This window comes from Ceratotherium simum, chromosome 4 (genome assembly GCF_057802395.1).
Source record: "Ceratotherium simum simum isolate JZ-2026a chromosome 4, ASM5780239v1, whole genome shotgun sequence".
Classification (NCBI taxonomy): domain Eukaryota; kingdom Metazoa; phylum Chordata; class Mammalia; order Perissodactyla; family Rhinocerotidae; genus Ceratotherium; species Ceratotherium simum.
Window position 1 is genome coordinate 16482942 of NC_141903.1, and position 72089 is coordinate 16555030.

At 36.8% G+C, this 72089-nt stretch overlaps 1 long non-coding RNA gene across 1 annotated transcript; it reads left to right on the forward strand.

The window, feature by feature from the left end:
• Window positions 1-17032: 17032 nt before the first annotated feature.
• Window positions 17033-49870, forward strand: LOC147917208 (uncharacterized). The gene is made up of 3 exons (XR_015551915.1): window positions 17033-17249; window positions 18033-18197; window positions 46432-49870. It is a non-coding gene; the product is annotated as an uncharacterized LOC147917208 (long non-coding RNA).
• The last annotated feature ends 22219 nt before the right edge of the window (window positions 49871-72089 follow it).

The window sequence follows — 72089 nt, forward strand, 5'->3', positions numbered from 1 at the left end:
GAGAAATCCACTGAAAGCCTGATAGGGGTTCCTTTGTAGATTATTTTCTTCTGCCTTGCTGCCCTTAATATTTTTTATTTGTCATTACCTTTTGCCGATTTTACTATTATATGCCTTGGAGAACGTCTTTTTGCATTGATATAATTAGGAGTTCTATTGATTTCATTTGTTTCTAAGTCCAGTTGCTTTCCCAGGTTTGGGAAGTTCTCAGCTATAATTTCTTTGAACAAGCTCTCTGCTCCTTTCTCCCTTCCTTCTCCCTCCAGAATATCTATAGTCGTTATGTTATTTTTCCTAATTGAGTCAGATTTTCTCAAAGAATCCCTTCATTTTTTAAAAAAAATCATAGTTCTCTCTCCTCCTCTACCTGAAGCATTTCTATATTTCTATCCTCTAGATTGCTAATTCTGTCCTCCATAGTGTCAACTATTTTTTAAGGATTCTAGATTATTTTTTATCTCATTAATTATGTTATTCATATCCAGAATTTGTTTTTTTTTCAGAGTTTTAATCTTTTTGATGAAGTGTTCCTTTTGCTCATTAGTTTTGTTCCTGAGCTCGTTGAACTGTCTTTCTGAGTTTTCTTGTAACTCATTGAGTTTCTTTATGACATTTATCTTGAATTCTCTGTCATTTAGATGGTAAATTTCTGTGACTTCAGGGTTGGTTTCTGGAGACTTGTTATCTTCCATCTGGTCTGAATTGTTACTGTCATTTTTCATGGTTTTTGATGAACTTATCCTTTGCCATGGCATTTGTGGTAGTATCAGGTCACAGATTGCAACTGCTACAGCTGGGGGGAGGCAGGAGCTGTGTTTCTGATGCCACCCTATCTGCTGGAAGTTATGCAGGTATAGCGGGTGCTGCTTCAGGCTGGAAGAGTGTTTGAACGTGCACTTAGAACTGCCGCCGCCTCCTCTTACAGTCACACTGTGGTGTGTTCCCACTGGTGGGGCTGTGATGGCAAGATGGGTACTCTTGCAGGCCGAGAAAGCATTCTTGCATGTGCACAGGGCTGCCGCCACCCCTTCTTACAATTGCACTGGGGCATGTTCCCATTGGCATGGCTGCCAATGGTGTGTGTGCTCCTGTGGGGCAGGATACCATTTGCCCACAGTCTGGGCTGTCCCCACCTCCCCTAGAGTAGTGCTGGTCACTGTGAGAGGACCCACAACCTGGCTTGCTGCTGCCAGGGAGGGGTAGGGGAGCACTCATATATCTCCAATGCTTCCCAGGGACCCAGTCCATCCACCTTCAGATGTGTAGCTGTGTGGGTCTCTCAGGCGTCCTGTTGTGCTGTGTGGATATCCTTCATTGGTCAATGAATATCCATTTAGTTGTAATTCAGAGGGAGAGAGACAAAGGGAACAGCTGACTCCCCCATGTTGCTGATGTCACTCCCTCTCTTCATTCATTCTTTTCTTCATTTGTTTAACATTTATTTTTGTTGCTATGTGGTAGGCATTATTAGGATTTTGATAAAGTGGTAAAATGGGACTCTAAGTCCCTTTTTCATGGAGATTTTATTCTAGTGAGACAGATCCTCAATGAGGAAACAATATATTGTAATTTAAGATAATGGCAAGTAATATGAAGTGTTATAGACCAGAATGAAGGGTTAAATTGTGGGGAGTGGGGAGAGGAAAGTCCTCTGTGAATTTTTGACATTTTTAGAGCCTATACTAGGCAACTAACACTAATTTTCTATTTTCCCATTTCTCTTAGAGTTGCTAGCTCAGTAATGACATGATCATAAGTTACTATAGGTAATAGTAGGTAATAGCATAACTACATTTTACTACTGATAAGAGGGATTTATATCTTTTCAACTTCCAATTTCACTTTCCTGGCTGTCCCATTTGACCCCAGAGCAGATGCCACATATTTTTGCTTTCTTTATTGTTAGAGAAGCCTCTGCCCATTCCTGGCACTAGTTTTGTTAATTCTTAGAGTAATTAATGCTAGCTGCTGTAAGACACAAATCCTAGAATCTCAGTGGCTTAACCCAATAAAAGTATATTTCTCATTTCACAGTCTGATACAGTTTGGGCAGCTCTGCAAAGCAGCTCTCCTCCAAATGGTGAGACAAGAGTCTAAGTATCTTCCATCTTCTAGCTATGCCATCTGGAACATATAGCCTTCAAGGTCACTACAGCAGAGGAAGAGAGATAAAGGAGGTGCACACACTCCTAATTGTCTTAGACTGGAAGGGATACTCATTGTTGTCATTTGAACTTATTTGGCTTGAATTAATTCCATGGTTTCAACCTAACTGCATGGGGACTGAGAAATGTGAAGGAGAATGGGGATATTTGTTGAACGTTAATGGCTACTTTTACAATGGATATATTTTGAAAATAGAGCCACAGGCTTTGGTGATGGATAGACTGTAAGGATGTGAGAAAAAGTGGCAAAACACAGGTCATTCCTAAGATGTGACCTGTGTAATTGGAGGAACGGTTGGGAGGAGTTATTGACATAAGTACAAACCTGACTTTAATAGTATTCAAAAGTGTACTTTATTATATCTGTAGCCGTAGCCATTATTGCTTGGTAGCATTATCTATACTTGATTTAGTGATATGATGATATACCTGTTTTATAAAATTCTTTGTAGTTTGTAAATGTGAGGTACTTATTTTTTCTAAACTAGAATTTCAGTTCACCAGGTGATTCTTATGTATATGCAGGGCTGAGAACCACTAGTGTCAACCCTTGTAGACCACTGTAGCAACAAACAAACAACAACAACAAAGCAGTGTTACTCTCATTGAGATGAGAAGTTATGAGATGGTTTTGGGGAGACGAATGACGTGATTTGTTATTTTAACATAACTACTTTGGCTGCTTTATTGAAAATAGATTGCATGATATTTAAAGCAACAAGTCTATTGAATATTGGCAAGAGAGTGTGGGGAGATAAAAGAAGAGAAAAGGACTGGAAAGTGAGTCCTGGGGATGCTAACAGTTAGAAAAATGACAAAAAGGAGGAAGAATTAGTGGCCCATGAAGTAGATGGAAAACCAGAAGACTATGGTGTATTAAAATCTAAGTGAATAGTGTGTTTTAAGGAGTATTGTATACTACAACAGGATAGATTCTCTGACAAGCAGACTCTGAGACCAGTTGTAGCATATGCAATGTTTATTAGGGAATGCTGGTGGGAGCAAAACCTGTGGGAGGCAGAGGAAGGAAGCAGCATGGGGCAAAGAGAGAGGTGGAGCTGCAGTGCTGATCTGATGATAGCCTCAGTTGATCCTGCAGAGTTAAAATGGCCCATCAGAGTTGTCCCTTGTTGGGCTGAAAGGGCTGGGCTTTTAACACCTGGCCACCATTAGTCATTGAATCTGTGTTTCCCTGGGAGGGGTGTAACCTTGAGCCAGGTGACTCTGCAGCCGAGGCAATTCCTTAAGTGTCTGACAGCCAAAGGCTGTTGACTGACATCCCTCATAATGGCTGAGGCAACAAGTTCTTCCTTGAGTGGTACATCATTGTGCCCACTATAATTCACTCCTTGCACTTAGATTTATGTACATATGTGTTTGTTTGCTTTTTTTCAGAGAGCAGATCCTCCAAGATCCTCCAAGATTCCAATTGGTTCCCCTCTTCCTGGGGTAAAGTTAGAAAAGGAAGTTTAGTTGGGATAAACCACAGCCCTTGCTGCTGCAGGTGGTTTTGGGGTCACAAGTGATGCTCACTGTCTCTCTCCTCTAGTATATGTTCCAGATTTCCCTCAACAATAGTTAGCATCTCTGGTGATTTCAGTGGCTTATCTGGTGGCATGGCCCAGAACCTCATTTCTGGGCACCATGCCCTTCTCAGGCCGGTGTTGCTTCACTTATTGATTTATCATCAAAATTTGGCAGGGGAGTACCAAACAGCACCCAAGTGCATCATAGGAGTGCCAAAAATATTCCTCTTTGCCCCCATTTTGTAACAGCAGCCCTGCCAAGGTCGTGACTCTCCTTGAAAATAGCTGGTTTCTGGACACAAGTAGTCCAAAGTGCTCAGGCAATGCTACAGCGTATAATACAAGGGGACTCTTGCTTTGTCCCCTGGTGGAAGTGTGCCTTATTTGGTTGCCAAGACCTCTAACTCTGCAGAAACTAGATTTTTTGGAAGAGAAAGTACAAGTCTCTCAAGTGACACTTAAGTCCTGGGTCTGGTCCTTAACTTTCTCTGAACTCCTGCTGCAGGGGGTGAGAGCTTATTTGTACACCACCAAAGAGTCTCTCTGGCTCTCACACTTGGCTTTCAATTGCCAGTTAATTGTTGTCAGCCTTTCATTGTCTTTTTCTAGAGCATCAATAGATCTTAGTAATAGCTACTTATTTCCATTGTCATTATGGTTACTATTTCCCCATATTTTGCAAATGTCTGATACAGTGTGTTAGCTCATGCCTTCCCTTGCACTGGTGCCCCATCACAATTCACTACCAGTGGAAGTTTTAGCAATTGGGCCATCTAGTTGTACCAGGGTGTATCTGCGCTCCATCTACCACCAATGATGGACCTTAATTGCCAGCCACACAGTGACTAATCCAGCAACAAAAGCCATTCTATTCCTGCTTTTTTAGACCACTCCTGGTACATACTGTTGCAGGGTGAACTTTCTGGGAAGTAGACCATGAGAAGGGTTTAGTGTGCTGGCTGTTTTTTTTTTTTTTTAAAGATTTTATTTATTTTTATTTTTTCCCCAAAAGCCCCAGTAGATAGCTGCATGTCATAGCTGCACATCCTTCCAGTTGCTGCACGTGGGACACGGCCCCAGCATGGCCAGAGAAGCAGCGCGTCAGTGCAGGCTCGGGATCCGAACCCGGGCCGGTGTGCTGGCTGTTTATTAGGGTGTGATCATAGGTGAGGTGGCTTTATACAGCTGAGGCAAACTGTGAAGAAATGATAGGTGAAGGTGGCTGGCCAACACTACTCCCAGCAGCTGAGGTAAGATCATTGAACAAGGTAGGAATCATCAGTGAATATGTTTTTTTTGAATGATATTTTGTGATCACTCTTAAAAAACTGAAATCAAAACAAACTTGACTTCTGTTGGAATATTATATTAGGAAAGGTACAGGTTAAGTTGCAATAACAAAAAACCCCTACTATTAAAGGACCTGGAACTTTATTTCATCCTCACATTACAGTCCAGCTCAGTCATCTACAACATTTGCTTTTTGCTTGTGTAACCAAGACAGATCCTACACTTCTCACCATATATCAACCTATAGAAAGAAGCAAAGCCTAGAGAATGCACACCCACTCCTTGTAAAGGCTCTATCCAGGCATTGCGCACTTAATTTCTTCGCACATTCCAATGGTCAGAACTTTATCACATGGCCAAACTCAGATGCAAAGCTTGCTGGGAAATGTAGTTTAGCAAGGTGGCCACATGCCCATCCAAAACTTTATGAGGAGGGCTGTACTGAATGTTAGGGGACACCTTAAACTGAGCCGTACCTACCTGTACCGGGCAAAATAATATCCACAAATGGAAACTTACATTCAACCTTCCATGAGATTTTACCTAATTTTAAGACTAGCTCAAAATAAAAATTCTTTGTGATAGACCTCACATTCACACTAAGGAGTCTAACCCAGATCTTGCATTAAACACTATGTTTACCGCTATTCTATAGTAACATTTTGATGGCAGATAACGAGCTTGATTTTCTAAGTTTCCTTCATCTACTATCTTGAATTTATGTGTTCCTGGTTTATCTCAGGTATTTATCTCTGAGTCATCCCTTTATTTCCTCTGATTCCATTGTAGGACTTTTTTTTTTTTTTTTTTGGTGAGGAAGATCAGCCCTGAGCTAACATCCATGCTAATCCTCCTCTTTTTGCTGAGGAAGACCAACTCTGAGCTAACATCTATTGCCAATCCTCCTCCTTTTTTCCCCAAAGCCCCAGCAGATAGTTGTGTGTCATAGCTGCACATCCTTCTAGTTGCTGCATGTGGGACGCGGCCTCAGCATGGCCGGAGAAGCGGTGTGTCGGTGCGCACCCGGGATCCGAACCCGGGCTGCCAGTAGCGGAGCGCGTGCACTTAACCGCTAAGCCACGGGGCCGGCCCCAGTAGGACTTTTGACACAGTGAATGTTTAAGCAGTATTTACTGACAGGTATGTAGACTGAGAGTCTGTATAGCACGTCAGCTACTACTTTACATTTTCCTCAAGTTTAAATTCAAGTCCCAGAAAAGCTGAAGACAAGGGGCATCTGCATATGGATTTGGCATAGTATTACTGCTCTCAGAGCAAATTATACCCATAATAAAGTCTGAAGGTTGTGTTCAAAAATTTTGTTTAAAAAATCTTGAGAGAGTCTTTTTTCTTCTTTTTCAAATTCTATCTTTTGAAGTCTGGGACTAAATTGGCATCACAATTGGTGAAAACAATCAGATTGGTCCTGTAAGATATTTTGGCAAAATTTATCAGGCGCTTTTAAATGTTTATTCCTTGACTTGGTAATTTCCATTTTGGGAACTTCAGCTCAAAGATATAACACTAATCATGAGAAAATTCTTGCACAAAGATATTTATATCGATATAGTTTGTAGTAGTAAAAAACTAAAGAGAAACTAAATGTCCAGTTATAAAAGAATTGTTGAATAAGCTTATATTCATTTGTTAGAAAATAGACAACTATTAAAAATAACATGAAAAATATTCACAATGCTAAGTAAAAAAAAAAGTAAGAATACTAATAGCTAGCACATATTCAGTGTTTACTATATGTCAGGTGCTTTTCTAAATACATTACATATGTTGTCTCTGAATTCTCATAACACCCCTGTGAGGAAGACACTGATGTTGTCCCTCTGATGCAGATGAGGAAGTCTAGGCACAGAAGATTTATGGTATCTTGATCAAGGTCATAAAGAAAGTAAACAGCAAAGATGAGATTTGAACCCAGGCATCGAGGCTTCAGAAGCCATACTCTCAACTGCCATGAGATGTTGCCTTATATGTGGAGTACAGTGACTACATCTGGTAACGTAAAATTTTATCTCGTCTACTTGAGGAAAACATTGATTGCTGTGACTTGAGTTTGTCTTGGAATTAATGGACTCATTTACATAAAGTGCTAGAGAACTTTTAGAAGAAAAAAGATCAAGACCCAACTCCGCTCTCCTAAGCCAGCTGGACTGAGGTGGCCCTGAGTGAGGCCCTGGAATCAGGCAAGAGCAATATGACTCCAGAGATAAACTTTCAATAAAAGCAGAAAGGCACAGAATGATCAAGAGGGCTCTCTGCTGCTCTAAAGCTACAGGTCAAAACGGAGTGGTGTGGTTCTAATGGTGATACAGGGATGGGTGACACAAAGATGTGCCCTGTGCTAGCCAGGCTTGTGCCCCAGCAAAGCAGTTTTTGTGATTGAATCCAAATAGTTATAATCTTGGGATCCAAGGCTAATGGTGGTGTGAAACATCCTTAGCTCCCATAACAGTGATGGAAAGATTGTCCTCTCTCCCACCTTGAAGAAATCCTCTGATCTGACTGGAGGGTAATAACTTCTTCAAAAGAAGGCTCAGGCCCAAGCATTAGCATTGGAACTGTACAGGATATTGATGTATTCCAGCATCCACAGTGGCAACTCTGCCTTTCTGCTGGTTTCGATTCAACCTCAGGCACCTGTTTGGGGGACTATTTGGACCAGACTGATCAACTCTGGTAGCTTTCTGGAATCTTTCATCTCCAAGGGAGCACGTACATATTCTGGCTAAAGTAAGGAAACAAGAGCAAACAGGACTTGTCTTTTGGATGAGAAAATTATGAGTGAAGTGTGTGTTGTGTGTGTGTGTGTGTGTGTGTGAAGAACATGGCATGATTCAGGCTTAAATATTGTGCTTTGGAAACAAATTGTAAAGATAAACAGTATGGTTACTATAGATAATCAACGCTTTACAAAACAAGACAAATTATGCATAAGAAAGAAAAATGAGAGGAAATGCACCAAAATGTCAACATCGATTGTTTTATGATGATGGTTCTTGAGGTATTAAAAATGTTCTGTATGTTCACTTTTTTCTTTAAGGAATAAGCATTAGTTTTCTAATGAAAAATATAGGTAACATTATTTATCATTTTATCTGTAACTATTGTTGGGGAAAGACTAATGTTTTTCCTTATGTTCTTTTCAAACTATTTCTTAAACATATTAATTTGTTTCAGTCTATCATTTAAATGTATTTCTTCATTAATTCACTGGACCTTTTGAAGAAGAATCAACATTTACAAAAAAATTTATTTACTTTCTGCACAGAGTGGACAGGACTTCAGCATTTCACTTGTATAATACACTGCCTTCTAAACAGGCAACATAAAGACCTTAGGGAAACACTAAGGATGTGCATTTATGATCTATGTGCACAGTGAAATCTCAAGGAAATCAGCCCTTCACACACTTCGTCTCAAAATGCCCACATCAACCATGCATTAAAATTTAGTAGTTCAGGGAAATGCTCACCAATGTCATTTTCATAACCTCTTACAGGGAGCAAGGATAATTCTATAAAGTTGTTCTCTGCATTTTAACACCTCCTTAGTCTGCACTTTTGGCATGTGAAAATTAAATTAAGGGAAACAAATTACATTGCCAAATTCTATCATATGTTGATGTTTTTTACATTTCTCTAAAGCTAAAATGATTTAGGTTTTGTTTTGAAAGTTGCTTGGGGTTGCTTGACTGTAGAAAATCACTGAGACAAGTTTGTTCACCCAGACAACAGTCCGTGACTTCTACCAGCATACTGGTGCCTTTTCAGAGAGGTAACTTGCAGGTGTCAGTAAATGCCTTGCTTTTCCTAATGCTGATTTCATGGTCCTGGGAAAGGATAATCGAATGCAAGGTACCTGGTAAATCTCAGTAAACAAATCATGGTGTATGTTACCTTTGGGAAGTTGAAATACTTAATAGTAGACTTCTTCTACCCTTTGGAGCAGTGGCCCAATCGGGATCACTGTGTACTGCTGTTCATGTGGTGCACTGCACAATTCCAAGGGGGTGCCATTCACCGTACTATCTTGTGAATGGCACCTTTTGAAGTTGTACATACATCAGGAGAAAATATTAACTATCACAGTGGTATAACGGAAGGAACATTGTTCTGAGAGCTAGAAGAATGCAATTCCTTACCTGACTTTGCTAGTGTTGAGCTGTTATCTTGATGAAAATTTTAAAGAATAAAAGCGTAAGCTGGTCATCTGGGTGACCACTTTATATCAGTAATGGCTATTCTACTTTAGTGCCTGTTTTTCCATTTTGTTTAAGATCATAGAAACAAGAAGTAGACATCTAAAATGACAGCAATTGGCATTTTTAAAATAATAGTTTTGAGATATAATTCACATAACATACAATTTACCGATTTAAAGCATACAATTCAATAGTATTTAGTATATTCACAGAATTGTGCAACCATCAATACAATTTTAGGGCCGGCCCCGTGGCTTAGCGGTTAAGTGCACGCGCTCTGCTGCTGGCAGCCCGGGTTCGGATCCCGGGCGCGCACCACTTCTCCGGCCATGCTGGGGCCACGTCCCACATACAGCAACTGGAAGGATGTGCAGCTATGACATACAACTATCTACTGGGGCTTTGGGGGGAAAAAATAAATAAAAATAAAATCTTTAAAGATCAAATTTCATTAAAAAAAAATACAATTTTAGAACATTTTCATTACCCCAAAAGGAAACCTCATATCCATTAGCAATTAATCCCCATTTCCCTCCAGCTTTCCTTACCCTTACATCCCAGCCCTAGGAAACCACTAATCTACTTTTTGTCTCTATAGATTTGCTTATTCTTGACATTTCGTATAAATGGGATCATATAATAGGTAGTCTTTTATAACTGCCTTCTTTCATTTAGCATAACACTTTCAAGATTTGTCCATGTCGTAGCATGTATCAGTACTTCATTCATTTTTATTGCTGAATATTATTCCATTGTAAGTATATACCACATTTTGCTTATCAGATCATCAGATGATGGCCATTTGGGTTGTTCACACTCTTTGGCTATTATGAATAATGCTGCTGTGAGCATTTGTGTACACTTTTTTTGTGTGAACATATGTTTTAATTTCTTTTGGGCGTATACCTAGGAGTGGAATTGCTGGGTCAAATGGTAACTCTGTTTAAACCATCTGAGACACTGTTAGATTGCTTTCCAATGTGGCTGCACCATTTTACAATCCCACCAGCAGCATATGATGGTTCCAATTTCTCCATAGCCTCAAGAACACTTGTTATTATCTGTCATTTCAATTATAGCTCTCCTAGTGGGTATAAAGTGGAACCTCATTGTGTTTTGATTTGCATTTCCCTGATAGCTAATGATGTGCTTATTGGGCATTTGTATATCTTCTTTGGAAAAATGTCTATTCAGCAGTCAACCTTTAATTGAGTATTTCTCAAATAACAATTTCTTTATAGAAACTTGAGAGTCCTCAAATTCTCAATAAGTGAGAAATATTAGATTTTTTTCATCCCAAGTTTAACATTCTGTCATTTTATATGATATGTATGACCTGAGAAGGTACACAGCCCATAGTATCTCTCCTCACCAGACTGTAAACTCCAGGAAGACAAGTGCAGTCTGTTTTAGTTATTGTTGAGTTTTTAGCAGCTCGTAGAGGACTTTTAATATGATAGATACTAAATAATTGTTTAATGGAAGGATGAATAAATGGACACATCTCTTGTTCAAAAACACTGACCTATTCTGCTTGCCTAGGGCTGATTATATGATCTTTTCTATGCCCTCCAGGCCAGGCTTATTATGAAATTATTAAAAGTAATAGTACAGGGGCCGGCCCAGTGGCTTAGCGGTTAAGTGCGCGCGCTCTGCTATTGGCCACCGGGGTTCGGATCCGGGTGCGCACCGCCGCACCACTTGTCCGGCCATGCTGAGGCGGTGTCCCACATACAGCAACTAGAAGGACATACAACTATCTACTGGGGCTTTGGGGAGAAAAAGGGAAAAAAAAATAGTACAACCTTAATCACCTGCTACTTAACCAAAGATGATTATTGTTATCAACCAAAAATGTACTTGTTTCAAGAGAAATACTGTTCCTATGAGGAGAAGAAGATGACTCAGATCATATCTTTCAGGTCTTTCCAACTATGTTGTAATATAATAAGAAATATATTTGGTCTTTGTCCTTGGTTCCTGGAACACAGCAACTAATGTAATAAAATAAATTAATATTTGGTTTTTGTCCCCAGTTCGTGAAATATCTCCAGAGTGATAAAGGTGAAAGCAGTGTCTATTGTTATTGATGACAAGCCCTTTTCAACCCCACCTGAGTTTATTTTAATGTGGTGACTTTTGGAAAGCCCCTAAGGGTGGGGGTGCTGATTGCCAGGGGAACCAACCATGTGATTAGAGGGTTGGAATTTTCAGCCCCACCCCCAATCTCTGAGGAGAGGAGAGGAGCTGGAGGTTGCTAATCACCAAGGGCCAATGATCTAATCACTCATGCCTATGTAATGAAACCTCGGGAAAAAAACCTAACCAAAGGGATTTGGAGAGTTTCTGGGTTAGAGAATAAGAACGCATCCATGTGCCAGGAGGGTGGCGCACTCTAAACTCCGTGAGGAAAGAAGCTCCTGTGCTTGGGACCCTTCTGGCTCTCTCTGTATGTATCTCTTCATCTGGCTGTTCATTTGTAGCCTTTAATATATCCTTTGTAATAAATTGGTAATAATAAATAAATGGTTTCTCTGGGTTCCGTGAGCCATTCTAGCAAATTATTAAACCTGAGGAAGGGGTCATGAGAGCCTCCAGTTTATAGCTTGCCAGGCAGAAGTATAAGTAACAACCTAGGAATTGGAATTGACATCAGAAGTTGGGGACAGTCTTGTGGGACTGATCCATTAACCTGTGGTGTCTGCACTAACTTCAGTCTGTCAGTGTCCGAATTAAGTTGAATTGTAGGATACCCAACTGCTGTCAGAGAATTGGTCAGTGTGGGAAAATACCCTCACATTTGGTGTCAGAAGCGAAGTGTAAGAGTAAAGTAGAGAAAAATGGAAGTTTTTCCTTTTACCAAGCATTCCCTTATTTTTGTCACTAGTCCATATTCACCAAGGGTCAGGCAAGAAACCTCTAGGTTAGTGCCAACAAATAATAATTAGAGGTGAGCGATTTGTTGGTGAGGTAATATTTAATTCTATATTTCTTGATCCTGGTGATTCTAAGCAGTCTTATAGATTCTGCAGAAATGGAAAATGAACACCAAAATGCAGCTGTTCATTGGACAGTCTGAGTGAGTGAAATGTTGTCCCTCCAATCCTCAGCAAGCAACGATGAGGAAGGCAGGTGTTATGCACTGAATTGTTTCCCACCCCTCTTCCCCAAATTCCTATGTTGAAATCCTTACCCCTGGCACCTCAGAATGTGACAGTGTTGGGAGATAGGGCCTTTAAAGAGGTGATTACATTAAAATGAGGTCATTAGGGTGGGTTCTAATCCAATGTGACTGGTTTTCTTATAAGAAGAGATTAGACACAGACATGCGCAGAAGCGAGGCCATGAAAAGACACAAGCCAAGGAGAGAGGCCTCAGAGGAAACCAGCCTTACAAACACCTTGATCTCAGGATTTCAGCCTCCAGAATTGTGAGAAAATACATTTCTGTTGTTTTAAGCCACCCAGTTTGTGATATTTTTGTATGGCCACCCTAGCAAATTAATATACCAGGTATAGGTTGGGTGGCAGTAGAAAGGGAAATCTGGGATTAACTGTTGCCATAGGAGCACTGTTGGTTCTTTGCTTGGATGATTAGAGAGATACAGGCAGTTGAGATAACATGCATCTACCAAAAACCAGATGGATCTAGAGAAAAGGCATTCCTGTTCTTCATCTTTTGATTAAACACCTCCTCAATATCTCTTTGGGCTAAGAGCCAGGACCATTTTTCTAGTTACAAAGGACATGTTCTAAATCAAAGAGCATAGTAGGCATTCAAAATGACAAATGGCAAATTTTCTGGGTTTAGCATTTGAACATTAAATGGTGGACTGCTACAGAGTGAATATGATTTTCTTTTTTCTGTTTTTTTTATCTTTGTTCCTTTAATATTTTACTATGTTATTAAGAGTTATTAGCACAATAAAAATATAAATATCATGGTGATAACTTTTTTTATTGTAGTAAAGTATACATAACATAAAATTTACCATTTTAACTATTTTTAGTGGTATAGTTCTGTGGCATTAAGTACATTCCCATTGTTGTGCAACAGTCATAACCATCCATCTCCAAACTTTTTAAATCTTCCCCAAATCCAGTGATAACTTTTAAAATAAGTTTTTGATTTTAACTTGTAGCCAGATGAATAGTGCTAATAATCATAAGAGGAAGTTTCCATCGAAGTTCCACAGGGTTCTTTCTCCCTCCTTCCCATCTTCTTCTTCCCTCTCTTCCTCCGTCTTTCACTTCCGTTCCTTCCTCTCTTAGTCCCTCCCCTCCTCCTTCCCTCCTTCCTATACAATGTCCATCATAAAAAAATTTCTAGAGTCTTCTAAACATATTTATACACAATTAGATATAAAGGATAAAAGTGGGCTTCATTTGTTTTAATTCTTCTTCCCAAAGGAACTGATAGTGACCCTTTACCAATGTGGCTGTAGGATGATCAATCATTTGTCTATTCCTTCTTTTATAATATCTTTTCCATACAAAAGTTTTAAATGCTCACATTTAGCGTAACAATGGATATAATAGATTTTCTTTCTTGGGTTCATGTCTGTCTGTTGTTTATTTTATATTTTTAGTTACTTTTTTCTGTTTCAGTTTTTCCTGGTTGGATCAAGTTGCTGATCCTTTTTTTTTTTTTAGCTCGCTTTCTCTTGCTTTTTGGGAGTTTTATTCTTCATTCCATTGCTTTACTGTCTACCTACTTTTGTTAAGAGCAAAATACATTTATCTATTATATGAAAATAATTTATAAATAATTCTTTCTCATAATAAACTATGTTTTTCAATTCTGTCTCCATTTCCCAAGAAGAGATATTGAGAAGAGTCTGCCTCTGCATCCTGCCTCATTCTAATGCTTTATTTTTTTTCTGAGATATCTTAGTATTTTTAGTTCCTGATTATTATTATGTTTTCCCCAGTAGCATGTCTTTTCTATGCCAAGAATCTTTACTTGACACTTAAATTACATACCCTTAGCCAATATATCATTATCCATTTAGATTCAACTATATATATTGCAAAGTTAATTGTTCTATTCTTTTTCAATTTCTTCCCTTATGTTGAAGTCTCTGTCTAACATTTGCATTTTTGGTTACAGTTTTTTCCTGAGAATTTTTCTCTGAAAAATTTCCTTCAATTTACTTAATTATCGTCTTTCCTCTATGTGTTCTTCTTATGTTTTTTTCCTCTTGGACCATCTATTATTTTTAGTTCGTACTCTCAGATTCATCCTCCAAGTCTCTAATGTTTTCTTAATGTTTCCCATCTCCTTTATTATTATTTTTACATTATATCTTTCTCTTAATTTTTCAGGCCTAATTTTGATTTGAACAATGCCTATTCAATTCAACTTCATTTTGTCCTTGAATTTTATAGTTGTGTTTCACTTTTTTCCACAAAAGCTTTTTTGTGCTAATTTTGTATGTCCTTAATTGCTCTTATTATTTTTTCCCGTGTTGTTCAAGCTACTGTCCTTTTTTATCAGAAGTTCTATTTCATTAAGAGTCCCTCATTCTGTGTTTTCTTATGTGTTCCTCTATCTAGTGGCTGCTTTTCTTTTTTCCTTTGTTTGCCTTTTGGTGCTGAGGTTGAACTTCTGAAGTACATTAAGTCCTGACAATCTTACAGTTTCTATTTGGAGTCTTGGTTGAGCCAGGGAGCCAGGCAACAACTTGTAAGGCTCCTTCTAGAGTCTAGATCCTTGGGGGAGGTTTCTCTGCTTACCAACTTCAGTATTGCTAAGGCTGGTGTCCCTCATCTTGTAAAATAAAAGAGGTTTCCATGAAGCTTTTTAACTCCTTTTTAAGTCTTCTGATCCAAACAGTCAAATCTAACCTCCAAGGCACATTACTTGGGCAGTGGCAGTATGTCAAGACCTCTTCAGAATTCACCATATTTAATTGGCTTTCCATTCCAGAAGTCTCTCCAGATCATTACCAGCCTCTCACTTCTTCCAGATGTTTCCTTGAGAACTCAGCATAGCCAGAGGACTTGATTCTATCTTTGAGGGACCAGCTTAGTTTGGGAGATGATCCGTTGGATTACACTTCTTGGGTAAGGGCACCAAAAACAATTCTAATTTGTCGTTATATAAGAATCTCTTTCTACTCCTCAGTTCTTCAGAAATTATTATCCATAAGAGAACTGAAATGTGAGGGGTCAGCCCAGTGGCATAGTGGTTAAGTTCATGCACTCCGCTTCAGCAGCCTGAGATTTGCAGGTTCGGATCCCAGGTGTAGACCTATGCACTGCTTATCAAGCCATGCCGTGGCAGGCGTCCCACATATAAAGTAGAGGGAGTTGGGCATGGATGTTAGTCCAGGGCCAATCTTCCTTAGCAAAAAAAGAGGAAGATTGGCAACAGATGTTAGCTCAGGGCTAGTCTTCCTCACCAAAAAAAAAAAAAAAAAAAGAACTGAAAAGTGTTTTCCATTCATATACGTAGTCTTCATTTCTGAGAACCAATGAGCTATACTTGCTATATATCATTAAGTATTTTTCTTTGCAGTGAAAAACCACAATTAATTTCTTGTTTTTTTAATTTGTTTTGTTTTGTTTTGCTTTAGTGAGGAAGATGGGCCCTAAGCTAACATCTGTTTCCAATCTTCCTCTTTTTGCATGAGGAAGATTGTCACTGAGCTAACATGTGTGCCAATCTTCCTGTGTTTTGTATGTGGGACGCCACCATAGCCTGGCTTGATAAGCAGTGTGTAGGTCCACACCCGGGATCTGAACCCATGAACCCAAGCCGCCAAAGTGGAGCACGTGAACTTAACCACTATACCACCAGGCTGGCCCCTCAATTTCTTGTTTCTGAGTAGAGTTGAAGTCTAAGAGAAAAGTTTTCTTTTTCTCATTTATTTGAAATGCCAACATGACTATACTGTCTATAGCAGAGCCTGCACTCACTGAAGAGAAGAAGTAACTTCACAATACTCACGCACATATAGGTTGATATATTCACATGACTATCACATTTGTAAGCTCCACTTGGCTACTGAATATCTGATTTGGATCAATTTCCTGTGTCAGAGATGAATGTTTGTAGTCAAAACCAGCTATTACAAATAAGTAGGTGCTAGAAGGAATTTATCTTCTCACTAAGCATGAATTTATTGAGTACCTGTACATAGAATTGCATTGTCCTAAGAGATTATGTTGGAGAAGGAAAGGGCAAAGAGGACTGCGAAAGCAGCAAGAGTTTGGACCCTATCCCTGAGGACCTCACACATCTAATTAGAATATATTATATTTATATAATGAGGTCTATATTGGAATTCTATACATCAATGGATGGTTACAAAAAGATGTGCTTAAAGATATGTATTGAGAGACCAACTATTCAATCCATGTAGTGTAGTGGAAAGCACTATATATGCTACACTATATATGTAGTAGTATATATACAAACTTAATTGGAACCTCATAGATGACCCTGAACCACAGAAAAATGTGGGCATAAATCCCAATTCGCCTACCTATTTGCTGAGTAACCTTGAGTATTAGAGTTGTAAAAATGGGAATATATTTTAAAAAAGAGAATATAGTAGGGAAGAATTAAGATGGTCCTGTTTGAGGGATTTAATCTTAACATGATACATACCAGAATGTAGAATTAATGCTGTATAACTTCTGTCTTCCTATTCACAGTCACAGGAAAGGCAAAATTGTGATAATGTCACTTACATAACAGAAATAGCTAACACGTATTGAGCACTAACCATGTGCCAAGCATTGTGCTAAGTATTTTACATGTATTATCTCATTTTTCCCTCACAACAGTCTTATGTGTTATATACTGTTATTATCACTGTTTTACACATGAGAAAAAAGAATTAGACAAGTGAGTGTGTATGAGTGTGTGTGGCATGGATTTTGGAGATGTGTGTGTGTGCGTGTGGTTGTATGTAAAATTGTCTTGCAAAGCTTGCCACAAATACTTTTTTTCTTTTTCTTTTCTTTTCTTTTTTTTTTTTTAGCAATTCACTATCATGAAAATTGGTAGTGGAAGAAATCTAGACTCTTGTTCTTATTGGAACTGGTAAAGTAGCTCCCCATTTGATATTTACAGTTGTGTTCATTGTGATGTCAATTTACGATTCTCTTAATGCTCCCATGAGACCATAGGATGTATATCTAAACTTAATACCACTTGAAAAAGATGAAACTAGAAACTAGTCTGTGTCACTGATCTCAGGAAAGATGTTAGCATCAACAATCAGCACTGGTCTGTCCAGTATGAATGCCTGAAGCCCAGGTTACATTTCTTTAGAAGTTCTTACTTCTTTACGGCCTCCTATATCTTTCTTTCCAAATGAAACATACAATATACTTATGAGATCTTGGCAGGAGAGAAAGAGTTTCTTGACAGCATTTAAATGTTACTTAGTATTTATGTGATTTATAATCAAATATTATACCATCTCTTACACTGTTGATTCCTGATTTCACAATTTCCTATGTTCCCCTGCCAAGGATTACCAAGAAAAAGCTTTATGATGCCTAAATGGTGATATAATTTAATTGTCATGTACATTAATGACGTTAGAAAAATATTTTCTAACCTTTTGGTTTTAAAGCAGCAAAACACTTTTTTTTTAAGTGGCACCTTATGTGGAATGCTCTAGTAGGTTTAAAACAAATTTTCCAACACCCCTTCCTCTAAAAGGTGGGATCTAATTCTTCTTGCTTTGAGTGTGGTCTGGACTTACTGACTCTCTTCTAACGAAAAGGATATGGCAACAGTGACAGTGAGTGACACGTAAAAAATGACATTGGGGCTTTCTCTTTGCTCTCTCTCTTGGATCACTCACTCTGAGGGAAGGTAACTACCATGTCGTGAAGACCCTCAAGCAGCCTTATGGAGAGGTCCACACGGGGAGGAACTGAGGCCTCTAGCCAACAACCCTGTGAGTGGAAGCATTGACTACAGCATTGGCCAACATCTTAATTGCAACCTCATGAATGACCCTGAACCATAACCATGCAGGTAAGCTACTTCCACATTCTTGACTCTCAAAACTGTGGGAAGAAATATTTATTTTTTAAGTAATTAAGTTTAGGAATAATTTGTTACACAACAATGATTAACTAATTCAAATGCCAATATAAAAAATAGTTTTAAATGGAATTGCTATTTTTGAAGATTGTTAGGCAGAACCAGGAGAAACTTGACTCTGTAGGCCTCTCCATCATCCCCAGCTGAGGTCTGGGAAACACCTCAGCATGGCCGTAATGACTTAACAGAGCATTCGATTGTGGCCCGTTGGTGTAGAATCCACTTCTGTGCTCTTGAGATGATGATTCAATTTGATTTCATTTGCTGAATCAGAAAAATCTTCCTACAAGGAAAGGAAAGAAAAGCCTTGATTTACCACATCCTAAATTTCCCTAACTCATCCTTTAATAGTCAAGAAGAGAGATTATCTACAGACTGAAGGGATATATTATTCCCTTCCCAGTGTTTGAACACAGAGAGAAGCTCTTTGATATTCTGCATATTGTGTGTGTACGTACTGGATGCGTGCATGTGTGTGTGTGAATTTTCTGGAATTATATTTATTTGTCCTTAAAAACTCCTAGTTGAGTCAGCCCTGATAGCCTAGTGGTTAAAGTTCGGTGCACTCTGGGTTCGGTGGCTCGGGTTCAGTGCCTGGACGCAGAACCACACCACTCATCTGTCAGTAGCATGCTGTGGCAGCAGCTCACACAGAAGAACTAGGACTTAAAACTAAAATATACAACTATGTACTGGGGCTTTAGGGAGAAAAAAAAGAGAGAGGAAGATTGGCAACAGATGTTATCTCAGAGCAAATCTTTACCCCCTCCCCCCAAAAAACCTCCTAGTTATGATCTATGAAGGCTATTTTATTGTAGCAAGACCAGAATTCAATACTAGGTATGCCACCTTGCAGTCATATGAACTTTGGAAAATTATTCATCTTTTGGGGGCTCAGTTTTTTAATTATAAAATAAGAATAATATTTATATCTCAAAGAATTGTCAAGATTATGTGAGGTATTTTGTTAATATATGTGTGTGTATTTCTTAGCACAATTTCTGTAACAAAGTAGGCACTTAATAAATGTTTATTTTCCTCTTAGCTATTGCTTTTCACTTTTTCCTTGATGCAGAAATGTCAATTTAAATTGTAATTCATATTCTTCTCTCTCTCTCTCTCTCTCTCTCTCTCTTCCTCTTTTTCTCCCTCTCCTGTTTTGTTATAAAAATAAAGCAGTTTATGGGGCTGGCCCCATGGCCTACTGGTTAAATTCAATGTGCTCTGCTTTGGTGGCATGGGTTCAAGGGTTCGGTTCCCGGGCGTGGACGTACACCACTTGTCAGCGGCCATGCTGTGGCAGCGACTCACATACAAAATAGAGGAAGACTGGCACAGATGTTAGCTCAGAGTAAATCTTCCTCAAGTGAAAAAAAAAAGAGGAAGATTGGCAACAGATGTTAGCTAAGGGCTCATCTTAGCAAAAAATAAAAAATAAAGCAGCTTAAAGCTAATATAAATTATAATCAGGTACATGTAGAAACTGCATTAGCTGAGATTTTTGCCTTATTTATGTTTTCTTTCTTTTCCATGGCTTATTATTTCTGTTTTGAAGAGATTTATTGTATGTGTGGGGCTTTATTTTTGATAAGCTGATTCAAGTCCTTTCTGGAAGTTAGTAAGGTATATAATTAAAAATTAAACAAACAAATTTTAGTTTCCTTGCTTTGCAAGGTGGTTATATTAATCAAAAAAAAGTTGTAATGATAACTTTGAACATTCAAGATCCTTTTTGCTGTGGTATGTTTTCTTGAACATACTCACTGCCTGAGAATGAGAGCTATAAAGGACTTCCATAGGACTCTCCTAGGCTTAAGAATGATGCATTTATATAAAACTTTTTCTTACTATTGAGGACCATGTGAAACTTTATATTACTCTCCTGGTTGATGACTATACACGAGTTAAGATTGCACTGACTTGAGGCCTCAGCCAGAGACTTAATATGAATCAAACAAAACTTAAATAAAATAAAGTGGTTAGAAAACTCCTGAATACCTATCCTTCTCTATTCTCTTAAGATTTAATGTTCTCTTTCCAAAGACGAAATACTTGGTACTTCTTCTTTTTTTTTTTATTTTTTTATTTTTTTAAAATTTTTTGTTTATTGCAGTAACATTGGTTTATAACATTGTAAAAATTTCAGGTGTACATCATTGTACTTCTATTTCTGCATAGATTACATCATGTTCACCACCAAAATACTAATTACAACCCATCACCACACACATGTACCCAATTATCCCTTTCACCCTCCTCCCTCCCCCCTTCCCCTCTGGTAACCACCAATCCAATCTCTGTCCCTATGTGTTTGTTTATTGTTGTTATTATCTACTACTTAATGAAGAAAATCATACGGTATTTGACCTTCTCCCTCTGACTTATTTCACTTTGCATCATGCCCTCAATGTCCATCCATGTTGTCACAAATGGCTGGATTTCATCGTTTCTTATGGCTGAGTAGTATTCCATTGTGTATATATACCACAGCTTTTTTATCCATTCGTCCCTTGATGGGCACTTAGGTTGCTTCCAAGTCTTGGCTATCGTGAATAAGGCTGCAATGAACACAGGGGTGCATGTACATTTGCAAATTGGTGTTTTCAATTTCTTTGGATAAATACCCAACAGTGGAATAGCTGGATCATATGGTAGTTCTATCGTTGATTTTTTGAGGAATCTCCATACTGTTTTCCATAGTGGCTGCACCAGTTTGCACTCCCACCAGCAGTGTATGAGAGTTCCCTTCTCTCCACAACCTCTCCAACACATGTTGTTTCCTGTCTTGTTAATTATAGCCATTCTGACGGGCGTGAGGTGATATCTCATTGTAGTTGGTACTTCTTTAATACATTTTCTGTTGTCCCTTTTGCTGCCAGCTATTTATTTCAGAATGCATTTGCTAGAGATCTTTGCATGAATTCAGTTAGAATTCCATGTGAAAAAGAATATATAGAGAGAAACATGGAGATTTTAGGTTGCCCTACTTCTTATATGAAATTGAGGTAATTCTTGTCATTGGATGTAGAGAAGTATAGCCAAGTCCCCTTTGGTGGTGTTTTAAATGATTGCATTTTATGTATAACCCATACTCTTGGTAAAGAGAAACTTCAGAATCTCTTGAACTTTTTCTTATGTGGGCTATCGATGGAAGGGGCCTGCAATGACAGACTGAAGAACACATTGTTTTATTGGAGCTAATATACTCTGACTTAACATGGCTGAGTGGGAACTCAGATTTACTTCTGTCCATTTCATAAATCACATTTAAATGGCAGGACAAAATGCAAAAGCAAAAATAATAACACAGACAGGCACTGCTTAAATCAGAACTCCGTTCCTGCAAACATGACATCCTGCATAAATATCTAACCAAAGCCTGTTTTTTATTTTAAATGAGAAAAAATTATGATGTATTGTATACAACCTAATATGCCCAACCATTTTCCTAAAACACAGTGAAAGGCGTACACATAAATAAAAGCTACTACGCTAGGATATAATATACTTAAAAGATTAATTCATTACCACTAAAATAACAATATGTTTTTTAACAATAAGTTGCTTTTTATGCAGTAACATATTGCACATTCTTTATGATTCTGATGTTCTAGCAATCATATTTGGAACATAACTAGACTTTTCTTCCAGATAGTTTTGTTTAAAGTGTTGTATTATGTAGTAGAATTTAAAAATAACATTTTTATTTACAAATATTGGCTGAAAATGTATTAAGAGATATGTTTGCACTCTGAAATTTGGGTTTAAAAACTAAGAGGTGATCTAACAGAAAAACAGTAACTGGGAAGATGTTCTAAGTCTATGCCTGTTATTCATACCAGCTCTAGAAAGCAAGAATGAGCAATGAAAGAAGACCCCCCAAACTGAGGAATCTCTAGAAGCTATAAATCAGGTAAGATTAGGTAGATTCCTAATTCCAGCAGAATTGAAGAACCGGTACTGCTTACAGAAGAAAGAAAGAATTTCCAAAATTAAGTGACCTTTTTTAGGAAAACTCTAGAATGATGTGACTGTCAGAGACAGTAAGACCTGGAAGAGAGAGTAGGCTGTGAACTAGTATGTAGATTTTTTGGTTAATGCCTTCTTGTCCCAGCTTTCTGGGAAGATGACTTAGCATTTGCCCACAGGATAAAAGGTGAACTTACTTCTCCAGATAAAGTTGGAGATCTGTTATAGGAGACTCTCTTAGTAAACTGTGGGGCAGAGAAAGCATCAGGCTATAGCCTATATAAATTTAGGCCCAGATGTAGGTTCCAACATTGTGAAGGCAAGATTCTTCTCTTTCCTAGGCAAACTCAAGGAGCTGTGTTTTCTTTCCCTCCTTACTCCCTCAAATAACTCTTGGAACTTTAGTTCTGTATTCACTGCCAGAAGGACAAGTCATTTTGCTTCGATGTAGGAAATATATTTTAGCTTCCAATATGAATCAAACTGAAAACTCATTCCTATATGTTCCAATTAAAGGAGAAAAACAAAGGAAGTCAAATAAAAAACATTCAGTTCAGCAAAATTCAGGAAAAATCATATATAAATCACATGAAAACATGATACACACAAAAATTAAGAAGAGTAAATGAACCAAAATACAGATGATTTTAATCAATTATGTTCCTCCATTAAAAGTTTTTCACAGAGTGATTACAAATTCCATGTAGAAGATATTTATAAGATTGAAAATAAATGGATGGGGGAAATATTATGGAACTAAAAACACATAGAAACAGAGATAGTGGTATTTGTATGAGAATAAGTCAAATTCAAGGCAAAAAGCATTAGGTTGATCAAACAAGAAGGTTGGACATAATTTAACTATAAGCCACTGAAGAGTTATAAAAATAATATACAATCATGATACAAATAACATAGCCCCTGGTATAACAATGTACAAAGTGTCAGTTGTTAAAGAGAAAGAAGAATTTGATAAAATACATTGATTTATTAATTTAACAAATATATTTTTAATACTTTGGCTGTTTGTGCTAGGCATTGAGGATACACAAATAAACAAAACAAAACAAAACAAGTCCTTATCTTCAAGGAGTTCACATTCTATTGTAGAGAGAATAACCACATGCCAAACATATATCCAGTGGGTAAGATGATGGTAAGTAATTTGAAGGAAAATAAAGCATGATAAAGAGTGTTGGAGCAGGGCTAGTTTATATAAGGTAGTCAGAGAAAACCTCTCTGAGGACTTGATATTTGAGTTCAGATCCAGGGAAGAAAGAATATCAGTGATGCTGATATCTCAGACAATAGCATTTTAGGTAGAGGACACAGCAAATACAAAGTCCCAAGGTAGGTGCATGTCTGGACAGGAGACCAGATTCGTTGGAGTGGAGTCAGTGTGAAATCCGAGAGCAAACAAGAGGCCATATCATGCAAGGCCTAACAAATGTTATGGTAAGGACTTTTGATTTTATTCTATGGATTGGATAAAATACTGGAGTGTTTTAAACAAATAAGTTATATGATCTGATTTATATTTTAAAACCATCTCTACTGTAGCAGAGAGAATAGTCTGTAAGGTTGCAAGCACTGAAACAGGCAGAACAGGTGAGAAACTTGGACCAGGATGATAGCAATGAAGGTTGTCAGAGGCAATGAGATTCTGGGTGTATTTTGAAGGATTGTATATTCTGATATATTTGGATATGAGATGAGAGAGTAAATTAGAAGTTAAGAATGACTCTAGGATTTTGGCTTGGGCAACTAAAGGAATGGAGGTGCTATTTATTGAGATAAGGGAGGCTGCAGGAAACACCAATTTGAAGGAACAACTCAAGAGTTCCATTTATGACATGATTAGGTTGGGATGTCTATTGGACATCCAAATGGAGATGTTGAGTAGATGTTGAGTAGATGGTAGAATGTATGAATCTGGAGTTTATGGGTGAAGTCTAACCTAGAAATGGAAATATCGAGTTGGCAGTGTATATTACCATACATTAAAACCTAGGTTAAATTGCTTAGATAGTGTTGAAGGAGAAAAGGTCCAAAGTCTGACCTTGGACAATTCAATGATTAGAGAAGAGGAACTGGAGAAAGAATAGTGGAGTATAAGGATAATCAGAGACCCAGTGAAGTAAGTGCTTTGAGAAGGAAGGAGCTATCAAATGCCAAATGTTACTCGTGAATCAAGTAAGTTGAAGATTGATCATTGACCATTGGATTTGGCATTTTGAGAAATGGTGAGAAAAAGACTATGATAAGAATAATTTAAAAGAGAATGTGGGAAGGAGTGGACACTGGAAGTATAAACAGATTTTTGGAGAGTTTTGTTGTAAAAGAGAAGCAAGGATATAGTGCAGCAGTTGGAGGGGGACGTGATATGGAGGGAGAGTTCCTTTTAGTTGCATAGTTATTATAGCACATTTTCACACGGACTGGACTGAGACAGTAAAGAAAGGAGAATTGAGAGTGAATGAGAGAAAAATTACAATAATGATGTTTCTGAGAAAGTAAGATTTGTCATATAAATGGATAGGTGCACAGTGAAACATTAATCAGAAATTAACACATGAACAATGAGGATAGGCTAAGTTACACTAAAGTGACAAAAATCTCAGTGGAATCAAGTAATAAAGGTTTATTTTTCACTCACACTTTTTGTACATTGTGAGTCAGTCCTGGCTTTGCTCCATGTTGTCTTTATTCCATACTCCAGGTGGACAGAATAGTCTTTATTTGGAATATTGTCTAGAGGGAGCAAAAAGCAAACATGTGGACCATGCGATGCTCTTAAGCTTCTGCTCAGAGTATATGCATATTATTCCTTCCAATATTGCATTGATCACATCAAGTCATTTGGCCACTCTTGAATTCAGTGACATGGGGATATATGTATTCCCACAAAAAGAGAAGCCAATGAAAGTATCTCTTGGAATAGACTCAGGGAGCAAATATTGGGACGGGGTGGCATGGGTGCTCACTTATGATTCACTTCTGGTGAGGTTCCTTGTCACTTAAACAATACTCCTTGTATTTCTCCTCCCCCGGCCACTCTTACTATTCTTTTGAAATTGTCAGTCCTCCCTTATCTTGTTCTATTTGTTAAGTATCAACTTCAGATTCTGTGGCCCCATCTGATAATCTTCAGTAATTTATTCCTTTTCCATACAATCCTCTTGGTTGCCCTCTCCCTTTTTTCCTTCACCCCAAACTATCCTATTATACTCTTACTTTTAATTAGAGCATTAAATACAGACCTCAAATTAGTAGTGACTGTGAACAAAAAATTTTAAAGGGAAGAGAGGACTTTATCATCAAATATTTTCAGAAGGTAAAAGGAAATGTTTGAAACAAAGCAAAGTAAGGAATTCAGAACAGTTATATTTCTACATTAGAACAGCTTATGCCAACACACTTCTGCTTCCAGGAATGTGGAATAATTGTACTTTTCTCTATTCTTCCTGCCAAATACAACGAAAACCCCTGGACTTTATATATAAAACAAATATAAGAAGCCTTTGACAATGAAGAGAAAAAGACAGACAGCTAGAGACCTTGGTACCCAAGGAATGAAATGGTGGTGGATTCCCTAGCTTTTTGGTTTGCCTCACATATATAAGACTTGGAGCTAAAGAAGCTGGAAACCTGGAAACACTAATTGAGACACACTAAAAAGGGCCCCCAAAAAGCAATCTCTCTTTAGCCAAAGGACCAGGAAAGATATAGCCTACCAAGGCAGAAACTTTTAGATAATAACCACTCTACTCCAGTCAAGTACCACAGGAAAATTGTAGTCACACCGCCACCATGCCAGCAAAGGCCAAGTGGTGAGCCTAGACTTCCACCCTCATGAGGCTGTAATGAGGCTCCCTAAGATCCCCACTGCGGTGATGTCAGAGAAGGCCAAGTAGGGAACTGAGACTTTCATTCCAAGGAGGCCATAAGGAGGACCCTCTCCTGTGGTATGCCTGAAGACCACGTGGGGACCTGGACTTCCATCCTCACCCAACAGTAAAGAGGTGATCCTCCCCCTCTTCATTGAGGCAGTGTCAAAGATGGCTTAATGGAGAATCTGGACATTCACCAAGAACCCACATTAACAAGGATAACTCCCACCCTGTGGTGTCAGTGTAGGTCACATAGGGAGCAGTACCCAGGCGTTCTTACCCCTCTCATCCAGGAAGGCATCAGTGAGGGCCTAATGAAGAGATGGAACTCCCACATCCACTCAGGAGTAACAAGGAGCCACCTCCTGAGGTGTTAATGGAGGCCAAGTGGAGAATCTGGACTTTTACCCCATCTAGCAGTAGTGAGGCAATACACCTCCCTTCCCCTGTTGGAGCAGTTCCAGCGGAAGCCAGCTAAAATAGGACTGTTAAGTAATTTTCAGAATCTCATGACATAATATCCAAATATCAGGTTGAAAGTAAATGGATGGAAAAACATATATCATACAAAGATTAATCAAAATAAAGCAGGATATTACTATCATATAAAGTAGACTTCAGACCGAAGAAAATTTCCAGAGACATTATATAATGATAAAAGTGTCAGTCCTCCAGAAGACATAGCAATCTAAATATGTATTCACAAAATAACAAAGATGCAAAATTTGTAAAGTGAAAACTGAAAGGAGAGAGAAAGAACTGAACTGAAAGGAGAAGTAGACAAATCCACAATTATAATTGGACTTAAACATTCTTTTCTCAATAATTGATGGAGTGATAGAAAATTAGCAAGGATGTAGAAAAACTCAAAAGCACTATTAACAAACAAGATCTCATAGATATTTATAGAATACGCCACCCAACAACAGCACAATACACATTGTTTTCTAGTGCCCGCAAAACATACACCAATTTAGACCATATCTTGGGCCTTAAGAAAAATCCAAGCAAATTAAAAAAATATTGAAATCATACAGATTATATTCTCTGACTAAAATGGAATCAAACTGGAAATCGTAATAGAAAATCTCTAAACATTTGGAAACTAAACAACACACTTCGAAATAATCCATGAGTAAAAGAGGAAGTATCAAGAGAAATATAAAAAACATGTTGAATTGAATAAAAAGGAAAATACAACATATTAAAATTAGTGGGATATGGTTAAAGCAGTGCTGAGAGGAAAATTTATAGCAGTAAATACATACATTTGAAATAAAAAAAATCTCAAATCGATAATCTAAGCTTCCACATCAAGAATCCAGAAAAAGAAGAGCAAATAAACCCAAAGCAAGCAGAAGGAAGAAAATAATAAAGAACAGAAAGCAATGAAATTGAAAACAGAAAAACAATAGAGTAACATCTATGAAACAAAGAGTTAGCTCTTGGAAAAGATCAATAAAACTGACAAACTTCTAGCAAGACTAACAAAGAAAAAAATTAAAAAGAGAGAAAACACAATTTATCAATATCATGAAAGAAACAGATGTACTACAGACCTGCAGACATCAGAAAGATAATAAGGGTATACTGCAAACAACTCCACACACATAAATTTGACAACTCAGATGAAATGGACAAATTTCTCAAAAAGTACAAACTAATACAAATCACTCACTAGGAAATAGTAATTTGAATAACCCTATAACTATTAAAGAAATTGAATTTGTAAGTAAAAACTTCCCAAAAAAGAAATCCTCAGGGCCACATGGTTTCACTGGAGAGTTCTACCAAACATTGAAAGAAGAGTTAACACCAATTCTGCACAAGCTCTTTCAGAAAATAGTAGAGGGAACATTTCTCAATTCATTTCTTAAAGCAGTTATTAACCCAATATCAATACCAGCCAAAGACAGTAAAAAAACTCCAAAAATCTACAGACCAATATCCCTCATAAATAAGATGCAAAAACCCAAAACATTATCAAATAGAACTGAGAAATTCTATGAAAAGAATTATATACCGTTACCAAGTTGGGTTCATTCTAGGGATGCAAGATTGGTTCAATATTAAAAAAGCAGTGTAATACACCATAGTAACAATCCACAGAAGAAAAATCACATAATAATCACCATTCATGATAAAAGTTTCTCATAAAAATAGGAATAGAGGGGAACCTACTCAACTTGATACAGAGCGTCTACAAAAAAAAAAAAAAATAACATTGTACTTAATGGTGAAAGACTGGATCCTTTTCCCCTAATAATGAGAACAAAGCAAAGATGCCACCACTCCTACTCAACATATTGCTGGAAGTTCTAACCAGTGCAAGAGGCAAGAAATGGAAATAAAGTACATACAAATTGGAAACGAAGATATAAAACTGTCTCTATTTGCAGATGACATAGTTTTCTACATAGAATATCCAAGGTATCTAGAAAAACTCCTAAAACTAATAAATGATTTCATCATGGTCACAAGGTATAGGGTAAACTTACAAGAATTAATTGTATTTCTATATAATTGCGATGAACTTGGGACACTGAAGTTAAAAATGCAAAGCTACTTGCAATCATTCAAAAAATTAAAATACTTAAATGTAAACCAAACAGAACATGTACAAGACTTGCATGCTGAAAACTACAAATGCAGATGAAAGAATTCAAAGAATTAAATAAATGTAGAGATGTACCATGTTCATCAATGAGAAGACTCAGCATAATAAAGATGTCAATTCTCTCTAAATGGATATACAGCTTTAACACAATTTCTATCAAAATCCCAGCAAGATTTTTTTGTATAGACAAAATTATTCTAAAATATAATAGAAAGACAAAGGTCGTAGAATAGCTAAAACAAATTTGGAAAAAAAAAAAGAATAAAGTAGGAGGAATCAGTCTACCTGATTTCAAGACATATTATATTTCTACAGTAATCCAAACTGTATGGTATTGGCAGAGATAGACACAGAGACCGATGGAGCAGAATATAAACAGAGAAAAGGACCACACAAATATGCTCAACTGACTGTTGACAAAGAAGTAAATTAATTCAATGGAGAAACGATAACTTTTCAACAAATGGTGCTGGAGCAAATGAATAGCATAAACAAAAAATGAGCCTCAACTTAAGTCTCACACATTATACAAACATTGAGTTAACACTGATCATGGATTTAACTGTAAAACATAAAACCATAAAACTTTTAGAAGAAAAACATAGGAGAAAATCTTCAGGATCTAGAGTTGGGCAAAGAGTTCTTAAACTTGACTTTGAAAATGTGATATATAAAATAAAAAATTGAAATAAAAAAATTTTAATAAAAATTAAAAACTTTTGCTGTGAAAGACTTTGTTAAGAATATGAAGACTAGCTACAACCTGGGAGGAAATATTTGCAAACCACATATCTGATAAAGGACTAGAATCTGGAATATATAAAGACCTCTCAAAGCTCAACAGCAAAAAAACAAAACAAAACATTCCAATTACAAAATGGGCAAAAGACATGACGAAGATATACAGATGGCAAATAAGTTCATGAGAAGGCAATCAATATCATTTGTCATTAGAGAAATTAAAACCACAATGAGATCTCACTATATACTTAGCAGTATGGACAAAATAAAAAATAGTCACAACACCAGATGCTAGCAAGAATGTCAAAAAACTGGATAACTCATGCATCACTTTTGGAAATGTTAAATGGTATAGGCATTCTGGAAAACAATTTGGCAGTTTCTTGAATAACTAAATATACAACTACTATATGACCTAGCAATTGCATTCTTGGGCATTTATCACAGAAAAATGAAATGCATTCACACAACAGCCTGTATGTTTATATTTATAGCAGCTTTATTCATATTAGCTAAAAACTGGAAACAACCCAGATGTCCTTCAGTGAACGAATGGTTAAACCAATCGTGATACCTCCTTACCATGAAATACTATTCAGCAGTAAAATGGAACAAACTCTTGATACATGCAACAACCTGGATGAATCTCCAGAGAATTATGCTGAGTCAAAAAAGCCAATCCCAAAAGGTTACATACTGTGTGATTCTCTTTATATAACATTCTTGAGATGACAAATTATAGACACAGAGAACAGATTAACCGCTGCCAGGGACTACAGAAGGGCTAGGGCTGTGAATTAAGTGGGGATGGTTGTAAAAAGGCAACATGAGGGGTCCTTGTGGTGATGGAAATGTTCTGTAACTGGATAATATCAGTGTCAGTATCCTAGTTGGGATATTGTACTATAGTTTTTGCAAGATGTTACCATTGGGTGAAACTGGATAAGAGTGCACAATAGCTCCCTATATTATTTCATAAAACCGTATGTAAATCTAAAATTATCTATAAAAAAGGTTTATTTAAAAACAGAAAAAACAGTATACCCTTTCATATTTGTCTAAAGACTGGATGTTTAAATAAACTTATGTAACTCATAATATAGCTATTCATCTTCCTAAGTGATAAGTTGGAATTGACTCAATAAATGTCTAACAATAATGTTTAAAACTCAGACATTTATTCATAAATCATGCACAAAACTTAAATCTGCTCCACAGCTGTAAGCGTATGTATACCTGCTCCAATTATAGAGTTAGGGGCTCAGCATAGTGCTTAGGAGAGGTTCTGGATAGCACAAAAACAGCTAAAAGTAGCGCTGAAGACATATTATACCCAATATACATGGCTACTACTGGCTTAAAATAATTAATAATTCTACAGAAATATAGAAAATTTAATACATATTATTTTGCCTTGACTAAAGAGGATCTAGATTATCAAAGGTTGCTTTTATATTTTTATAGAGGCTTATTCAGCTTTTGTGCTTCCAGGGAAGTAGAGGCCAGCAAGATAATTTATGCTAAAGGCAATAATTTATGCTAAAGGCTTTGCTATTGACTCCTAAAGTAGTGTGAATAGGGTCTCTCTGTCCTTATAACCCTGGTAATTCATTATTCAGACTGGCAAATGATTTCTAAATAAAGACTTTCTATGTACACACTTTTAGTTATTTTAGGGCTGTCTTGAGTCAATGTTCACCAATATAATCTAGTAACCATATAATATAGTAATATTATGCTCAAAGAGTAACCATTTCTATTCTCAAATCTGCCTTTCCAGTGGTAGGGCTAACTATTGTGTGTTGATGGGACTTCAGTAATGACTTGTCGGCTTCTGTTGACTGCGTCAGCAGAAATTAGATACTTTTTAAAACAGCTTCGCAAACTAGGTTGCAGGTTTGTTAATGCCTTGGTTTCCTGCCCAATATCTTACTTTTTCCAAGGTTGAGATCTTTGCTGCAATGAAATCTCAGGTCCTGTTTGCTGCTAAGAGCCTTCCTCATCACTGACTGTTTGGGTCTCCAACTGCCAAGTGACTTCTCTCTTTGCCCCACTTTACTGGCATTAGCTGCTCTGGAGTCCACTTGTTAAGCACATGCCAAACCCACCCTAGGCTTCTCTCAGTCTCTTGGATCTTGCCTGCTCTGTTGCTAATGGCACCTTGGTCTTAACAGAAGCTAGGCCCTGATTACCCAAGGCTATGCAGGGTGGTGAATTGGGTCGTGCCATAGGGCATTGCATATTTTGAAATCAACCAAAATGTTAAAAGGAGGATTAAAGTTTTAAAAAATTATAAAGTGTTATATTATTTTGGAATGAGTGAGGACTCAACAATTATTTACTGACTGGAATATTATCTATATTTTAATATTGACCCAAGAGCTCAATTACGTATATGTCAAACTATACAAATCAAGTATTGCAAATGAATGCAGAGGCATAGCATAAAGGATGGACAGGGAAAAATCTGGCATCCAACCAACCAAAGCTATAACTTTTAATGAATTGCCTTTTTAACACGCTTCCCTGCCAATTACTGTCACAGAATCATATTAACGTAAAGCAATCTCTGTTTGTGATTTATTTGTTGTTTTAAGGCCATAAATCATTGTCTTCTTTGCTTTGGCTTAAACTCTGTGACTTCTAACATGATTTATACATTATTATAATCAATAAAATCTTAAAACAATGGGGGTTATGGTCTTAGGGTTTCTACAATAATGATTTTTATCTTCAAAGTAAAAAAAATGCAGGTCAGAGGATAATGAAATACAAAAAAGAACTTTATTTCTATGGAGACTTATGCAATCATTTCATTTGAAATTGGCAGTTTCAAAAACATAATTTTTTAGTGTTTTGAGCACAAAAGTTCTTTAAGTTAGGTTCTTTCCTTTTAATCGTATTCTGTCTGATCTAGATATGTCAGCTAAACACAAAAATCCCCAAGGGATCTTGTTGTCACCATAGCAACAAGATTGTAGTTTCCAATATCTGTATAATGAAGTGCTGACACGTTTTCAGCACAAGGTGCTAAGTTGAGGTTTGTTTCACTAATGAGGTGGCAAAAATAATCAATTCCTTCATGATTAATGATGTCACAAATTATGCAGTAGACAAACCTGAAAAACTTTCTTAACTAGTACTTTATATCTTAGAGAGAGGGGTAAAAATGACAAAAGTCATTTTTTAATTCTTTTGGTTAACTAGTAAGGAAAACTTAAGTGTCTGGGACCATCTTACTCCCTAAAAACAGATGTGCTCTGTGCTTTGTTTAGTTTTTAAAGTTAGCCTTGTTAACATTGTTTATGGCTTAGGATAAAAAGGATGATAGTTTGAGCTTGATGTTTGCTTTGAGGACAGAGATGGTTTGTAAATGTTTCTTAATCTTATTGCCATCTGAAGTTTACTGGACTTTTATAGATCTGTGCTCTCTCTTATCTAAATGAACTTCCACTTATTAAGCATGGTTTTGATGAATAGGACATCTTAGTTAATTGAGTATATTGATTAATAGGATAATTGCTGTGCCCTTAGGATGAATTGAACACCATTCTAGTCCTTTAGAGGTTTATAATCAAGGAGAACTCACAGGATATATAGACATGGAATTTGTTTTTATGAAACCCTTCCAAATATCATATGGCTGAAGGCCTCTTAATTCAGAGCAAGTAGAAAGAACTACATAACAATTGTCAAACTTGGAAACCCTTAGTTCGGGGACTTACAAGTGACCGGGACTGTTGGGAGAGTGCGTTGTCCTTAGATAATGGGTCCTCCATTCTCCAGGACAATTGCTAGAGTTGTCCTTTCTACTCTACTTCCTGGTCCTCCAGAATGGAAACTTCTTTTTCCTTTGGTTACTCAGAATCCTCCAGTCTTTTCCTCTCTGTCTCCTCCTGGCCCTTTTTATAAAATCACAGTGTCCATGATCTAGAAAGGAAATAAAAGGGAAGCCTAGGGATATATGCTTTGTCTAGTTTTCAAGGGGAGACATAGTCACTTTTTAGTCAAGGACGTATACTTAGGCTGACACCTTCTTTGAGTCTTTTTCTACTTTGGCATATGCTGGGAGAAGAGGAACACATGTCTGAAACAACCATGACACACATTTATGAAGCACCTGACATTGCACCTAACACATAATATGTACAAAGTAAAAGGTATCTGTTGTTAAAAATAATAGTGATCATGATGAAATGATATAGGACAGGCTATACATGCTGAAGTGGTATGGGATAGACTATACATGGTGAAATAATGATATGGGACAGGTTATACATGATTTAGGAATTCAGGGAAGGAAGAGATTACTTCAAAATGGATTGATTGCGTTGATTGTTATAAATAAGAAGAGCATTTAAGTGAGCAGAGGAGAGTTTAGAAGGATATTCTTGAGGTTATTATGACCTAGGAAATTAGAAGCAGAGAATGAGCAGAGTTTGTGTTTAGGATAATGGCAGAGAAAGCAGCAATATGGTTGATCTGGGAGGTTGCATTGATGTTGTTTAGGTCATTTCCTTTCCTCTCCACAGAGGAGGGTGAGACATGAGGGCAATTTAGCTACGATATCTTCCATCCCAGGACTAAGTTGTACTGGGTGACAAGATGGATGAGACCCTCTTTTATTACTTCTTAGCAGTCTTACCTGAAGCTGTGGGCTTGGATGAAGAGGATGACTTGACCAAAAGCAAGAGAACCATTTTTTGGTCAAAGTATATTCTCTAGGACAGGTCATGACCACATGAGTGACCCTCAACCTGGGATTCTCTGCACATACAGTGAACTACTTAGGTATTATGTAAGATCTGTGAGTTATTTTCAATGTCCCAGATCCCTACTCAAAACCACATATTACCCACTCTCAGTTAATAAATGCATAACATTTATACAACTAGAATCCAACAATTCTTAACTCTAGCTCATGATGACTTAAATTATGTAGAATCATATATGTCCTCATGGTTCAAAAAATTCATGATACGTAGAGTTTGAAAGATATTTTACAAAAGCACAGGGTCCATGATCTACAAAAGGAAATAAAAGGGAAACATAGTGGTAAAATTTGAGGAATTATTGATTTATTCATTCCCTCATTAATTCAAACATTTATTCCACAAAAATTTATCGAGCTACTGCTCAGTGCCAGGCACTTTGCCCAGCACTGGGAACTCAAATATGAATAAGGCCAAGGGCTTTGCTGTCGATGAGCTTAGACTCAGCTTTTTCAGACAAATGACTCATTCAGCTTTATCCGTGCTTACCAAGGCTGAGACTGCCTTGAGTTCATCTCTGAAGGAAAGAGGAATAAATTTGTTAAAAAATATATGTCAATTGTCATTCTTTTCAGACACAGTGTTAAGAAGCATTAAGATCCATTGGCTGAGTTCCCCCTAGGTGGTTTATTTAACTAACAGTTAGCACATGTGTATTTTCAATAAAAGTACCCCCAAGAGAAATCCAGTTGGGTAGAAATCATTCTCATTTTCTTCCATGAGATAAAGGAAGAATTGCCATAAGTAATTGTGTGTGTATGTGCATTTGTGTGTGCCTGCTTATGCATTCCTGGGCCTCACAGCTGCTTTCACGTGGTTGCTCTAATAGACAGATATTGGCTGGGACAGCAAGGCTACAAAAGCCACACAGAAATTTGCATAATTAGTCTTCAACTATACATTGTACCTTGTTTAAAACACTCTCATGAACCCATAGGAACCTACATTAGAGATTAGCAAATCCTTCGGGCTTGAAAAACTCACCCTCCTATCTCCTATGCTTTGTCTTCTCTTCTTTTATCAAAGTTAGTGTGACAAGTACTTAGACATGAACATTTAAAAATACCTTTTATCATTTCAATTAATCTGCCTAATTTCAAGAGCAAGTTTTCCAATTTTCAGAAATTTAATTGCCTATTGTTACAGTTCTAATGTGGCAAAATACAAGGGGACATTGGACTGCCATTGCTTTACATAGCTCAGACAGGCCTTAGGACAGATTCCTAGTCTTCTCCATGTCACTGTGCCATCGCACTTCCCCAAAGGGCTCAGTATCAGTTAGAATGCTTTCAAAAACAACTATTTTAAAACCCCAGTAATAGTGGCTTCCACGTTAAAGGCAGTTATTTACCTCACATGGTGAGAAATCTCGTGGTAGATGGTTCCAAGGTTGGTGGTTTGGTGGCAGTTATTGGTGCAACATCTCTGTGATTCTCTTGGCCCTTCCTTCATGGTCGGAAGTTGGCAGCAGCAGAGCTCTACCTGAGGTCCTAATAGGATGGAATCTCACACAGGAAGTAAGACAGGTGGATGCAAAAGGGTTTTCTTCTTGTGTGCCTCTTTTCATGGCAGAAAATCTTTCCCTGGAGCACACAGTAGATTCACCTTCCTTTTCATGGCAGAAAATCTTTCCCTGGTGCACACAATCGATTCACCTTCCTTTTCATTGGTCTGAACTGAATCACTTGTCTATCTTGAAACCAATTACAGGTAAGGGAAATATAATTTTAATGATTTGCTTAGACCAATCATAATTCATTTCCAAGAGGAGGGCACATGGCTGCCCAAACAAAATTGGAATTCTGTTAGCAAGAAAGTAAGAGGAAATGGCTGTGGTGTAGGCAACTATGAACATCTGCTATTTGGTTCTGATCTAAATAAATGACTTTCTTTAGTTGTCGTATCTTTAGTTCTTTACTAATATGTCACTCTATTAGCAAACGATATCTGTAGTTTCATATCTTTGCACCCTTATCTCATTTGTTATCTCACTTATTCTTCATAACCACCCAGAAAGGAAGGTAGAAGTACGTACCATGATTAGCATTTTACTGATGAGGAAACTGAAGTTTAGCTGGATGAGGCAATTTGCTCAGGGCTGCACAGCTTGAAAAAAACAAAATACACACACACACAAAATGGTCAGGATTTTAATCCAAATCTTTTGCAATTTGATGCTTCTTTTAAAACTGTTCCATTGGAGTCTTCCTTGATAATAACAAAGGTTGCTTTGTCTCCATAATGACCATGCCTATATGCCCGTGAATAGTAGAAAAAGTGCTTGACTTTCTCTTGACCTCCTGCTATTGGAGTATTATGAGACTGACAGGGGGATTTATGGTCTCATTAATTAATTTGAGAATAATTTATTAAGCACCAACTCTAACCAAACGCTGTGTTAAGTTATGGGGATGACATAGCAGAGAAAATTTTCACAGTCACTGGAATTTAGAATCTGAATAAGATGACAGAACATTAAATAATCTTTCCCATTAAAGTGTCATACATGCTCTGAAGAGGAAGTAGAGAGTGTGTTGAAAGAATTTAACAAAAGCATCAAACCAAGTCATTGGGGAAGGTGTAGGTTAGAAAAATTTTCCAGAGGAATGCTATTTCATCTGATACTTAGAAAGTTAGAAAGAGGGAGAAGACAGTACTCAAAATGCAGTAGTTGCTCAATAAACATTTTCAAATGCCTTTTTAAAAATAGCTTTATTGAGATATAATTCACATTGCATCCAATTCATCCATATAAAGTACATAATTCAATGATTTTTAGTATATACTCAGAGTTGTACATCCATCATCACAATCAATTTTAGGATATTTTTATTACTCAAAAAGAAACCCACACCCCTTAGCAGATACTCCCCAGAATCCTCCTATTCCTCCTCTCCCAACCCTAGGCAAACAGTAATCTACTTTTTGTCTCTCTAGATTTGCTTATGCTGGACATTTAATATAAACGGAATCATACAATATGTGTTCCTTAACAGGATTCTTTTACTTAGCATAATGTTGTCAAAGTTCATCCAGGTCGTAGCATGTATCAGTACTTCATTCCTTTTTACTGCCAAACAGTATTTCATTGTATGGATAGAACACATTTTATTTATCCATTAATCGTTTGATGGATATTAGGTTGTTTTCATTTTTTGGCTATTATGCATAATGCTGCTGTGGACATTCATGGGCACGTTTTTGTGTGGTCTTGAGTTGTAAAAGCTCTTTATATATTCTAGGTACAAGTCTCTTATCACATATACGATTTGCGAAAATTTTCTCCTATTCCATGAATTGTCTTTTCACTTCCTTATTGGTGTGCCTTGAAGCAAAATCATTTTTAATTTTGATGTCTGTTTATTTGTCTTTGTTGTTGCTGTTGATGGTGCTTTTGGTGTCATATATGAGAAACCATTGCATAATTCAAGGTCGTGAAGATTTATTCCTATGTTATCTTCTAAGGTTTTTGTTTTATAGTGTCTAAGATTTTGTAGCTTTTTTTATAGCTCTCACATTTAGGTCTTTGATTACATTTTGAGCTAATATTTGTATACGGTGTGAGTTGAATGCCTTTTGAATAGTCGAGATTCTTCTTCAGGTCAGTGAGCACTCTTCAAAAATGTCTGTGGACCAACAACATCACCATCACCTAGAAGCTTGTTAGAAATGCAAATACTGGGCCAGCCCCGTGGCTTGGCGGTTAAGTGTGTGCACTACGCTGTTGGCGGCCCAGGTTTGGATGCTTAGGCTGCGTCCTACATACAGCAACTAGAAGGATGTGCAACTGTGACATACAACTATCTACTGGGGCTTTGGGGAGTAAAAAAAAGGAGGAGAATTGGCAATAGATGTTAGCTCAGAGCCGGTCTTCCTCAGCAAAAAAAAAGAGGAGGATTAGCATGGATGTTAGCTCAGGGCTGATCTTCCTCACACAAAAAAAAACAAAAACAAAAACAAACAAAAAAAGAAGAAATGCAAATGCTCAGGTTTCCATTCCAAATCTATTGAGTCAGAATTGCTGGGGGTATAGCCCAAGAATTCGCATTTTCTCAAGTTCTCAGGTGATTTTTTTTTTCCCCCAAAGCCCCAGTAGAGAGTTGTATGTCATAGTTGCACATCCTTCTAGTTGCTGTATGTGGGATGTGGCCTCAGCATGGTCGGGGAAGCAGTGCGTCGGTGCGCGCCTGGGATCCGAACCCGTGCCGCCAGCAGTGGAGTGCGCGCACTTAACCGCTAAGCCATGGGGCCGGCCCTCAGGTGATTTTTATATACTCTAAAGTTTGAAAAGTACTGCTTTAGAGAATTAAAAACAACATTGCTATTCACTCCTACTAATTGCCTCGCTAGCTCTACCACGAAAAGGTGTCACTTTAATGGAAATTGGCAGTCTTCCTTTCTTTTTAAAATGGCAATTAGCAATTTTCAGCATTCCGCATCTCACGACTATTTCAGACCAAAAGAGCTCAGAGATCACCTTGTACAACAATTGCGTTTTACATAGGAGAGTACTAGCATCCAGAGTCTGTATTTTCATATGGCTCAAATTTATATGCAAGTGAAACTTTTCTGTGGATTAACAAATGCCTGTGGACTCAATTTTGTGTGCTCTGATTTATTACACACACACATCAGATTTTAAAGATTTGCTTTCACATATATTAGGACATAAATAAAGAAAAGATAATATTTCTTGGTGAAATGTCTGTTCTGCAAAAAAAGTTATTTCATAAATTGTCTTTAATCTGAAAACTACTAACACATGGTAATACAATAGAAATAGTTCAAAGCTTATCATAGCTTAGCACTGTATTCTGTAATGTAGTTAGCTATTTAGTTCAGCCTTTTCTGATATACTTCTAGTTAGCAAATATCAGAACAGTAAATCAAACTCAAGCAATACAATTTCAGAGTATATACTTTTGGTTGTCTACTTTTAAAGGATAAAAATATTCAAAATATTAAAGAAAGTTCAACTACTGCATGAATTATAGGATACATGGGATTCTTTGAATAAGAGATTAAAAATACCCTATGCTCTGAAGACATGTATCATTTGGTAACTTAAAATAATTCTGTGAAGCTAGATGGTTTTGGATACTCTACTTTTTCTCTATGTTCACCACATACAAACACCCACACATACTCACATGCATACAAAAAATAAGCCATGTGAACCACCCCACTCTCCTGTATATCTAGGATATATGCTATCCTAGTCCATCACATAATCTTACAAAAAGGCTCAGTCACCAGGTCACTGTTTACAAGTATGTTTGGTCTTACAGTTGGAACTTTTGGACAGAAAGATTAATATAATTGCAGGTTAAGCAGTAAGCTCTGTGTGGATTGGTATTCATGTCATGTCCTTTGGGGTAATTTCAACTCCTCTCTACTTTTTTAGAGAGAAGTGCAAATCATTATCGCACAGATGGAAAAATTCTGGCCTACATGAGAATGGCTTCCCCTCCCATTGCCAAAGATAAACAGCACCAGTATAGTTGTTCTTACCAGGCATAGATTTAATCTCAAAATTGTAGTTTGTATGATTTACGTTTATGATATAAATATTTGTAGCTCTCCATGGAGATAAGATGTGTTTAAGGATTTGAACTCTTTAGCCACATAGACCTGGATCCAAATTCTGACTCTACCAGCTCGTTGCTGTGCAACTCTGGGCAGGTCACAACTCTTTCTTTTGTATTCATTATTTTATTTTTTTTACCTTTATCTTTTGTAAGGAAGATCAGCCCTGAGCTAACATCCATGCCAATCCTCCTCTTTTTACTGAGGAAGACTGGCCCTGAGCTAACATCCGTGCGCATCTTCCTTCACTTTATGTGGGACACCACCACAGCATGGCCTGACAAGCGGTGCGTCAGTGCGTGCCCGGGATCCGAACCCTGGGCCGCCAGCAGCGGAGCATGTGCACTTAACCGCTACGCCACTGGGCCGGGCCCAGGTAACAACTCTTTCTAAGCCTCAGTCACTCCCTTTGTAAAACTGAAGTAATATGGATACCTATTTCATAAGGTTACTTTGAGGATAAGCTGAAATGATGGAAATGCAGTGTCTAGCATATAAGTTATTATTGTGAGAGTCTTTGTTCCATGTTTCACTAGGAAAAACAATGAGAAGCTTATTTGAGCAAATGGAAGAAAAAAGTTCTGGGAATTTTCTCCATTTAAACTATATTTTCCATTACATATATAATTCTATAAAGATACCACTTAAAATCATTAAGGTGCCGAAGAGAAATTAGATATCATATTTTATATTGCTTTGTTACTGGTTTATAGGAAATCTATTTTGTGCAGATGTTAGATCCAAAGTTAGCCAGTGTGTTACAACATATCATTTGTTATTGTATCATTTGTTGTTGTTAGTGCCTTGGAGTTGATTCCGACTCCTAGTGACCCTGTGTACAGCAGAGCAGAACCCTGCCCGGGCCTTTTTGTGCCATCCTCTCACCTTCCAGTGCTATATCAGACAAATGCTCCACTGCTATTTGTAGGGTTTTCACGGCTAATTTTTCTGGAAGTGGATGGCCCAGTCCTTCCTAGTCTGTTTTAGTCTGGAAGCTCCACTGAAACCTGTCCACCATGGGTGACCCTGCTGGTATTTGAAATACCAGTGGCATAGCTATCAGCATCACAGCTACACACAGCCACCACAGTATAACAAGTGACAGATGGGTGGTGTGTTCCCTGACCAGGAAATGAACCCCAGGTGTGGTGGTTAGAGCACTGAATCTTAACCACTAGACCACCACAACATCTTGTTACAGGACTCAATTTGTTTACAGCATGGAGAATACCAACATAAAAAATTCCCACCTAGAGTAATATGAAAAAATGTGAACACATGAAGAGTGACAAGAATATTTGTCAATGTTTTTGCAGAAAATCATGGATTTATGCATCCAAATAAGCCAATTAAACTGATAAACCCATATTGTCATTTCAAAGTTACTCATAGATGATCTAATGATGGTGACCTAAAAGAGTACCAAGTTTTAAATGAAACCTTCAGAGAACATACTCATCCCTTCTAATGACTGTATCTCGCTTTTATGATATTATGTGATGTGGGGTTAATAATTAATCTTCTATCCGAGCTGAATTGGAGATTTCTCTATGCCTCATTTATTTACTTAAATCTGTCCCAAGTACCCATAGAATTTGTCATTCCAAGGACACAGTTGACTCCATAGCTCTCAATTGATTTATATTTTTCAATAACTCACATGTAAGAAGTGGCATTTGCTCAGCAGTTAAGACATATTTTTGTCCCTCTTTCCCTCATGGATCCTGCCAATGGAAACATCTAGAAACCCCTTGAGAATAGGAGGAAGAGAAGCTCTTTATTGCAGTTTGGCTGATGACTGCCATTTTTAGAGTGCCAGTTCCCGTTTGTCAGGGCAAAACACGAAAAGAAAATTGTACTTAAAAAATAGTGTTCCATGTGATGTATGGAAAAGTTTGGAAATCCACTTGAGTCCAGCGGGAAATGAAAGAGCAGGAAAAATTGGACCAAAGTGATTAAGACAATTTTTAGATTACAAACACTTTCTGGGAAAGGATTCAAACCAATTCAAATAAGCAGCAGAGAGGAGAACAAGGGAGGATTCAAGGGCAACTGGGTAAAACTAAATTGCAGGGTTAGGTTAATTGGTATGGGCGGGAAGGCTTGCTATCAGGTTTAAGCAGTGAGCGTGTCTAAATAATGCTGAGAAAATTGAGTTAGAGAGTGTACACACAACACTTAGGAACCATCATGATTGCATTTCTGCTTAAACCAGAGATCTAGCTAACGGAAATCATTTTCCTGTTTATTCACATGTGCGGGAGAGAAAGGACATCTAGAATTAAATCTGAAGGCAAGCTCATGAGCCTGAGTTGGTTGTCTGCAGCTCTAATACAGTAATGCTGGTTGCGGCTCTTTTTAAGGCCACTTTTGCTTATTTAGCTTCTCACCTATGTCAAATAAAATTTAAACAGTGAAAGTACATAAGCTCAATTGTGGAGGTTAGGGATGCAAATATAATTAGTTTTCTAAAATTTTGTATATAATGGTGATGGCAGTCAAAGTTGATTTTGTAAATATTTGTTTAGTTTTTTATTTTTCTCTTTTTTAAAGCGTGTATTTGCCAAATCAGAGCTTTAAACCTGACATTTTAACCTTAAGAAATTGGATGATCTTACTTAGAAAAGAGAATACCGAGGTATTTTCATAGGGTCATTTTAATGCTATTAAAAAAAAAGGAGATGGAAAAGCAGGGGGTTTCAGATAATCATTTAGTGTTTATAAACCTAACAGCCATATTCTTTTGCATGCCTTTCATCCACACATACAGTGACTTTTCCTGAATATTTGGTGCCCTTATGAGTAGTCAACACCATCCTTTAAACCTGATAGTATATCTGTCAGGACTCTTGAGTTTTTAGTTTCTTTATTGCAAACAACTGAAGCCATCTCTAGCTATCTTGAGAAAAGAAATAAATTTAATAAAAAGCATTCTAGGGGCCAGCCCAGTGGCATAGTGGTTAAGTGGCCCAGGGTTTGCAGGTTGGGATCCCGGGTGTGGACCTATGCACTGCTTATCAAGCCATGCTGTGACAGGCGTCCCACATAAAATAGAGGAAGATGGGCCAGCAAAAAGAGGAGGACTGGTCACAGATGTTAGGTCAGGGCTAATCTTCCGCACCAAAAAAAATTGGAATTCACAGAGTAGAATAAAAGCTGGAGAAACAGACTTGTAAGGTGTGCATGTGGGCAGGAGGGGTAGAAAGAAAGCTGGAAAGGAAGCATATACTACCATATTTAAGAAGGCAGGCACTCTTCCTCTACCTCACAATCAAGTGAATAAGAGTAGATTTGCGAACTTGTGATTGGCGACCTAGTGAATCTACATGCATATGGCTGCCAAAGAAGTGGGCAGAATAGTGATTAAGGATTCTATAGTGCCCTTCTGTCCAGCCTTCTATAGAGGGATGTGATGTAAAGTATCCCACCAATGATATGTGCAATGGAGAGTTACCCTTAAAGAGGAAGAGCATTGAATACTGGACGCACACACACACACACACCCACACACACACACACACCCCGATACTTATACACTATAGTTAGTGCTCAGAAAATACTTGTTTATTTATCGCAATTAAGATTGGTAAAACTAACTGAATCTAATTTCGTAAAATAGTCATCTAGAATGACTTGCTAATAAATGTTAAAGCTAGTCACAGCTTATAGAGAGAGTTCTGGAATCTGTTTTCTATGAATTTTAAGTTGACACAAAATAAACAATGTTTCTGGTAAAGGTTTCTTTTGAAAAGGCTGGGGAAGAATCACAAATCACAGAGATGTGATGCTTTGAAGAATTTGTTAGTATTAACATGTCCCTTAAAACTACATATAAGAATAAACCCGGTATAAGTCAAGAGAATCATGTCAATTAGACACACCATCCAGATTCAGAACCAGGTTTTGCTTTAAGATAGGATGGAGAGTACAAAGATGTATTCTGGGTAACTTACCTATTTATTATTCTAGCCAAAGTGTAAAATAAAATAGAAGTAGTATCAATGAACCATAATATTAGTTGTGTGCCTTTTATGTTTTTTCTCTTTTTCATTTAATTTTCATTGGCATTCATTTATAAGAGATGTCTATTTTCAATTTAACCCATCATTCAAAGTTTTGGAGAAGTTGCCACATTTAGACGTTTGGGCTCCCTTCAGCTCCATGTGATCTACAGCAAAAGAAGAAAAAGTGGGAAACTGAAAAATAAAACATGCACAGTGTGACCAAATGGATGACTTAGGCTAGGTACAATGTTTAAACTTTGACTTTTTATTATTGTTTCTGTTGCTCTTATTTGAAACTAATTTCAAGGCTTCTCTAAGAATATACGGAGTTTAATTTGAGTCTTCTAAGTGAAAAACTCCATTTTTCATTAGAGAAAAAATATGCATAGCTTTCCATCTGAATTACTGTGACTATGAATTTATTTGACTGGAATGCAATTTAAAATCATTACACTAATTTCTTATGCAAATGTGTCAAAAATTGGCAATTTTTGTTTTGCTTATAACTCATTGAACACTTAGTCATGTAAATAGGAAAAAAATGACTTGATATCAAAACAAAAACAAAGTAGGAATTAAATTGGAAATTTCCAAATGCATAGTTAAATTCTTTCAGGTGAACGTCCCTGGATGAGTGGCAGAAATACATCAGGGACAAGGCTGTATTCCGCTCTCTCAGAATCTGAGCCAAGGGTTGCGATAAATCAGGTCCCCTCTGAAGTGCCATTAACTCCTTCAGAGTCTCCATTAGCACATTTTGTGTTGTCTGTACTACTCAGTGTCCTTGGCTGAAAACAACCAAAGCCAACTTTGGCTGAGTAAACAGAAAAAGAGTTTATTATAAGGATGTTGGGAATCTATAGAGTTGTTGGGGTGCTGGAAAACAAGACTCAAATTATGCAGTCAGAAACCATGTCTAAAACGAAATCTTAGAGCTTGTTTGTTAATAAAACCAACAAATTTGCTGGGATCTATTATTTTCAGAAACTGTTACTATTGCTGTAAAGAGAGAGCTCCTCACCACCCTGGCTGCTCCAGTCACTAGCTCTGATGCACGTAACAGGCTGAATCTAGGTCACATGGCTGTGTCATAGCATTGAAGCCTAGGGAAGTGAGTATCTGGCATTTTCTAGCTTTTTTCGTGGGAGATATTCATTTGTAAAGTGAGGAACTCCCCAAACATGGGATAGAAGTTCAGTCCTAAACCTGTAATACAGAATTTATCACCTGCAGGGAATTCACAGGAAGACACAAAGTAGACTATAACTATAGGTAAAACTTTGTTGTTGTTGTTTTTGTTTTTGCTAAGTAAAATTCACCCTGAGCTAACATCTGTGCCCATCTTCCTCTATATTGCATGTGGGTCACTGCCACAGCATGGCTTGACAAGTGGTGTAGGTCCACACACAGGATCCAAACCTGCAAACCCGGGCCACTGAAGCAGAGTGTGTGGAACGTTAACCACTCAGCCTTGGGGCTGGCCCCTAGAAAAAATATTTTAAAGTATGTCTCAAAGAACCTGAAGAAATTTCTCTGTCATCTTCCTTTCCCATTACCTAAAGTAAACACCTTAAATATATATATTAAACCCAGATTTGGAAGAAGGATTCTGTTAAGCTCTAATCATCATAATCTTAAGTAAAATTTGAGTTCTTTTCCTTAGTTGGCAGAATAGAATGTAGGAAGATTACATTTTGAAGGATGGAGGAGTGCGGTAGTCAAAATTCTAAAGATTGCTCACCCCTCAGATTAACAGCCCCTGATATTGCAGTCAAATATTAATCCAAGTTGTTGAGCATTTTTATCATGAAAATGTTGAATTTTGTTAAATATTTTTTCTGCATCTACTGAGATGATCATATGATTTTTATCCTTGATTCTGTTTATATAGTGTTTCACATTTATTGATTTGTGTCTGTTGAACCATCCTTGAGGCCCAGGGATAAATCCTACTTGATCGTGGTGTATGATCCTTTTAATGCTCCATTAAATTTGGTTTGCTACTTTTTTGTTGAAGATTTTTGCATTTATGTTCATCAGGGATATTGGCCTGTAATTTTCTTTTCTTGTAGTGTCTTTGTCTTGCTTTAGTGTCAGGGTAATGCTGGCCTTGTAAAATTATTTGACTGGAAGTGTTCTGTCCTCTTCAATTTTTTGGAAGAGTTTGAGAAGGATTGGCATTAATTCTTCTTTAAATGTTTAGTAGACTTCACCAGTGAAACTATCTAGTTCTGGGCTTTTCTTTGTTAGGAAGTTTTTGATTACTCATTCAATATCTTTACTGATTATTAGTCCGTTCAGATTTTCTATTTCTTCATGATTCAGTGTTGGTAGGTTGTATATTTCCAGGAATTTCCCATTTCTTCATGTTATCCAATTTGTTGGTGTATAATTGTTCACAGTTAGTCTCTTATAATCCTTTGTATTTCTGTGGCATCAGGTGTAATGTTTCCTCTTTCATTCCTAATCTTATTTGAATCTTCTCTCTTTTTTTCTTATTTAGTCTAGCTAAAGGTTTGTCAGTTTTGTTTTTCTTTTAAAAAAACAAACTCTTCCTTTTGTTGATCTTTTCTATTGCTTTTCTAGGTATAGAAGGAATGTATTTCAACATAATAAAGGTCATATATGACAAGCCGATGGCAAGCATCATACTCAACAGTGAAAAACTAAAAGTTTTTCTTCTGAGATCAGGAACAAGTCAAGGCCCACTCTTGCCACTTCTGTTCGTCATAGTACTGGAAGTCCTCACCAGAGCAATTAGGCCAGAAAGTGAAATAAAAGGCAATCAAATCTAAAAGGAAGAAATAAAATTGTCTGTTTGCAGATGACAGATCTCGTATATAGAAACCCCTGAATTCCGCCTAAAAACTTAGAACTAACAAAAAAATTCAGTAATGTTTACAGGATGTAAAATCAACATACTAAAATCAATTGCAATTCTATATACTAACAAGGAACTATCAGAAAAGGAAATTAAGAAAACAAACCCATTCACAAGAGCATCAAAAAAAATAAAATAAAATACTTAGGAGTAAAGTTAACCAAGGAGGTGAAAGACTTGTACACTGAAAACTGCAAAATTCTGATGAGAGAAATTAAAGAAGACACAAATAAATGTAAAGACATCTCATATTTATGGATTGGAAGACTTAATATGTAAAATATTCATACTACCTAAAGTGATCTACAGAGATAGTGCTATCCCAGGGGAATATTTCACAAAAATTTTAAAAATCCTAAAATTCATATGGAACCACAAAAGACCCAGAAAAGCCAAAGTGATCTGAAGAAAAAGATCACAGCTGGAGGCATCACACTGCCTGATTTTAGACTATATTACAAAACCACAGTAATTAAAATAGTATGGTACTGGTATAAAGATAGACACATAGACCAATGGAACAGAATAGAGAGCCCAGAAATAAACTCACACATATACGGTCAACTGATCTTCGACAAGGGTGTCATGAATACACAATGGAGAAAAGATCATCTCTTCAATAAATGGTGCTGGAAAACTTGTATATCCTCAAGCAAAAGAATGAAACTGGATCTCTATCTTACACCATACACAAAAATCAAATCAAAATGGATTAAAGACTTAAACATAACACCTAACACTATAAAACTCTTAGAAGAAAACGTAGGGAAAAGCTTGTTAACATTGTTCTTGGCAATTTCTTGGATATGACAACAAAAACACAGGCAACAAAAGCAAAAATAGGCAAGTGGGGCTACATCAAACTAAAAAGCTTCTCACAGAAAAGAAGACAATTAACAGAGTGAAAAGGCAACCTATAGAATGTGAGAAATACTTGCAAACCATTTATCTAATAAAGGGTTAATAGCCAAAGTATATACATAACTCCTACAACTCAACAGCAAGAAACCCCCCAAGTAACCCAATTTAAAAAATAGGCAAAGGACCTGATTATCTATTCCTCCAAAGAAGACATATAAGTGACTACTAGGTTTATGAAAAGGTGCTCAACATCACTAATCAACAGGGAAATGCAAATTAAAACCACAATAAGATATCACCACACACTTGCTAGGATGGCCACTATCAAAAGTACAAAAGATAAGTGTTGGAGAGGATGCTGAGAAATTAGAACCCTTGTACACTGTTGGTGGGAATGTAAAAAGGTACAGCCACTATGGAAAACAATGTGGAGCCAGAAATCCCACTTCTCGGTGTATAGCCTGAAGAATTAAAATCAAGATCTCAAAGAGATATCTGCACTCCCATGTTTACTGCAGCGTTATTCATAATAGCTAAGACAAGGAAACAACCCAGATGTCCCTGAACGGATGCATGGATAAAGATAACGTGATGTACTCACAATAGAATATTACTCAGCTTTAAAAAAGAAGAAAATCTTGCCATTTGTAACAACATGGATGAACCTGGAAGACATTATGCTAAGTGAAATAAGCCAGTCATAGAAGCACAAATACTGCAAAGTTCTACTTATACGAGGTATCTAAAATAGTCAAACTCATAGGAACCGAATGCTGGAATGGTTGAATGGTGGTTGCCAGGGGCTGAGGAGAGGGATAAGTAGGGGTTTCTTGCTCAATGATTATAAAGTTTCAGTTATCCAAGGTGAGTAAACTCTAGAGATCTGCTGTACAACATAGTACCTATAGTTAGCAATATAGTATTGTGCACTTAAAAATTTGTTAAGAGGGTAGATCTCGTGTTAAGTGTTCTTACCACAATGAAAACAAAAACAAAACAAAACACAACAGCCACATACCACAGTGTGACACAGGGAAACTTTTGGAGGTGATGAGAATGTTTATTTCCTTGAGTGTGGTGGTAGTATCATGAGTGTATGCGTATGTCCAAACTTATCAAATTATAAACATTAAATGTGTGTAGTGTTTTTTTTTGTATATCAATTATACTTCAATAAAGCTGTTAAAAAATACTGATCTAGGTACTGCTGTGAACAAACTTTGAAGAAGGAATTTGTCTACAACCCACTGACCTTAACATAAGGAGATTATCCTGGTGGGCCCAGTGTAATCACATCAATCCTTAAAAGCAGAAGAGAAAGGCAGAAGAGAAATGAAGTTAAAGGGTGGGTCAGAGAGATTCAAAGCATGAAGACTAAATGTGTTGTTGACTTTGAAGATGGAGAAAGAGAGCTATGACCCAAGGAATGTGAGTCTCAACTATGAGAGATGAGAATGACCCCCAGCTAATAAGGAAGTGGAGACCTCAGTCTTACAACCACAAGGAACTTAATTTGGAACAACTTGAATAAGCTTGGAAGCAGATTTATCCACAAAGCATCCGAAAAGTATTGCAGTCGTACTTATGCATTGTTTTGGCCTGGTGAAACCTGGAGCAGAAAACCAGCTGAACCAGGAAATGCCCAGACTTCTGACCTCCAGAGCTGTGATATAATAAATTTGTGTTGTTTTAAGCCACCTCTGCATGTGGTAATTTGATTTGGTAACAATAGAAAACTAATACAAGGAGATAAGAAAATATTGGGATATAGAGTAAAAGCTGTTTTTCTGGTACAAATATGAGCCATGTGGATAAAGACAACATCCCGACACCAAGTGTCTTGGGTGTAGGGATTGGTAGATGGGAAACAGAATTTGGAGAGAAGAACAAGAGGACTGTGAAAAGTAATTTGAAGGCTACTGAACACATATTTGATTTTCGTGTGATTGACTGTTCCTGCTCTCAAGTGGTTTTCATCCTAAATATGCCTTTCCTAGTAGAATAATATTACCATCATTCACAGATCAGAAGATCCTTATTTTATGTCTGCAAGAAGGACAAGGAACACTGGAGAACAGTTTGGAATTTCTGCTCGTTGGTGTACTGGGTGAAATATGCTGTACTGATCCATAAACCTCAAAATATACTCAGAACTTTTTTTTAGAATTTTCTTCTCAATGAATATGTGGGCATAGGCATAAAAGTAAGTCAAAATCATATACTCAATATTTACATAGAAAGAACTCTTTCATTTTCCAAACATTGAATTATTTTTTTTAACAATGCCAGTATTTGTTTTTATTTATCCTTCCATGATTACAAACATTTGAGAAGGTTTTGGTTTAAAAACTGCATCAAAATACTAACAGATGGGTTGAATTATTTCCAAATAGACATTTTTTTTTTTTAATTCCCTGTGTTAAGAGGCTAAAGACTTCTGGGCTAATGAATACAACACTGTTAAAAGTTTATTGTTCATTTTAGTATGTGATCAAATTGAGAGTTTTGGAATGATGGGGGAAAGTTAGATTAGGGTACCTATGACCTCCTGGGGTTGACAATAGCTAAACAAGTTGGAGCTAGGGAGAGGGGGTCAAGATGCACCAGTTTCATTCCCATATGTTCCTTGATCTCCGGGTAGGATTTTGGGACAACAATGTATTTTCATTCATATTATCTTTTGACTCATCACCTGAAGCTGCATGTCAAGGGCTGCAAAACACTGAAAAAGCTAGTCATTTAAAATTGAGAAACTAGGAACCATACATATTAGAAACAAAACAAACAAATGAACAACAGACATAGTCCTCTAATCAAGTTTGGATTCTGTGTTGCAATAATTGAAAACACAACTTAAAGTAATTTAAAAAATAAAGGGACTTTATCAGCTCCCATAATTTGAAAGTCTAGGGGTAAATGTGGACTTAGAGTCAGTTTGTGTCACTGGTTCTTAGATGTCATCGAGGACTGAGTTGTCAGCCACATCTTAAGTCCTGTTTTTATCATGATAGAAAAATGAACGTAAAAAAGAAAAATGAATGTAGCAGTCCTAGTTGTCAAACAAACTGTATCACACTATTCAAAAGAGAGATATAAGGGCTTCTGGTAGCATTTTTCAAAAGTGTAAGGAATGAAATTTCTACACGTCTCCAGAAAACACTCACTCGTGCTGCTGTGGCCCCAGCTGAGTTACGTGTACATTGCCCTATCCCAATTACAGGAACTTGTCACATGCTGACTGGTTTAGGCCTAGGTTAGATGAACCAATAAAATCTAGAACTGAGAGATGGAGTCCATCTCCAAAGACCACATGGCTCTTACATAACGGATGTTGGAGTAACCATTTTAGTGCCCATTACGATCTTCATCTGGAAATCTAAGACTCCCTCCTTTACCCCTTAGACAAGGTTAGCTCCCATAATATTTTGTACATCTCTCATCATAACAATTATTACACATTATGGAATTGCTTGTTTTATTTTCTCTCTCTTCTACAGAATTTTTTTCCAAAATTTTATTATGAAAATTTTCAAACATACAGAATAATTGAAACAATTGTAGATTGAGCATCTATATTTACTTCACCACCTAGATTCCACAATTAACATTTCACTATATTTACATTATCATATCTACCCATCTATTCATCCCTTAGTCTATCTATTTTTCCAGTTTACTGTCTTCTGCTGGCTTTTAATATCCGTGAAGGAAAGAGAGCTTCTGTCTTGTTCAATATTATATCCTCTGCATACTAGTATTATATTTGAAACATAGAAAGAACTCAATAAAAATTGAGGAAGTAGGAAGGGAAGAAAGAAAGGAAGAGAGAGAGAAGAAGGAAGGGTATCTTTTGTGGAAAGAGAGCTTATTTTTAGCCTAACCAGAGCAACTTGTACCACTACAGGACATGACTCAGTTTACAAGGTCACGAAGCAATACTGAATGCCAAAGTCAACATGAAGTTCAAACCATGTCTTTGGAAATGAGTGCAAAACTAGGAATGTTAATGTTTTATCAGTAATGAAGTACATGATCAGAATTCTGCGTATATGTATTGGCTGCATGGATGGTTGGCATATGACTACTGAATGTGACTTAAAGGTATTCATATCTATTTTCTTTTAGCCAGGCATCAGTCACAACATAATTCATAAAGTAATTTTGGTAGAATTAAACTTGAAATGTTCATAATTGTGTAATTAGTTGTAATCATCTTTGATTACATTTGCTAATTAATGCCAGTTTATGAGCATGGCACCTTGTGCAGTCAGCCACGCAGCAGGAGCTGTGAGAAGGATGGTGATTCATGTGTGGCAGTGAATTCAAGTATCCTTCATGGTTTCTGCTGGAATGCTCAGCAGGCAGCCTCTGGTGGTCAGTGGGGTCACTTTTGGCCTTTAGTTTCCCAGACTGTAGGGAAAGGGTAAGTGATCATTTGGGAATAAAGGTCATTGTCATGTCAAGTGCTGCTAAAGCACGTGTGGAGAAGTGACAATATCAGCGGAACAACAGAAGGAGGCCACACCTGGCAGAGCAGGGAGGTGAACAGCCAATAGCATTTATAGAGAACAACCATAATAATCTATAAGAATATGGGAGAAACCATTGGAAAAACATCAATAGTCAACTTTGGGGTTAGGATCTAGGACATCTGCTTCTAGGGGCTCTGAGGTGGTATAGTTCCCAACACACAAAAGGTAGACATGCTTAATTTTATCCCTTTTCTTGTGCCTCAAGTGGCTGGTAAACTTGAGAGGCAGGACTTATACAAGTAAAATGCATTTTTTTTTTCTCCCCAAAGCCCCAGTAGATAGTTGTATGTCATAGTTGCACATTCTTGTAGTTGCTGTATGTGGGATGCCGCCTCAGCATGGCCAGACAAGCAGTGCGTCTGTGAGTACCCGGGATCCAAACCCGGGCCGCCAGCAGCGGAGCGTGCGCACTCAACTGCTAAGCCACGGGGCTGGCCCCAGTAAAATGCATTTTAAAAAATTTTTCAGAAAAGATGTTTCTGTGGGGATGGAAAAACTGATCTATGTTTATGATATAAAGTCAGAATTCTGTTGTGAAATAGATTTTAGTGATTAAATTAATGCAGACAATAAAGTTTGCTGTTTCTATGTGTCATGTCTTCCAACTGGTTACACATAAATACTCTTTTATATTATCAATAAATCTGAGTAGCACACAGACAATATTTTATTATCCCCATTTTATAGATGAGAAAACACAACCAGAAAGAAAAACGTCACTGGGATTTAGAACCAGTTCTACTGACTCTTAACTCCACCTTTGTGCATCATCCCTTGTTTGACATTTAGCTCCTTGCCTTGTAGGGAAGCTATGTCTTTTCAGTTAATAATGTGATACTTTCACAAGCAAAGAGAATATACAGAATTTTTGGAGTTAATTGTAGAATAAGTGGATGTGTTTAACTATATTATGTTGGGTTTGTGTAGTGATTTTGAGGGGTAAGTCTAGAAATCCATTTCATACAACTTCCATCCTTTGTTTCCCTAACTGCCTTCTAACACAGAGAGGAGGCATTCTATATGAAGGCTATTTTTAATCAGAAATAATTTTCTCAATTTTGCATGTGTGTCACATCTTGGTGAATATTTCTTTCCTTTCGGTCAACATATATTAGCAGGACTCTTGACTACAAGTCCTAAAAACCCAGCTCACACAGATTACACAAAATAAGGAATTTATAAGCTCAGGAAATGAAAATCTACCTGGAAAGATCTAAGCTTCTGGCATAGCTGGATCCAGGTATTCAAAAACGTCTTCAGGAATCTTTCTTTGTTCTTTTCTTGGATCTGCTTTCCTAACGGTTGACTTCAGTCTCCAGCAAGCTGTCCTCCAAGGTAGGAGAAGGACCACCAGAAGATACAGCCTCACATCCTACCAGCTTAATAATCCCCTTTGAAAGAAACTTTCTTTCCCAATTCAACCCCCTCCAAACAAGAAGTCCTAGGCTTGAGTCCATTGGCCTGCATCAGGTCACTTGGCCATATCTAAACCACGATACGTATCTCTGACTGGCCATATGCTAAACTCTCAATCTCTGGGCAAGTCTCAGACCCCTTTAACCACATTGTCTAAGCATGGGTGAGGTGGTCTACCAGAAGAAAATCAAGGTGCTTTTTAGCAGAAGGGAAAAATGGATACTGGGCAGACTCAAACAATGATTTCACTATTTCAAGTTTAAGTGAAGTGATGGGTTATTTATAGGAGGAAGAGAGAAAAAATGTAATTTTATAAGGTATGCTTTCTTGAGAGATATAAGTTGATAATACTCACATGATATTAATCAGTTACTTATATTTGATATGTTGAAATATCAAATATTTGTTGAGTAGCAATAGTGGTCATATTATTCCAAAGCCAGTCTTTCTTTAAAGGTTGTAAATAAAGAATAAGTATTAGTAAACCAATTAATTAGTGTCATGTCCTCACTTTATTGGTAAATGAAAATATGAGTCTAAAGTGAAGTTTAATTTACTACCTTCATTTGTGCTGGTCATTACACATTTTTATACTTAATTTTCAGAAGATATATATTCCTTGACAAAATATATACTCTGTAAAGTTCCAGAAGCTTTTATTTGATTTTTTTTTTAATTTCAATTTTCACTTTTCCCGTGCTGAGAAGAGAATTCAGAAAGGACATGTCTACAAGAGTTGACACCTTGATATTCTGTATTCACAGACTAGCACTGTTATGCAAACAAAAGAGCTCTGGGTGAAAATTAGTTTCCTGCAATCCAGTCAGGGTGCTGGATTACAGTGAGGAGGAACCGAACAGGGGCCATCAAATGCGGTGGTTAAGCATTTGGGCCTTAGAATCAAACCAAACTGGGTTGCGTCGCAGCTGCATCACTTACCAGCTGTGTAACCTTGAACCATTTGCCTCGGCAATCCTCAGTTTCCTCATCTTTGAAAGTAAGATCAAATGGTCTCCTTCAAATGATTGTCAGGATGACAATGAGATTATGTTACATTTTATATATATTATATTACATATATGAGATAAAGCAATTGAAACATTTATTTTAGATCCTGGTGCAAAATAAGCATTCAATTAGTCATTCTTTATTTTCTTATTGGAACACACTATGTAATGATTTCTAAACCATAGGGATTCAGGGCATAACCTTCCCCAGCTGGCTGTTTGAAACTGCTTTATTTGCTCTGTTGGTGGACTACCTTCTCATTAGTGAAGACATTTGGAAATACGCCACTCATTCCTAATACGAGTGAATTAGATTTTCATCAGCTTCCGTGTGCACATGACTGTAATTAACAAGTAAAATGAACACAAACCATTTAAAATTCATTAAAGTATGGGAGAAAAATTCCATTTGATCACAAGTAAAATTCTCTGCATGTTTATTTGCTTAGTGGAAGACATTTGGGGAGAAGTACTTTTTTCGCTAACGTGCCAGCAGATCGCAAATGAAACTGCTTGCTTGTAACCTCCTGCTGCTGTCGTTATGAAATGTAGTTAACATTAATGGAAATATCTGAGTCCTTGGTGTCACAACCTGTGAACCAAGCATGAAAATCTTTTGTATATTTTATTATTTATTTTTTTTCAGTATGAATATTAGAACATCAGGTTTTCATTTGTTGCTTGTCCTGTTTTGATAATGACTGTAGTAGATGGCTTCTCTAAGATGTGAGTAACAGATACCCATGAAGGAGTTAATCTCCCTATCTCTGTGCCAAGTGGACACAGGGAAATCGGTGTTTACAATAAAGGTCCAAAACTAGACACCCTTAATCCTATCACCAGTCTTCAAAGGATTGACATTGTGAGATTGAATGGAATCCTATAATGTTTTGAGAAAGGAAAGAAAAAAGTCTGTTCCCATTCACTGGGCATGGTGGAGCAAGGAATTTTCTAATTATTGCACAGTGTTTGGGACAATATGATGGCAGTTAGTTTTTGTACCTTGCTGAGATGATGGCTTAAAAAGCCCACAGGACCTTTTTTGTTAAGCGCTTTGCTGAACTCAGCCTGTTCTTATTCTGTTTGCCTTGTATTATTTTTTAACATAATCAAAAGAAGGGAAATGTAGGAATACTGTACCTGTGCAAAGTCTTCCTTTTAAACTCAAATGTACAAACCAATTTTGAGGGCCTTGCCACTTGGTAAAATGAAATCAAATCATTTAGCAAAATGACTACTAAGCTATTATGCCGTCTGTTTATTCTTTCATTAAAAATCACACACACACACACACACACACACACATTTATGAGCCTCTGATGAGCTTGTCCTTGTGCTGAGAAGGAATAAAAGCACCTTTACCTCAAAGCTGCATACGATCTTCTAGAAAATTATGTAGATTCAGTAATTCTCAACAATATGAACATCAATATATTAGTATTATGTTAAAAACTGTTCCTTAAATTTAAAGGCTAGATTACAATTTCACTGATTCATAGGCTACGAGAGCTAGTAAAGATTTGATTAAGCTTTGATATTCCAAAAGATTCTGTAACTTTATTTTTTATAGTGGAACCCATTTTTTGGCAACATTTTATTAAGAAAATGTTCACATATACAGAAAACTTGAAATAATTTTATAGTGAACACCATATTCACCTAGATTCTACCATTAAAATTTTAACTACACTTTATCACAAATCTATCTATACAGGAACATTCATTTTAAAATTAAATCTTACATGGAACCCCAGTGTTTCCTAAAACAGGTAAACTCGGTGCTTCTCTGATCACAATAGAGCTCAATGCTAGAGGTCTACGTGCTCTGCTTAGCCCTTCCCTGGGGAACCCCTGTGTCAGTTCCTCTGCACACAATTTGACAACCAATGATCTAGTCAAACCTTGGTATTTTGCAGATAAAAATCTGAGATGCAGAAACTTGCAGCCACTAATGCGAGGCTATCTTCTAAGCTGCTGCCAGAACTAGAGCTAGAGTTTATTTTTTGTCTTTGCTGCAGATGTAATCTTTGTTTTAAAAAATCACATCATGTTGTTTAAATAGATGTCAGGATAGCCTCATCAGGCTGTATATTTTGTATTCTGGAAGAATGACATGTGTGGCGCTGGTTAGAATGAGTGTGGAGTAGCTTAGCATATGTGATGCAGGCAAAGGAGCTATTGTTGGGGCATAGGTCAGGGTTATATTTAGGCCATAAAGGCATTGGTAATGCTGAGGGTCAGCAGAAAATTAAATCTTACCATAGACCTAGGTCATTATTCAAATCCTCTTAAGTAACATCTCTTTCCTTGCTGTTAGATTCCTTGAGTTACTCATGCATTCATTTGGAAAACTCCTCTTTCGTATTCTTACTCCCTCTGTCAGTTACATAGCATTTGGATCTTTCTTTTAATACAGGACCTTAATATTTGCAATTTCCTCTACTGGAGTGTTTTGCCTCCAGCTTTATCAAAGGTTAGCTTCTGCTTAGCCTGTAGCCATCAAGTTAAATATCACTTTTTCAGAAATGCCTTCCCTGGCCCACCTAAGCTTGTCTCATTCCGTTGCTATAAAACACATCGTTTTGTGTATTTCCTTCACAGCACTTATTGCCATATGTCATTATCTGGCTTTTGTTTTCGTTATTTGTTTATTTTCTGTTTAATATACAATGTAAGCTGCATGAGGGTGGGACCAGAAAAAAGTCTGACTTACAGTAAGTGGCACTCATTTATTTATTTGAGTATATTTGAATATCAACTAGGTGCCAGGCATGGTTCAGATTCCAAAATACTACAATGGAAAAAATAGGCAAAGTCCTTGCTCTTTAAATTTTACATCTTCATGAGGGAAGACAAATAATACACATCAATGAATAGATAAATAAAATGATAGCCAAAAATATAAAATAAAACATAAGAGGTAGAGAGTGAAGGAAGGTGCTCTTTTAGATATGGTGGTCAGATAAAGACTCCCTGGGGAGATGATATTGCAAGAGTGATATGAATTAAGTGAGAGAGCAAGTCATTGAGACATCCGGGAAAAAAGCCTTCTAGACAGAAGGAATAGCATGGGCAAAATCTCCGAAGCAGTATTGTTTTTGGCATGTGCGAATAACAGAAAAAAGTTCATTAAACCTGGAGAGAAGAGCTTGCAAATTTATAGGAGAGGAGATATTTGAGGACCAAGTAAAACTTTTAAATTGTATTTGTAAAGAGAGGTTTTCACCTCCCTTTAGCACGAGAGAGTTCTGAGGAGAGTCATGGTTGATTTGACATATATGGTACAAGAATCACTCTGGCTAATGTATGAAGAGCAGAATGACACCAGGGGTGCAGGAGTAGAACAGGGGACTAGTTAGAAGACCAATGCAGGGGGCCAGGTTAGAAGCGATGGTGCCATGGATTAGAGCCATGGAATCTATGAGAGTGGTTGGGATTGGGATATATTGTGAAGGAGGTAACAGTAAGATTTGCTTATGGATTAGGGTATAAGAGAAAGAGAGAGGTCAAAAATGAATGCCAGATTTTTATCCTGATAACTAGAAGAATGTAGTTGTCATTTATTAACATTGGAGAGAGTGAGGAAAAAGCAGGGAAAAATATCAGAGTTTGGTTTTGGACAAGTTAAATGTGAGGCTCCCATTACACATCCAAGAGGACAAATTGAGGAGGAAGTTGGATATAAGAGTCTTAAGTTCAGAAGAAAGCCAAGGCTGAAGAAATTAAATTGTGAGTCATCAGTATGAAGATGGCATATAAGGCGTGAGAAGACTAAGGTCACCTAGAGACTGAGTGTAGACAAGTGAAAGAAGATATCCACAGACAGACCCCTGTGCTCAACTCTGTCATTAACCCTGTCACTTAGTTTTTGGGAGGAAAATAGAGATTCGGCAAAGATACCGACATAGGAAATGAGTGAGGTAGGAGGAAAGAAAGAATATGGTATTATGTAAATCAAACGACAATATTTCTAGAAGAAATGAGTGATCATCTACATCAAAAGCTAGTTGCTGGGTAGAACATAAGAACTAAAAATTGGCCATTTTGTTTCTTCATGTAGAGGTCACAACTGACCTTGACAAGAATGGATTTGGTGATTGGAATAGGTTGAAAAGAGGATGGAAGGATAATAAATGGAGACAGCATTTCAAAGAATTATGCCATAAAAAGGAACAGATAGACGGGCGCTAACTGAAAAGGGATATAGAATGGAGAGATTATTGTTAAATGCAGAATTATCATAAAATATTTGTTTGATGATAGAAATGATCCAGTGAAAGAGACATTAGTGATGAATGAGATAGAGGAGACACCTGCAGGAGTAATATCCTAGAGTGAGCAAGAGGGGATGGTACAAATAAGTGGAGAAAGAATAACTCATCATTTCAGCAGGGACAGAGAGTGGGACACGTGATTGGAGCATTTTTGTAAGGGAAGGATTAAAATGGTGGATTTGGAATCTAAATTGGTTAGGGAGGGAAATGAGAATACAAGGGAGAAAAATCACCAGATCGGAAGTCTCTTTGTGGTTGAGGAGTTGGTGGTGTACGACTATTTGAGGCAAATGAGATTTCAGAGGAGGGAAGATATTGGTAATGGAAAGGTCTAGGGGAGAGCTTCTTTTTCAACTCTAACTTATTGTTAGCTTCCCTCAGAAAATTTATTTGTTTGTTTATTTATCCACCTCTTTATGTATTTCTTTCTTGTCTGCCTCCCTGCCTATCTTATTTTAAAGAACACTCTTGCCTTGGCCCCGTTCCCTGAAATTATGACATTAATTAGTCTGGGCTGTGGAACCTGAACACTGAAATTTCGAAAGGTTCCCAGGTACTTGTCGATGTGGAGAACCACTGGTTTATGTCAGTGGTTTGCAACCTTAGCTGCGCATCGGAATCCCTTGAAGTCATTTGAAGTGAGAAAATTAAGGTATTGGTTGCATTGTTTCTTTGGATTGTGAAATCACCAATAAAAAGGACAAGAATAGAAGATGCAAGCAAGTATTCGAGCAAGGTGCTAAAATCTTGAAGGAATGAGATCAGTCTGTAGATGGCAGCAACAGGTTGGGGAAGCATATGGTGCAGTCTGACACGGAGAGCTGGGGGTTTCATTAGGGAGAAGGGAGAATTGGTGATTTGAATGCAGCAATGCGAGACAAGGTGATCCGTTACCCCACCTCCAGGTCTAGGATATGGAGTTGAAACAATCACCAACTGAGAGAGACCTTCAGGGGACCCCAAGAGAAAGCTAGATATCTGCTAGTACAAGAAAGTGAAAGAAATGTTAAGGAAGTGCTTTATGTTTCCTGGGATTTGACCACCAAATACTATGGCGTTCAATGAATGTTTGTTGAGTGAACAAGTATTTTTTATTCAGATCAGTGTTGTGTGTGTACAATAGTGACCATATTATGCTTAATTAAAAATAATTATTTGGACATCTCTTTACTGTATTTATTTAATAAGAATTATATTGTGGAATATCAACAGATTTTATTTGCTCTGAATTCTTGCTAAGGAGTTCATTTATTACAATGGCAGGTTTACATGAAGATGTAGGATCCTTGTTGTTTGAATATCATATGGATGAGTCATATGGCCAGACCATAGATGACAACAGAAGTCTGACCCACAAACTCTGCAGCAAATGGCCTGGGACGCCAAACCACAACTTCTGTAGCAATCAGCCCAGAAGGGTCAGGACTTGGTCAATAACTGAAACTTCCCTATATTTTGCCCTTGCTTTCAACTCAGGACCAAAAGAGAAAGCCAAATATGCTTCCCAAACCATTCACGTAAGATGCGTGGCTTTTAGTTAGCCCACTTCCAGCTTCTCCATGCCAACAACCTCCAACCAGGGTATACCTGCAGCCCTCCTTTTTTTCGATATGAAACTTGCTCATTTCCCTGCCTGCCTTTGAGTCTCTGTTAAATACAAGTGATGATGATTGACTTCTTTGCTATTGCAAGCTCTGAATAGCCTGTTCTCGTCTGGGCGGTAATAGCCTGTTCTCGTCTGGGCGGTCTTTGTTTATTTTCATATGTGAATGACTAATAAGAATGTATATGCAGGTAATAGGAGAGCTCATTAAGCCATTAAAGCATAAAAAATGAGGTATTTAATGAAATATTCTAAGAGGTAGTTCTCTTAATTTTATTTTTTAGAAATATTGATAGCTGTAATTTTTGTAAAAGATGTAAAGATTTAAGTAGGTAAATGTTAATAAGATCCTAATATGAAAATTTGTTGTGGAAATAAGCTTAGATACTGAATTCAATATCATTAACAATTTTAAATATTTTTTTTTACCCCATAGAAGACGTAAGTTCAGCTTATGGATGAGATAATGTGCATGAATATTTTTAAATGCATTTCAAATATATAATCTTTTAAAAATATAATTTTCCTAAGACACAAAATATTACAGTATAGTACATGGACTTGAATGAAATGTATAATTTTGAACATGAACAGTAGTGGATATTAGTCAGAGAACATGTGTGTGCAAATTTTTTTTGAGGTTTATTTTCAATAAACAACTTACTTTTGCAATCTTTTTCAAAAATTAATCCCTTTTAGGCTTTTTAAAATTCTTAGTATAGATTTGTTTTAAAAATCAATAAATTGTTCATAAAATCCTGAGTTAGATGTCCTTCCTTATTGCAGGGTATTGTGATATTAGTATTTTTTCCTCCATATCTTTCCTAGAGATACACCAAAAGTGATATGTGCTATGGAAGTCCGTTTTGTATGCTAAACAGAGGTTCCTTATACAAATAGAAGTATTGAAAGAATTCCTTAGAGAGAGATTTTATCTATTAGGAAGTGCTAATGCATAAGTCTAAGCTATTAGCTTTCATATAAGAATGTTATTGAGGTTATAAATATTTACCATGACAGAAATTTTATTAATAATCTTTGATTTAAAAATGTTTAATCGGTGCCGGCCCTGTGGCTTGGCGGTTAAGTGTGTGCGCTCCGCTACTGGCGGCCCGAGTTCGGGTACCGGGCGTGCACCGATGCACCGCTTCTCTGGCCATGCTGAGGCCACGTCCCACATACAGCAACTAGAAGGATGTGCAACTATGACATACAACTATCTACTGGGGCTTTGGGGGGAAAAAAAAAAGGAGGAGGATTGGCAATAGATGATAGCTCAGAGCCTGTCTTCCTCAGCAAAAAGAGGAGGATTAGCATGGATGTTAGCTCAGGGCTGATCTTCCTCACAAAAAAATAAAAAATAAAATAAATAAATAAAAATGTTTAATGTATTACTTTATGATTGCATTATGGTTTTTGATGTTTCTCAATATGTGAACCCTGGACCAACAGCATCACCTGGGAACTTGTAAGAAATAAACATTCTCAGGACCAAATCCAGATTGACTGAATCAGAAACTTGGGGGATGGAGCCCAGAAATTTGTAATTTAATAAGTCTTCCAGGTGATTTTGATGCATACTAAAGTTTGAGAGGCTCTAATCTATGTAACGTCCCTAGTTAATCCACGGAAAATTTCCACAATAACCACAAAAAAGAATGTTTGATTTACACAGTAAACACTATTAGGATGGATTGAAGTTTTATGAAAATTACTAAATATACCAGATATTTTACTACCATGGAGACAGGGCAGTCAGAAAAGTTTCCAAATTTGGGGTAGTGGGGCAGCAGCCCAAAAGGGCTGCTACTATTTCTTTCCTAAAGCTTTATGCTTAGTTGGGTAATTCAGTCAATTTACAAAAAATTAAAGAAAATTGGTAATATTATAGTTTAGGAACTTTCAAGAAATAGTCCTCAACCCTCTATTTCATCATGAAAAATAGAAATTTTTAATTCTTTTAGTAGTTACTTTAGTTATCTGCTTTACCTCAATTATATAGAGCGGGGATTCCAACTCTAATGCCTTCATGGGCCAGGCTAGTAACTTGATTGAAGCTGATCAGGTGGAATCTTCATTTCTATTCAAAAAATTGTTTTCTTCAAATTATACTGAAATAGGCAGGCCTTTCGGTTTATCATTAATGTTTTCACTTTGACAAATACATGGGGACAAATAATACGTCCCATTCCTTATGATTCTCGGAAAAAAGCAATGCAAGCACGATGATGACTATGAACAGACACTCCAGCTCAGTATCAGGAAGGCAATAAAGAAAGAGAGAGAATGTGATGACTTAAATGCTGTCTTGTCTTAATGGCAGGAAGGGGACTCAGTAGGTGGGGAAGAGCTTCTCCTCAACACCTGCCAACTGTGGCCATACATGAATGTGAAGGTGACAGTGTTGTAGGCCCCTCTCCCAAAAAAGGCCAGAAAATAAAATTTTCATCTAAAATTTCTTTTAAAAAAATTTGTTTTGTGGTAAGAACACATAATATGAATTTACCCTGTTACATTTTTAAGTGCACAATACCACATTGTTAACTACAGGCACAATGTTGTATAGCCGATCTCTAGAACCTGTTCATCTTGCATAACTGAAACTTTATACCCACTGAATAGCAACTCCCCATTCCCCTCCTCCCAGCCACAGGCAACTGCCCTTTCACTCTCTTTTTCTATGAGCTTGACTCTTTTAGATATCTCATATAAGCAGAATCATGCAGTATTTCTCCTTTTGTGACTGGTTTATTTCACTTAGCACAATGTCCTCCAGCTTCATCCATGGTGGTGCAAATGACAGGATTTGCTTCTTTTTAAAGACTGAATAATATTCCATTGTATGTATATACCACATTTGCTTTATCCATTCATTTGTTGATGAATATTTGGGTTGTTTCCATATCTTGGCTATTATTAATAAGCTGCAATAAACACAAGAGTTCTTGTATCATTTCGGGATCCTGATTTCAGTTCTTTTGGATATATATCAGACAGAAGTGGGGTTGCTGGATTATATAGTAATTCTATTTTCAATGTTAAATTGGCCCAGTAGGACTCATGGTCTTTGGCAGTTGGTAAACTCTTCATAGAGAGTTTTATTCAGGTAGAAAATGAACTCACCATCTGCTTGTTTGTCTTGGAGAAAAGAATAGCGGTACAGGAGGTTGAGGAGTTTTTCCAGAATTCATACATTGTTTATTACTGAATCAGAACCATCTAATATCCTTAATAAGACAAAAATAAGGGACATCCTATCCCAGTATGTTAATCTTTACTTGGTTTTTCTTTTTTCTTCTTTTTTTGGTGAGGAAGACCAGCCTTGAGCTAACATCCAATGCTAATCCTCCTCTTTTTTGCTGAGGAAGATTGGCCCTTGGCTAACATCCATGCCCATCTTCCTCTACTTTATATGGGATGCCGCCACAGCATGGCTTGACAAGCAGTGCGTCAGTGGGCACCTGGGATTCAAACCTACAAAGCCCAGGCCTCCGAAGCGGAGCGCACACACCTAACCACTGTGCCACCGGGCCGGCCCCTTGCCTTTCTTTTTTTAACCAGCTGATTTTAGAGGTTGTATTACCTTAGGATGACTAGAAAACTGTCTTACACAACATCTAATTATGCTCTAAAAGCTTCAAGGTGGCGCTCAGAAATATCTAGTTTAGTTACTTAAGGCAGCTTAATAATGAAAAGCTTCTACAAAATTTCTTCTTTTTGTCTTCTAGCCCTACACTCTACCCCCATTTCTCATTCCATTGTTGACATCCATTCTAACATGTTTAATGAGTTTCTTTTTGTTTATATGTATTCTTGCTAAATAGGTATCATTGCCTTATATGCATGTATTTTTAATTAACATAAAAGTAATTGGGTTACATTAAAAAAATTCTGCATTGTAAATTACTACCTAATCTCCAACTACGTTTGTCTGTAAAATGACAAACAGCAGTTAGTTAAACAAAAAAAGATTTCCATCTTATTGAGGTGCAGTGAAGCTTAAACAATTTTTATAAGCTGTTTTGAGGGTTATCAATAAATTTATGATCTTTAAAGAAAATTTTAATTTCTTCTTTAAGTTTCCCTTTCTTCAGAGGAGCATAGTATTTGAATAAGTCCTAAATTTTTAAAAACTAGCTATTTTGCAGTTTCTTTCCATTGATTTTTGGAGTGAACATGTCTAGAGTGCTAAATGTATTAAATGCATATATTGAGAATAAAAAATTCACAGGGTATTTTTTTTCCTTTAAAGTCTAAAAAATAGGACACTCAAATATTTGGAGCTATGTGCTAAAATGTGTAGAAATAAAGCGAAATTTAAATTTAATATTTTCCTGCCCTTAGTTATTAAGCTTCTTTCACTCATTTGTTTCATAAGTGATAATACATAGACACAAAAATAGATGTATTTTCAGACTATGCTGCATAATGGACATAATGGATAATTATTACTCTGGAGATATAATAAAAGATTTCCCCTGTGTCTTTTCATGAATGGTTTCTCTCAGTGACAACACATTTCTGTATTTCTCATTCCATCTCTTGACTGTCATTTTTGCTGCATTTATTTTTCCACTCGGGTTCTAAAATACTCTGTCAATCTTGGATTCTCCAAATAGGACATGATCTTCTAGATATAGAAAGGACTATAGTAAAAAGGGGACATGAAGCACATTCAGAAATAAGCAAGGCAATATTGAACCATAAAATTATAGAATAAGCTCACTTTTGAATATGGATATAAATATACTATATAAGTTATTTTCAAAGTATATTTAATAGTATAAGACATAATTCTGTGTGACTTAGCTGGCTTTATTTCAGGACTGTAAAGTTGGCTTACCATCTGTCTAGTAAATCACATCAATAAACAGAACAAAATTATCTTAGTTACTACTAAAGATCATTAGAGAGAATTAAATACACATTCCTGAAAAAAACACATATTAAACTTACTGTAGAAAGATTTTTTAAAGGTTCATGAGTAGTCTCTATATTAAATCAAATGAAAACATCAAATATAACAATGAAACACTAGAGATATTTCTACTAATATAAGAACTAAAATAAATATCCCTACTACAAACATGTAACATTGTTTTGAAAATGCTAGCCTGGGTAATGAGACAAGAAAATTAAATAATAAGTAAATATATTGGGAAGGAGTTAAAATATCATTATTTATGATGATATAATTGACTTTAGTGTGATTCTCATCCAGATGAATATGCTCTGTCTCAAGTGTATCCCTGAGATGAGGGCAAACAGAAGAATGAGGCAATCAAGAAATGCAACCACATGATTTTAACCACTGATTTGACCTAGTCTAGTGGAAAAAATAATTTGATACTACTACTATTAAATGTTTTTAATCTTCTTTCTCTCATAGTCTCACTCATTTTGAGGAACAATTGTTCCCAGATTCTTCCCCAAACTCTCCCTCAAGGTGGATCTGACTAGACCACATGTGGCTCTGTTTCTATTTATTGCCGTGACTATACGGGGGTGGTGAATGGAATATCGCAAGGAAACTGAGAGTGTACATAAACATCTCAGTCCTAACTGAAAACTTAATCCCACGGTCAAACTCTCTCTGTCTTTATCTTTCCTTATTCTTGTGTTTCAGATAACGCATGCCACTCTAATATTCTGAAGGCTTCTTCCCCCTATTTTATTTTTCCTCAAGGTCTTGGTAGCATGCACACCTCTCCCAGATCGCGTAGATTTTACATTCTTTTTCTTCTGCCTAGCCTTGAGAACTTTCCACTTGCCTTTAACGTAGATTGCTGTTTCGATTAATATTGCCAATCAACAACAAAGAGTCTCAATATACTATGTTATCCACTTCCTTCAAGCCAAGAAACTTCACATTACATTTCCTATTCTTCTAGCTCAATATCATTTGCCTTTTAATATCGTGGTTTTGTACAGAATGAATAAAGTTATGACTTGACAAAAACATTTAATACAACTCCAGGCAATGTGAAATGGAAACTTCACTTATTTTTCTAAAGGATGAAAAAAAGGAATACTTTTTAATGTCTTTCTTGCCACAAACCACCCTTTTTAGTTGGCATTGTAAGTGTGTTATAAGATATATTTCTTATTTGTCTAACAATATTGCTGAAAAAGGTTTAAATAGACTCTCTGTCCCTTTTTCTGGGGGACAGAGAGTGGGGGAAATGAATGAAGGTGGCCAAAGGGTACAAACTTCCAGTTATAAGATGAATAAATCCTGGGGATGTAATTAACAGCATGGTGACTATAGTTAACAATACTGTATTGTATATTTGAAAGTTACTAAAAGAGTGTATTTTAGAAATTCTCCCCACACACACACAAAAATTGTAACTATGTGAGGTGATGATTGTGTTAACTAATCTTATGGTGGTAATCATTTTGCAGTATATACGTGTATAAAGTCACTGTGTTGTACACTTTAAACTTATACAATGTTTATCTCAATAAAGCTGTCAATTTATCTCAATAAAGCTAGAAAAATGTTGCTGAGATAGGTTAACATGGTAAGCAATGGAAATAAGAAACATTAAATTTAAGAACTTCTTTATGTGGAAATTCCAGATTGATAAGTTTTTTTTTTAATGATAAGGTGAAGAATGAAAGAGATAGAGGTGGAAATAGTTGATGGATCAATTTCCAGGAGAAAACTGTAAGAAATAGAAATTAGGAAGAAACATTTCTATTTCTAGGCAAGAAGAAGAGGGAAAAATAGATTTTAAACTTAAATGTATTAAGAAGAAAGGAGCAAACGGAAGAGTAGCTTGCCAAGTCAGCTGAAATATCACATAAAAATAATATTGGATTTGATAAGATACATACACAAACACAAACATACACATTCCTACATTCTGAGTTTAGTCATAGATTCACACAAGTGATATCATTATGTTTTGGGCAGAGATGTTCAAGGTTCAAGTTGTTGTTTGTTGTCCTCTAGGACTCCGTGAATACCCTAAGATCTACTGGAAGGGACAGAGAGAGAGAGAGGAGGGTTGAGAGTAAGAGTTCTATCTTCATCAAGAGTAGTTCTTTCTATCTTTTTACATACTGAGTTTCTGTAAAATGTTTACTTTAAAAAAAGGTATTCATCTCTAAAAGTGATTGGATAACCGTTGTTCGCTGTTCTTGGTTGATAGTTTCCAGGAAGATCACCAGGAGCTGGTAGTTTAGGCATAGGGTGAGAGAAACACCCTAATATAGTAATACAGAACTTTGATAAAGGTTCCGACATGTTATCACTGATAGTTCTTTCTGATACTTGCAGATCTGGAGTAATATGAAATGGAGTCATAGAAAGAGATATTTAGAACCCACTCACAGGGGATTATTATCATCCTATTACCAGCAATTAAAAGAGAGAGACCAAGGGAAGAGCTTAAAGGATGAGAGCTCTTTGACTCATTGTCATGGCATTAACCCATAGCTCCATTTCACCCAATAGGGAGAAATAGCTCCGTTCCTTTGGTCTGCAATGGACTCCCTACAATGGACTCCATTAAGACAATGGTCAATAAAGGCCAAAAGAAGTGTGATCAGCTGCACAGATATTGCCTGTGGTAACTATGAAATGATGAAGCGTCTCACTATCTCTATGGCTATTTCATGTTCAGATTAGGATCTCTTTGAATAAATGAATTTGGGCAGTCATTGAGGACCTAAAGCAGAAGTCTTAATCTAGCAACTCATTAGCTGGGTCTGGCCCGAAAGTTTCGTGTGACACACAAAATATATTTCAAATATGTGAATTAGTTGCCAACATTTAAAAGTCAAGAAAATCATAGTAAGTCTAGATTTCTTTCTTCTTGTGAAAAAAAAAAAAAAGGCAAAATACTGCAGCACCAGACCCTATTCCTACCTGGCAGGCATCAACTGTAGGTTAGAAGTTGCTGTTACCTGTCTGACCCTACAGACTTCGGAGACAGTGACCTCTGACTTTGTGAGCGGCCCTAGTTGTGTTTTTGTTCCTGAGACAGAAGTAAATCGAGTATGAATGTGATGACCACTCTTCTGTTCCAGGCAAGCTACTCAAGAAGTTCCCTTGGGCAATTCTGTTCTTAGACAGGAACAATTCTTAGTATGAAAGTGAGTTATGACTTGAAGTGCTCACATTTGCTTCACTGAGAGAATCAGGAAGTAGACTGTATGAATTGTCTCCTGAATTTCAGCTTCTTCTGTCTCTTTTTGCTCAAAAACTGCTATAGCCTCCCTGCAGAGAATAATCGCTTAAATAGCATCATTGTGATTATGGCTTGACTGTTGTTAATAATTGTATCTCAAGACAGACGAACAAGGGTTTGAAAGTAAGAAAATAGTTTGAAATCCAATTGTAATGAGGTATTAATGTTCTATGCTGGTGGCCTGAAGCTTTGAGAATATTCATTACCCAGAGATACATTAAAACTAAAACCCCAATAGAAACTAGAAGCAAAGAATGGAGTAGCAATAAAAAGTGCTAGTTATACTAGGCCTTTGTTTAGAAGAATTTACAAAGATCAATTTTATTTAGCACTGTGGCATTGGAGTTTCCTGCAACAGTTAGTTCTCCTGAAGGAGGGTATTAAGTGGGAATAAAGCCATTAAACTATTAATGTTAAACAGCCCAATGGGGCAGCTGTCAGGAAATCTAATTAATCTGGGCTGAGACTAAATATTAGGATATATTCAATTTAGGCTAAATCTATAGCCACAAACTATTTTGACAGATTTTACCAGATGAGTCAGCTTCATCAAAAACACAGTCAAATCACTTTTCAAGTTGTTTGCTAAAGAGTACCAAAGTATTTTGAATAGAAATGGGGAAACAACATTGAAAATACTAAAAGGTAGCATTTATCAAACAATATGTTGAGCATTTTGCACATGAATCTGATTTAACAGTATCAACCACCCAATGATATAGGTCCTCATATTATTCCCATTTGAAAGATGAGAAATCAAAGTTTAGAAAAGCTAAATAAATTGTCTGAGGTCATATGGGTAGTCCAAAATAGATAAATCTGAAATTCAACCCTTCCTGCATGCTGTACTATTCTCAATGTACAACGGAAGAGTGGGGAATAGTTAAGCATACTACTGTTGTCATCAGTGGATTCTCTCAAGGAGTTAAACAGATTTTTATTTTTCTACTCTATGGTGGTCCTTAAAGCATTTACAGTCTAGTAAAATTAGTCAGAGACTCATTGTTAGCCCTCCAAATATGACCATTTTCTTCTCTGATTCAATATTTTGTGTTTGCTTCCTGTCTTGCTAATGATTTGAAGTTGCTTATCCAATGTGGCAGAATTTCATTGATGTAGCTATTTCTCTAGGAAAACCTTATAGATCTATGTATGCAAAAGGTTCTTAGTCTTAAACAGTCTAGGTGATTCCTATAGTCATAATAATAATGATGGTAGCACTAACAAAAACATCATCAACAAACATTTTTTAACTTACCATGTGCCAGACATTATATACCAATTAGGGATTATATACCATCAAATCCTATATTATGAAAATGGGAAAATGGCCCCCCACAAACAATATTCCTTTGTCCTTGAAAAATATTTTATTGCTGTCTACATCCAGAGCAATATGTGGGAAATTCAGTCTTCCCCACAGGTTTGTTGTGAAAATTTTGTGACAAAAATGTAAATGAACATAAATACAATAAATTCAGGAGAAGACAGTAAATTTAAAGGCTTTGAAATAAGATGAACCTGGATTAGGGTTGCCAGAAATAGGAAATAAAAATATAGGACAGCCAGTTAAATTTGAATTTCAGATAAACAAGAATTTTTTTTTTAGTATAAGTATATCCCAGTTATTGCTTGTTCCTTACTAGACATGTGACTTTGGGCAGTTCTCTGAGTTTCAATCTATCCATCTGTAATAGATGAGCAGTTGCTTGGACCTTATAGAGTTGTGAAGATCACAATTAGTTGCCTTAAAGTGCCTAGCACTGTGTCTGCCACAGGGTTGGTGATCAGTAAAGAGCTGATTTTGAATATTTGAAGTATAAGACCCTTAAATCATGTGAAATTATCCTTTCCAAGTTACTTCTAGCCATTAGCTGTTCAGTAGCTAACAACCAGTCTATAACTATGGGGAAGTTAAAGATCTAGCCACTGAGTTCTAAAATCAAGGTATTTTAGAACTAAAGAAATGTGTGACATTATATGATCCAAACTCTTACTTTATGGATAAGAAAGAAGTAGGAAATCAAATAAGCTAGAGCCAGGATTAGTACATAAATCTCTTAAATATCCATCAAGTGTTCTTTGTAATGTAGCAACTTGTCTCACAGGAAGTGTTGCTGAAAAACAGTTAATTCGGTAGCTTTATGCAAAGATATCCATCCATCTCTTTATCTATCCATCTGTCTACACACACACAAACACACACACACACACACACACAAAATAGGTATATAGCATTGGATAGGCACGGTTAGCAAAATTGCAAGTTCCCCTTTGTAACTTGAATAATATTTTGTTCTATTGTGTAGACACAGCCTATGGTATTTACCTAACTACAGCTGAGTTAATAAACACTAGTATTTTTTAATCATTGCTAATAAAATACTGTTTCCGAGTATGGGTTTTTAGTTACCAACCAAGATCACACAGATTGTGAAAAATGTGATGAACTTTGCATACTTGTTCATCAAGTTTTTAAAATAACTTTGACTTCTCACCCTAGTAGTAGAAAATAACTTACCTCATAGCACTGACTTCATTTTTTGTTGATAGGTTATTTTTATCTAAAACAAATGTTGAGATCTTTTTAATCAATGATGAGCATCTCACTTTTGCTGACACTGAGCTCTTCAGTAGGCACTTTGCAAAGTGAGGCTCATTTGCATTCAACTACACATCACTCTGCAAGGTGTAATTTGTATTTCTGACCATGAGTATAATTTTCCATTAACTTTGTTGCAACATAGAACATAAGTACTGATATTAGTTTTAACTCTAATCTATTAATTTTAATATATGACATAGCTTTAAAAAATCAATCAAAATTTCTGTCTAGATCTTGTGAATCATTATTTTTATAGGCATTCAATTCTATTATTTACTAACTGCAGAGTTAAAATAATTTATTCTCAGATCAGACAGATCAGTCTCAGTCATGATACTGACAAAATGTATCACATGAGGCCAGTAACTTAAATCCTCTGAACTTCGAATTTCTTATTTGTAAAACAAGCACACTAACAATCCTAATGGCCTAGGGATTTTGTGAAGATTAAAAGAAACAACGTATGGAAATACGTTGCCTAGTGACTAGCATATAGAAAATGCTAAACGCAGTCAGTGTTTTCTCATTTTTTAAATGTTTATCATTTTACTTTTAATTTTTCTCTTGTTTTCTTGATTATTCCATCACTACTTCTTGTTATTTTCATATTTTTTATTAGGGAAGATTTATTATGGAAATATATGTGAATCTGAGAAACAGTCAGGGGACTTTGACAGAGGAATCAGCTTACAGACCTCCCTTAATAGAGGCGAGTTCATGGAGAAAAAGGGGCAATGGAACCCAGTGCTCTGATCATCCCCAAGAATTAGGCAATTTCCATTGACACCTTCATGGGATACTTGCTGATAATTGATGACATGTTGTATTTCAGTTTACATGTGATTAGAAATAAAAAACAGGGGCTGA